Consider the following 72,089-nt stretch of genomic DNA (forward strand, 5'->3'; position numbering starts at 1 on the left):
CAAAATGCTGGGTCAGGGTAGCACAGTGGTGGCACAATGGGCAACGGTAGAGTTGCACTCACAACGCCAGTGACCTGGGTTCGATACTGACTAGGGGTGCTGTCTGTATGGAGTTTGTACGTTCTCCCTGTGACCACATATGTTTTCTACGGGTGTTTCAGTTTCCTCCCACATTCCAAAGACGTACAGGTTTGTAGGTTAATTAGCTTCGGTAAAAGTGTAAATTGTCCCTAGTATGTCGGATAGTGCTAATGTACGGAGTGATTGCTGGTCGGCGTGGAAAAGGGCCTGTTTCCATGCTGTATCTCTAAAGTCTAAAGGCAGTATCTCTGGAGGACATGCATGGGCGATGTTTTGGGTCGGAACCCTTCTTCAGACTGATTGTAGAAGGGGGAGGAGAGCTGGAAAAGAGGAAGGGGTAATTTTTCTCTCACTCCCCCTTCCCCCAATCAGAACAAGGATAGAGTTTCCTTGGTCCTTACCTTTCACCCAAACAAGCTCTGCATCCAACACATCATTCCCCAAAAATGCTGCCATCTTCAATGTGATCCACCACCAATCACACCTGCCCCTCCCCCCCCCCCACACCCCTTTACATCTTCCGTAATGACACTCCCTCTGCAGTTCCTTGGTTCACTCATCCCTTCCCATCCAAACCACCCCCTCCACAGTTACTTTCCCTTGCAACCAGCGATCACCCCGCACACTAACACTACCCTACACACTAGGGACAATTTATAATTTACAGAAGCCAATTAACCTGCAAACCTATACATCCTTGTAGTGTGGGAGGAAACCGGAGCATCTGGAGAAAACCCACACGGTCACAGAGAGAATGTACAAACTACGTACAGGCATCACCCTTAGTTAGTATTGAATCGAGTCTCTGGCAGTGTAAGGCAACATCTCTACCCCTGCACCACCCTGCCAACCTTCATCCAGGAATCTCAGTAGGCTTTCCAGGTTAGACATGCACTTCTTCTAACCTCATCTATTGCATTTAGTGTTCCCAATGTAGCCCCATGACCCCTTATCCAATGTCCTCAGCCTAATTCATACCCCTGGGTACACTCTTTCTGGTCGTGGAGATGGAATCCACCCTCTCCATAGCCTGTAGGTGGCAGCACTGGGTTATAATTGGTTTGGGGTGGAACAACAATTGGCTTTATTTCACAATAGATATAGACCCCATCAAATAAATGACAGGCAAATAACACACTCTTCAACTTGCTCATTTTCCATGACAAATCTATTCAAAAATATTGCTGTTTAGAGACGCAAGAGACTCCAAATGGTGGAATCTTGAACATAACACAAAGTGCTGGAGGGACTCAGTGGGTCGGGCAGAGTCCGTGGAGGGAAATGGACAGAGAGTGATTCGGCTCGGGCCCCTTCTTCAGAGCCTCAACCTGAAACACTGTCCAGACAATGGAGGGATATGGAACACATACAGGCTGAGAAAATTAGTTGAACAGTTAAACTTGGTATTATGTTCGGCATGGACATTTGGATATTGTGGGTCTGTGCTGCACTGTTTTATGTTCTATGGTCTAGTGGCAGGGGATAGAACCTAGAGCAGAGAAACGGATGGGAAGGGTTGAGAATTTGTTCCGAGCCCCCCTTTGGATCTTTTATATATTACATTGATGCAACGACAAAGCAATCTATCAATAGTCCTTGCCCGAGCAGTTCAAATGTATCACAGTGGCACAGTGGTAGAGACCAGGGTTTGATCCTGACTATGGGTGCTCTCTTTACGGAGTTTGCACATTCTCCCCATGACCGTGTGGGTTTTCTCTGGATGCTCCGGTTTCCTCACACTCCAAAGACGTGGAGGGATTGTAGGTTAATTGGCTTTGGTAAATTGTAAATTTTCCCTAGTGTGTAGGATAGTGCTGGTGTATGGAGTGTATGAATTACTGTAAAAAAATAAATAAATAAAGACACGGCAGAGATATTTCTATCATTTATTCTCCTTGAAGTTTGGCAAAGAGGTTTGGTACAATTGTGCTTTCTACAGTTGTGTGTTCAAATTCTGTTTTCTTTATAAAGAATAAAATAGTATGGAAAATTCCCGAAACTGTGTACGTCTTGTACACAATGAAGTGTACAATAAAAACCCAGTGCAAGTATAAATTGATGCAGCAGAATATACATTTTTGTTTTATATACAAAATTATTTTCTCTAAATCTAAGTATAATGCTAGCTATTTGTGTTATTTAAAGGTTATAGAGGCAGGAAGGAATGAGAGAACGGAGAGAGAGGAGAGGAACAGTGGGAATTGCAGAGAGAGAGAGAGAGAGAGGGGGGGGGGGAAGGAGAGGGTGAGGGAGAGATGACAGTGGCCAAAGAAGAAAGGCAGAGAAAGGTGGGAGACCAAAGAAGAAAGGGAGAGAAAGAGAGAGAGGGGGGAGAGGAAGAAAGAAGGAGAGTAACAGAGAATGGAGTAAATGTGGAGCGGTAGATATTAGATAATAGAAAATGAAGGGGGAAAAAGACAGAATGAGGAGGGTAGGATAAGAGAAAGAAAGAATGGGGATAGAGGGATGGCCGTGAAAGAGAGATAGAGAATGGAAAAGGAAAATGATGGGGTGGGGGGGGAGGAGAAGGAGAGAGACAGGAAGTGAAAATGGGGTGGGGAGAGAGAGAAGAGCAATAAGTAAGAAGAAAGGAGAGAGGAAATCGATGACAACACCTGAAACGTACTCAGAATTCTAGACTGAATGCTATTATTTGCGATCATATATTTTAAATAGTTTTTGAGATTATAATCTATAAAATGATTGGTGGTTGTTACATACAACAGGAGATAGGAAAATATCCTTTAATGCAGGGTCTGTGACAGGCTGCTGTTAATGTGTTAACCAGTAGTGATCATGGGTTGAGATGGTTTACTCAGCAATTTGTTACAATTGCTGATTATTGGATGATTTTTCATTTGCACAATTTATGAATCATAATTTCATGATCATAAAAGGGGAAGTGTAGCTGTTTTGACTCCCTCAACCCCACCATCTGTATTTCACTTCCTTCCAGAATGGGCGTGCCTTCAGATATTGGGCAAGTTTCTGAGGCCTTGTGATGTAGGCCCGTGTGGGGAACATCCTGTCTTTTCCAGAACGTTCCAGGCTTTGCTGTGAGGGTCCAGTGTTTGCTCGTGGGGAGTGGGGTTGATCAATGGGCTGGCATGGACTCGATGGGCCAAACTATCCTTCTTCCGTGGAAAAACAGGAATTAAGGTCTTTAGACTAAAAGTGTGGAATTATCGAATACGGTAACTAACATCTTCTCGGAGGAGGGATCTCAGTGAAATCGACCAAATAATGAAAGGCCTGTATAGAGTGGATTTGGAGAGGATGTTTCCAGTAATGGCAGAGTCTTGGACCAGAGAGCACAACTTTTGAATAACAGGACGTACCTTTAGAATGGAGATGAGGAGCTATTTCTTTAGCCAGAGGGTAGCGAATGTGTGGAATTCATTGCCACAGACAGCAGTGGAGGCCAAGTCATTGTTTATTTTTTTTAGTATAATTTAGTTTGTTTATTGACACGTATGCTGAGGTACAGTGAAAAGCTTTTTTGTGTCCATGCTATCCAGTCGGTGGAGATTGATTGGTAAAAGTGTCAAAGGTTACGGCTGAGAAGGCAGGAGAATGGGATTGAGAGGGAAAGACAGATCGGCCATGATCGAATGGCGGAGCAGAGTCGACGGGCCGAATGGCCTAATTCTGCTCCTATGTCTTATGATCTTATGAACTCAGCATCATAGGGCCGACGAGAATGAATGGAGGGCCTGGCAGGGGTCGTCTGCTGCCACCTGTGGTGGGAGGCCAGGTTCGCCACTGTGAGCAGAAGATAAAACTGTTCAATTACTTTTTTGTAACTATGTCGGCGGCAGAAACGTGGCGACTCTTGTGTACTGCCTAGGTGAGGTCTACTGTATGATTTAACCTGGTTGTATACAAAGCACAGCATTTCACTGTGCCCAGGTACATGTGACAATAATGTATCATTGAACCATGGAGCCAGCAGCAAGGAAACTGGTCTCGGGACCATTGAGTCGATGCCAACCTTCAGGTGCCCATGACTTGACCCAAGGGAGAAGGCAGAACAACAAACAGCCACACACAGATCACACCATTGGAAGTCTGGTTAACATTTCATCAGCAAAAGCACTTTGCAAACCCCTGCAAGATCCCTGATTTCCATTGCTAATTAATACTGAAGTCAATACCTGGATTCTCTTTTTTAACGATACCATAAACTACAAAGAAGAAAGGAAGCCATGCATCATGGAATTATTGCTGGAATACAGCGTAGTGCCTTATTTACAATATCAACATTCACTCATATCCCCAAAATTGCCTTTTCTCAAGTGACCTATGCATTTCAACAACAAGAAAAATAAACTGCACTTAATTATTTTAAAAAAGGATTTGTTCACAGCTGTCAGGAACGACACAAACTCCTGGTCTTTTTGGTGACATGTGCACCTCATAAATAAGCGACATAAATAAATAGTTAAATACATAAATAAATACATAAATAGTTGCATAAAATTAAATGAAAAGAAAAACTTTTTTTCCTTCAAAAGTGGCAAGCGCTTTGGCAACAACATAAGTGTTCCTGATCCATGGCTTAAAAAACGATTAGTTCAATAAATATAAAGGGGCAATGTACCACAGGAGAAGTAGTTTGTTGGCACTTTCAGCGTGCAGTGTAGATGGCAATAGTATGCATCAGTTAATCACTTTTCTTTGTGATATCAACTTAAGGGGAAAATTTAGATAAGGGATTTTCTTCTGCACTGTTCGGTGGAAGCAGTTTCCCCTTTACTGGCAATAAAAAATACCATAACAATACTTTACAATGCTCATGTACAGTAGAATCCAGTTGATTTGACTTGCTTGATTTGGCCTGTGAAAAAAGAATTTACAGAATGACTTTCACATCCACTGGATATTTTGAAAGGCTTCATGGTCAACCAGTTGGGTGTTGGCAGGTACCCAAAGGTTAACTCCATCTTGACGTGCAGAGAGCACTATAATTGGCCAAGCAAACTGTAAAAACAAAGAACTGAAGGCAAAGAAATAAAGGGCGGCGCAGCGGTCGAGTTGCTGCCTTAGTGTCAGATTCCCGGGTTCGATCCTGACTACGGGTGCTGCCTGTACGGAGTTTGTGCATTCTCCCCGTGACCTGCATGGGTTTTCTCCAGGTGCTCTGGTTTCCTCCCACACTCCAAAGACATACTGTAGCAGGATAAAGTAAATGTGTGGGGATCGCTGGTCGGGACGGACTTGGTGGGCTGAAGGGCCTGTTTCCACTCTGTATCTCTAAACAGCAGATGCTGGTTTAGACACAAAATGGACACAAAGTGCTGGGATCAAGATCCATCTTCAAGGTACTTCTGAAGAAGGGTCTCGATCTGAAACATTGCCAATCCATGTGCTCCAGAGATGTTGCCTGACTGGCTGAGTTACTCCAGCACTTTGTGTCCTTTTGGCCAAACAACTTGATGCCATAGTAGGCAATGGAGGCCAAGTCAATAGATAATTTTAAGGCGGAGATTAACAGGTTCTTGATTAATAAGGGTGTTGGGGAGAAGGCAGGAAAATGGGTTGAGAGGGAAGGATAGATCAGTCGTGATTGAATGGCGGAGGAGATTTGATGGGCTGAATGGTCTAACTGTGCTCCTATGACCTATGAACATGAACTTCCCGATGGATATCGCAAGTTCAGCTCTGATGCAAAATATATATCGTAAGGGTTTTAAACAGAGCATACCTGCATAAGATACTTTCATCCTGACGTTAACAACTGCTTCAATGAACTGTATTCAAGGTGGCTACTGCCTAATCAGTAAAACTGTCAACATTTAAGGAGGTCATTAAGCTGGAAAGTGCAGAGAATATTTACGAGGATGTTGCCTGGATTCAACAGCCTGAGCTATAGGGAGTGTTGAGCAGACTAGGACTTTATTCCTTGGCTGAGGAGAGTTATTATAGTGGTGTATAAAATCATGAGGGGAACAGATACGTTGAATGCACAGTCTTTTACCCAGGATACTTGAATTAATGTTCAGGTTGAGGGGGATATGGGCCAAATGCAGGCAGGTGTAGATGGGACATGTTGAGCCGAAGGACCTGGTTACAGACTGTATGAATCTATGACACTAGCATAAGGGAATCAGCAGAGGACACAGGTTCAAGGTGAGAGAGACAAGATTTAATTGGAACCTGAGGGGCAACCTTTTCATTCAGAGGGTGGTGGGTACATGGAACGAGCTGCCAGAGGAGGTAGTTAAGGCAGGTACTATAACAATATTTAAAAGACACTGGACAGGTACATGGATAGGAAAAGTTTCGAGGGCTATGGGGCATCTTGACCAATATGGACGAGTTGGGCTGAAAGGCTTGTATGACTCTATTAAAGTATCTCATCATGGACTTAGGTTGGAGATTGTGGATTCCAAGGACAAGAGTCAGAATCGGTAACTAGTGAGCTGTAAATCAGAAAGCAAGGAGGAACTGGCTGTTCAGATGAGCAAAATGTAGAGGCTGTTGTTTATTGCGATAAAGGTGAGGTAATGCAGTGCGGGAAAGGTTTGCATGGATCATAAATACCTGGAGGTAGAGGTAGAGATTGGACAGACTTGGATTGTTTTCTCTGGTTCATAGGAGGTTGAGGGGAGACCTGATAGAAGTGTATAAAACTATGAGAGACATAGATAGGGTAGACAGTCAGAACCTTTTTTCCCAGGATGTAAACATCAATAACGAGAGGACATAGCTGTAAGGTGAGATGGGCAATGTTTAAAGGAGATGTGCTGTGCAACTTTTTCACACATAGGGTGGTGAGTGCCTGGAACGCACTGTCAGGGGTGGTGGAGGAGGCAGATACAATAGTCACATTTAAAGGGCTTTTGGAAAGGCACATGAATATGTAGGGACTGTGGGGATATGGATTATGTGCAGGCAGATAAGAGTTGGTCTTGGGATCATGTTCAACACAGGCATAGTGGGCTGAAGGGCCTGTACATGTGCTGTACTATTCTATGTGTGATATAGATATGGTAAAGACTATGGGCCTGTCTATGCTGTTTAAATTCTGTACCTCTTATAGTCAGGTGAATGTATCATGCAGAAATTATATTCCTCACCCATCTATGTTCTATATTACTGATTGATCAAATACCTACTGTAGGTTGGCAAAAGTACTGGAGAAACTCTTCTTCCGTTTCGGCCCGAAACGTTGCCTATTTCCTTCGCTCCATAGATGCTGCCGCACCCACTGAGTTTCTCCAGCACTTTTGTCTAACTTTGATTTTCCAGCATCTGCAGTTCCTTCTTGAACAACCTACTGTAGGTTGTTAGCTGCCAGAAGGTTACAACAGTATCTGGTCACATCACAAGGCCACACTGGGGGCGGTCCAGTGGCTACTAACTCACTGCCAGAGACTCGGGTTTGATCATGACTATGTCTGTACGGAGTTTGTACATTCTCCATGTGACCACATCGGTATTCTCCGGTGCTCCGGTTTCCTACCACACTCCAAAAGACGTGTGGGTTTGAAGGTTCACAAAAATGCTGGAGAAACTCAGCGGGTGCAGCAGCATCTATGGAGCGAATGAAATAGGCAACGTTTCGGGCCGAAACTCTCCGCTCCATAGATGCTGCTGCACCCGCTGAGTTTCTCCAGCATTTTTGTGTTCCTTCGATTTTCCAGCATCTGCAGTTCCTTCTTAAACACATGGGTTTGAAGGTTAATTGGCTTCTGCAAATTGTCTCTGGTGTGCAGGATAGTGCTAGTGTAGCGGACTGGGTGGGCCGAAGGGCCCGTTTCCGCTCTGTATCTTTAAAGCCTAAAGCTGAAATAAGAGTTTCCTGTCAGCAGCCAAATCTCTGGATTCTACTGTAGAGGAATTCAGTGCAATGGCACAAACAGTTCTCGTTGTGTAAAAATAAAAACGGATTTGCCTTCAGTCACGCTCCACATTGACCAAGCAACACACTCAAAAACATTATCTCGTCTGCAGATCAACAGAAACAATAAACACCCCGTAAGTGAACAGTTTTTAAAAAGTCGAGTACAATTCAATCACCTTGGAAGATGCAATAAATATTTTTTCTCCTCCTTTAGCAAAAAAGCAGCATCGAAAATACAGAGGTCATCTTTGCATGTGCGTGCGTGCGTGCATGCAAGCGATGTATGTCGTTGGCATGTCCTGGGAGAGCAAATGTAACCGGTGTGTGTGTGTGTGTGTGCATGCGTGTGTGTGTGTGGATGCATGTGTGTGCCTGTGCACCTGCACATGCCTGTTTGAACGTGTGAATGTGTCCACGTGTGCTCTGTGCACACGTATGTGCTTTGACAGTCACAAATATATCCCAGTGCTTTCCATCCCATTTCTTCCGTCCATTGTCCAAAGGAAAGGCAGAAGAGAAGAGTAGAGTAGTCCTTGCTTGCATTTTGTATCGTCCCTCAGCTTTGCAAGCTGAACTTATTGGAGGTTTTATTTTCAACTTTTCAACAAAGATCCAGCATAGTTTTTTTTTAGAAAGATTAATCTCAGGAAGTATTGCTTTGAAATGGAGGAAGGTGCTTTTTTAAATCATTTTTTCCCATTCTGCTGTGTGTGTGGGTTTGTGTGGGTTTTTTTTTTGTATTTTGTTCCCCCTCCCTCTCCCCTGCCCCCTTTGAAGCGCAGGCGTTCAGGAATCTCCCTCCTGCGACCCCTTGAAGCAGGCGGACTCGTAGTGCTTGTTTAGGTAGGATTTGAGGGCGAAAGTCTTGTTGCAGCGCTTGCATCGGAAGTGTTTGAAGGCGGAGTGGGTTTGCATGTGGGCGCGGAGGTTGGAGCGGTCGGCGAACGCCTTGCCACAGTGGGCACAGCCGAAGGGTTTCTCGCCGGTGTGGGATCGGACGTGTCCCTGGAGCAGCCAGGGCCGGCTGAAGGCTTTGCCGCACGTCTCACACTTGTGCTTGAGGTCGTGGGTCAGGACATGCATGGCCAGGGCGGGCATGGACACGTACACCTTGGAGCAGGTGGGACACTTGCGGGCCAGCTTGCTGTCCAGGCTGCGGTGGGTCTGCTTGTGCCGACTCAGGTTGGACGAGGTGGCGTAAGTCTTGCCGCATTCGCTGCAGCTGTGCCGCTGGGCGGTGCGAGCAGCGCTCTCCGGTCGCTTCCTCGCCCGCCCGTCCGTGATAAAGAACGCGTCCATGCTGTAGCCCTCGCTGACGGCTGCCTCGCCGTTAAAGTAGCCGGCGGTGAACTCTGACTGCGGGCTGTCGGGCTCCAGGGCCTCGGGTTCTCCATAAACCTCATTGACTTTGGTATAGATGGGGCTCGGGGATCCGGCTCCCGCCTGCCTCTCCGCTCCGCTCTCATACACGGACGGGCTGATGTAGCTGTGAATGTACCCTGGACACAGAGGGATACAGAGTGATAGAGTCATACAGCATGGGAACATGGCCCAATTTGCCCATGCCGACCAAGATGCCCCATCTACGCTTGTCCCAACCTGACCATACCAACCAAAGTGCCCCATCAAAGCTAGTTCCAATTTGCCTAATCCAGCCATCGATGCCAGTCCCAATTTTCCAATGTCAACCAAGATGCCCCATCTACACTAGTTCCAACTATGCTAGTCCCAATTTGCCCAACCTGACCAAAATGCCCCCTCTTTACTAATCCCAATTTGCCAATGCAACCAAGATGCCCCATCTACATTAATCCCTACTTGCCCATGCTGACCTAGATGCACCATCTACACAGGTCCCAACTTGTCGCTGCCGACCAAGATGCCCCATCTACGCTAGTCCCGTTTACCCAAGTTTGGCCCATGTCCTTATAAACCTTTGCTAGCCATGTACCTGTCCAAATGTCTTTTAAATACTCTAATAGAACCTGCCTCAACTACCTCTTCTGGCATGCACCCACCATCACCCAAATAGTTGCCCTCGGGTTCTTATTAAATGTTTCCCCTCTCACCTTACACCTTTTCCCCTCTAGATCCTGATTACCCTTCTCTGGGTAAAAGACTGTGCATTCACCTTATCTATTCTCCTCATGATTTTATACACAAATCAGTAATCAACAAACGGCAAATCAGGCAGAACCTGAACAAAGAGGAAAGGTTAACGTTTCAGGTCAGAGTCCTTTCACCAGAAGAAGGAAAACAAAGAGAGACACAAGGAACTGTAGCTGGTGGGATCGTGGGCAAAACACAGTGATGGAGGAACTCAGCGGGTCAGGCAGCATCTGTGGAGGGACTGGACAGGTGATTTTCAGGTCGGGGCCTGTAGTCCGACTCCAGGCTGAGGCAGAGCAATGTCTGAGAAGGGTCTCGACCCGAAACGTCACCCACTCCTTCTCTCCAGAGATGCTGCTGTCCCGCTGGGTAACTCCAGCTTTTTGAGTCTATCTTCGAATCACAACGGTGCCAAACTGGCGACTCTGAATACAGCCTCAGTGTACTACAGCTATACAGTGTAGGAAGGAACAGCAAATGCTGGTTTACACTGAAGATAAGACACAAAATGCTGGAGTAACTCAGCAGGACAGGTAGCCACTCGACAAATGTCCATCTACTACAGCATTTTGTGTCCATCTACTACTGCTTTATACTTGTACTGTATCTGAGAAGCTTATCTAAGATGTACCTAAGTGCTTACGTATAATGATACTTGTACTGAACTGTATACAAAAATGAATTTCACTGCACTGTGTGGCAAATAAAGTACCATTGAATCATGGGTTGACTTTTTAAGTAGGTAACCCTTCACCAGAAGAGAACAATCGAAAGAGAGACGCAAGGAGCTGCTGATGCTGAGATCCTCCAACACTTTGTTTAAGAAGGAACTGCAGACGCTGGAAAATCGAAGGTAGACAAAAATGCTGGAGAAACTCAGCGGGTGAGGCAGCATCTATGGAGCGAAGGAAATTGGCAACGTTTTGGGCCGAAACCAAAGGGTTTCGGCCCGAAACGTTGCCTATTTCCTTCGCTCCATAGATGCTGCCTCACCCGCTGAGTTTCTCCTCCAACACTTTGTTCTTTTTACAGATATATGGGTAGGAAAGGTTCAGAGTGCATAGGGACACAGGCAAGCAAATAGGACTAGCCCACTGGTCCGCATGTACAAGGTGGGCTGAAGGGCCTTTGTGTTTGTGCTCTCTAATGCCCCTGTCCCACTTAGGAAACCTGAACGGAAGCCTCTGGAGACTTTGCGCCCCACCCAAGGTTACCGTGCGGTTGCCGGAGGTTGCAGGTGGTTGCCGGAGGTTGCAGGTAGGGAGACTGACAAAAACCTCCAGGAACCGCACGGAAACCTTGGGTGGGGCGCAAAGTCTCCAGAGGTTTCCGTTCAGGTTTCCTAAGTGGGACAGGGGCAAGACTCTATGAACTTCATAAGTTTGTAGGTTAAAGGAGCAGAATTTGGCCATTTGGTCCATCGAGTCTACTCCACCATTCAATCATGGCTGATCTATCTTTCCCACCCAACCCCTATTCTCCTGCCTTCTCCCCATAACCTTGAACACCCTTTTTAATCAAGAACCTGTCAATCTCCGCTTTAAAAATACCCAAAGAACGTGGCCTCCACAGCCGTCCGTGGCAATGAATTCCACAGGTTCGCCACTTTCAATAGAATGCGCTGCTCTGTAGCTGATGCTTTTGCCTACAGCTACCAAGATCTTAGCTCTGCAATCCCCTCTCGGCCTTTTAAGATGCTGTCTTCTTTGACCAAACTCATCAGTCACACTAATTTCTAGTGTGGTTCACCATTACTTTTTGTCTGATTACTTTGTTGTGCATTGTGACATTCTTTAACGATGCTATATAAATGAATAATGTGCCATTGTTGTAGCTGTTAGAGCCAGGTAGTTTACTGCACTGAACTGTAAGAGTATTAACCCATTTTGTGTGTATGACTGCCACAGAGAGATACAACACAACAAGGCCCTTCAGCCCACTGAGTCCACGCTGACCATCAATTTCCCATTTACACATCCCACATTAATGCCATTTTTTTTTAATTCTCTACACATTCTCATCAACTTCCCCCAAGTATCCACCACTCACCTACACTTTGGGGGCTATTTACTATAGCCAATTGGCCAAAACAGCTTTGGGGATGGTGGAGGAAACTGAGGCATCTGGAGGGAGAACATGCAAACTCCACACAGACAGCCCCTGACAGAACGGTGGTGCAGCAGTAGAGCCGTTGCCTTACAGTGCCAGACACCAGGGTTCGATTCTGGCCACAAGTGCTGCCTGTACAGAGTTTGTCCTTTCTCCCAATGATCGCATGGGTTTTCTCCGGGTGCTCTGGTTTCATCCCACACTCCAAAGACGTGCAGGTTTGTAGGTTCATTGGCTTCGATAAAGTTGTAAATTGTGTGTAGGATAATGCTAGTGAATGGTGATTGCTGGTCGGCACGAACTCGGTGGGCCGAAGGGCCTGTTTTCGTTGTATCTCTAAACTAAACTAAACAAAACAACACCCAAGGAAAGGAATGAATCTGAGTCTCTCATACTGTGGGTCAGCAGCTCTACCAGTTGTACCACTGTCTTTTGAGAGAGTCTGCCATTTGCCACACCTTTTCTGAAAGAACACTACATACAGTACAGTACAGTATAGACTGAGAGACTGCATGGAAACAGGCCCTTCAGCCCACCAAATCCATGCTGACCATCGATCACCCATTCAGACTAGTTCTACGTTATCCTACATTCTCATCTACTCCCTACACACTAGTGTCAATTTACAGGTCAATTAACCTACAAACCCTTTCATCTTGTGGGAAAAAAAGGAATATCCCTAGCGCGCCGAAGAAAGCATTTAATCAGGATAGATCACAGCACGGATTGGGAACAGCTCCATCCAAGGCCGCAAGAAATTGCAGAGAATTGTGGACGCAGCCCAGACCATCACGCAAACCGACCTCCCTTCCGTTGATTCCATTTATACCTCACGCTGCCTTGGTAAAGGCCACCAGCATAATCAAAGACGAGTCGCACCCCAGCCACTTCCCCTTCTCCCCCTCCCATCGGGCAAAAGTTATAGAAGTGTGAAAACACACACCTCCAGATTCAGGGACAGTTTCTTCCCAGCTGTAATCAGGCAACTGAACCATCCTACCAACAACTAGAGAACAGTCCTGAGCTACTATCTACCTCATTGGAGACCCTCTTTGTTTAAACTTTACTGGACTTTATCTTGTACTAAACGTTATTCCCTTTATCCTGTATCTGTACACTGTAGATGGCTCGTTAATTATAGTTATGTATTGTCTTTCCGCTGACTGGTTAGCACGCAATAAAAGCTTTTCACTGTACCTCGATACACGTGACAATAAACTAAACTAAACTAGACTTTGATCTTTCCTGGTTTGGAAGTTTATCTGGTGTCATACCTCAGCCATGTATAATGTTTCTTCTCTGAATGACATCCATGGCCCAGATCCAAAAGTAAAAGACAATCCATTCATTTTATGGTAATTTCCTTAATTTAAAGTAGGTGCCTTTTTCAGGCTGCATTTCTATGTGTCTGAGATGCTGACACAAGCCATGTCTTCATTGTACCAGTACCTCAGTGTCCTTATGCATATGACTATAAATTCAATTTAATTAATTCCTCAAATTTATAACTCCCAATGGCCACCGTGGGATTTGAACTTCAGTTTGTTAGTACAGGTAGGGTCACTTGTATGCATGATTTGTACATGAATAAAGGGGACTAATGGGCTGTTTAAATTTAGTTTAAGAGATACAGCACGGAATCAAGGCCTTCGGCCCACCGAGTCCACACTGACCAGCGATCACCATACACCAGCATTATCCTACACACTAGGGATAATTTATAATCTTTACCAAAGCCACTTAACCTACAAGCCTGCACATCTTTGGGTGTGGGAGGAAACAGGAACACCCAGGGAAAACCCAGGTGGTCTCGGGAGAATGTGCATACCCATAGTCAGGATGGAATCAGGGTCTCTGGCGCTGTAAGGCTGCAACTGCACTGCTGTGCCACCATGCACCCCTTGTGGATTGTGGACAATGGATTGTTTTTCTTGCCTTTTATTTGTACTTGCCCAAGAATCACTATGAGGGCCTGTTTCAGAATCTGCAAGACTGTGTTCTCCAGAGATACTGCCTGACCCGCTGAGTTATTCCAGCACTTCGTGCTCTCTGCAAAACCAAACTCAATTTAAGTGAATTGATTTACCCAAGAGTACTGTATTGGGCTGATGATAAATGACAGCCCTATTTACTTTACCCTACAAGTCAATGTGGCAGACTCTGTTATTTTACCACTCGCCGGTGTCATATTACTTGTGTGGATCGGTTGAATCTGAGAGATGGTTACAGGTGCAGTCATAGAATCATAGTCCTACAGCGTGAAAACAGGCCCTTCGGCCCAACTTGCCCCATGCTGACCAACATGCTCCATCTACACTAGTCCCACCTGTCAGCATTTGGCCCATGGTGAATCTCTGGAATTCTCTGCCACAGAAGGTAGTTGAGGCCAGTTCATTGGCTATATTTAAGAGGGAGTTAGATGTGGCCCTTGTGGCAAAAGGGATCAGGGGGTATGGAGAGAAGGCAGGTACAGGATACTGAGTTGGATGATCAGCCATGATCATATTGAATGGCGGTGCAGGCTCGAAGGGCCGAATGGCCTACTCCTGCACCTATTTTCTATGTTTCTATATCCCTCTAAATCTATCCTATCCATGTATCTATCTAAATGTTTCTTAAACGTTATGATAGTACCTGCCTCAACTACCTCTTCCGACCGCTCGTTCCATACACGTACCAACCTTTGTGTAATAAAGTTGCCCCTCAAGTTCCTATCAAACCTTTCCCCCCTCACCTTTAACCTATGTCCTCTGCTTCTCGATTCTTCCACTTTGAGTAAAAACTCTTTGCGTTTATCCCATCCATTCCTCTCATGATCTTGTACACCTCTATGATCACCCCCTCATCCTCTAGTGCTCCAAGGAATAAAGTCCTAGCATGCACAACTTCTCCCTACAGCTCAGGCCCTCGAGTCCTGGCAACATCCTCGTAAAATGTTTCTGCACTCTTTCCAGCTTAACAACATATTTCCCATAATAGGGTGACCAAAACTGAACACATCACTCTAAATGTGGCCTCATTAATGCCTTGTATAACTGTACAGGAACTATGTACCTGCACTCCTAGATCCCTCTGCTCTACAACACTCCCCCGAGGCATGCCATTCACTGTGTCAGTCACAGAGCAACCTACCAAGCGGAACCTTGTCAAATGTCTTGCTGAAGTCTATATATACAACATCAACAGCTCTGACCTCATCAACATTTTTGGTCACTACTTTGATTACTACTCTGGGTAAAGACACAGTGCGTTCACCCTATTATTCATGCCCACAATGATTCATGCCCACAAGGACAGGCTGGATCGGCTTTCTTCCTGAGGTGTAGACATGGACAAGGTGGGCCGAATGGCCTGTTTCATGCTATGCAGCTCACCCTGGAGTGTGGGAGGCTAAGGGGTGACCTTGTACAGGTATGTATTTTGGTACAAAATTAAATCCAATCTTATCCTGAGCAGACCATAGCCAATCCCAACACAAACCACTGGGCATATCATTTTTACCCATTTTACTGCTGTCAAACCCACCCTTTTCTGTGCCAATGACAATTTCAAACATACCTTTGGTCTGTTTGAGAATTAAACAACACATCCTGATAAAGCACAGAGAAAGTGCATTAATAAATAAACAAATCATTCTGTGCTGGTTAAAATACTGAACCACGCTGACCATAAGTCACAGAGTCATACAGCGTGGAAACTGACCCTTCGATCCAACTTGTCCACACCGGCCAACATGTCATATCTACTCTAGTCCCACCTGCCTGCGTTTCACCCATATCCCTCTAAACCTGTCCATGTACCTGTCCAAAGGTTTTTTAAATGTTGCAATAGTACCAGCCACAACTAACTAAACTTGAACAACTAATCTAGAAAAAGCCCAACCAGAGTCCACAGTAGTTGCATAGAGGTATATAAAATCATGACAGGCGTAGATAAGGTGAATAGCCACAGTCTTTTCCCCAGGGTAGGAGAGCTGACAAGATGCATAGGTTTAAGGTGAGGGGGGGATTGAGTTAAAAGGGAGCTGAGGGGGAACCTTTTCACACAGATGGCGGTGTATACATTGAAGGTGGCAGTGGTGGAGACAGGTACAATAACACCATTTAAAAGACATTTGAATAGGTAGGTGGTTAGAGAAGGTTTGAAGGGATATGGCCAGACATAGGCAAGTTGAACTAGCTCAGTTATGTAACTTGCTCAGCATGGACATGTTGGGTCTAAAGGCCAGTTTCCGTGTTGTATGACTCTACAATCCCACAATATAGAAATTGTACTTTTATTCACCTTTCTTTCAAAACACAACAGATATGCGAAAAGTGCTGGTCAGTGGCATGATGGTGCTTTTTGTTTTTGGTAGTTGATGGTAAGGTTTGATGAAGGGGCGGCATGGTGCCACAGCAGTAGAGTTGCTGCCTTACAGCGCACGAGTTCCGGGTTCGATCTTGACTAAGGATGCTGTCTGGACTAAGTTTGTACGTTCTCCCTGTGACCGCATGGCTATTCTCCGAGTGCACCAGTTTCCTCCCACACTCCAAAGCCGTACAGGTTAGTAGGTTAATAGGCTGTGGTAAACAAATTGTAAATTGTCCCTAGTTTGGAGGATAGTGCAAATGTATGGGGTGATCGCTGGTCGGCACAGACTCGCTGGGTCAAAGGGCCTGTTTCTGCACTGTATCTCTAAAAGTCTAAGGTCTAATATATCCTTGAATATTCACGTGTTATCATTAAATATCTGGCTACACTTTAAAATATTAATGCACCTGTTTTATAATAACCCAATAAAAGGTGAGTAAACTTCCCCCAACTGATTTAAAAATATAAAGTAGAAAAATGTTCTAATTATTAATTTTGCGTATGAAGGTTTTGTTAGGTTAGGAGAGGTTTATTATTAGCACGTGTACAGTGAAAAGCTTTGTTTTGCATGCTATCCAAACAGATCAGATAATACAATCTATAAATACGATCGTCAAAACTCACGTACAATAGATAGAGCAAAGGGGAAGATATGAGGCGCAGAATATAGTTCTCTGCATTGTCGCACTGCAGTTCCACAGATAAATTTGTAACACACTGTCCAATATTTAAACAAGGGTAAACCTTGTGCTGTAATCAGGACAATTTGTTTTATACAGAAACAAGGAACTGCAGAAAAGAACACAAAGTGCTGGAGCAACTCAGCGGGTGAGGCTGCGTCCCTGGAGAACACGGATAGGTGAGGTTTCAGGTTAGACATAGACAATAGGTGCAGGATTAGGCCAATCGGCCCTTCGAGCCAGCACCACCATTCAATGTGATCATGGCTGATCATCCCCAATCAGTACCCCGTTCCTGCCTTCTCCCCATATCCCCTGACTCTGCTATTTTTAAGAGCTATATCTAGCTCTCTCTTGAAAGCATCCAGAGAACCGGCCTCCACCAGGCATAGAATTCCACAGACTCACCACTCTCTGCGGGTTGGGGCCTGAAGAAGGGTCTGAGAATGGTCTCAACCCGAAACGTCACCTATCCATGTTCACCAGAGTTGCTCTCTTACTCCAGCACTGTGTGTCCAAGACTTGCTTTAGGTTCTATATTATCATATCCCTCAATGTACCAAATTGAGAAGACACCCGGAATGCGCCGTGGAGCTGAACAGCGGACAGGCTGCCGAGAATAGATGGGGACCGTGCACTGCGGGGACCTGGCAAGTGGCCGCCGAGAACAAAGAGGGGTGGGGGTGGGGGGGCGCCGATAACGACGGGAGACCCGGTGGGGGGGGGGGGGGGGGGGGGGGGGGGGGCATCTGTGGCCTGGTTCGCCGCTGCGAGAAGTTACAACTGTACTAGGAACTTTTTGAAACTTTGTCTGCGCCGGAAACGCGGTGGCTTTTGTCTGCTGCCTGGGTGAAGTCTGCTGTATGGTTTAACCGGATTGTGTGCAAAAACAACGCTTTTCACTGTACCTAGATACATATGACAATAAAGTATTCATTCATTCATTCATTCATTCATTCAAATCTCTTGGTCTGGAGGGAATTGCCTTCAGGTGCAATGATTGCTGTTGGGTGGAGTAATCGGTGAAAGCACCAGACAAACACATCACAACCTTGTTATTAATATCTCACAGTGTGATTTCAGGTCCTTAGTCTCTATTTAGCAAACTATTAATGCAGAACCTGCAATACTTTTGGCATCAGGATCATTATTTTTATTTTTAGCTTGCACGCTCTGTCAAGCTGTGCATCCCCTCCTGCTGCACTGCTGCTGCACTGCTGCTCCGATATGTGAAGAAGATTGTTGTGATCTAGTGCTTGTGCTACCAGTAAATCCAAAGAATGTGAATTCTAATCCCGCCACAGCAGTTAAAGAATTTAAATCATTTTAAAATATGTCGGCATCAGTAAAACGGGCTAAAGTTATTGTATTGTAAAAATATGTGTGAAGCTTTCTCTCCCTCTCTCGTTAGTTCCGTTTTATTTACATAGTATCCTCTCTCTCTGCTATGTTGCTCTTTTTCTCGTTATCTCCTCCACTCTACATCTCCATCCCATCCTTCTTTCTACCATTTATTTCCCTCTTTCCCTCTCCCATTCAATCACTCTCTCCCCTCCCGGCCTTTGTTGCACTCCCTTTCCATTTACTACTGTCCTTCCTTATCCCTAAAAGGCATGAAGTGCTGGAGTAACTCAGCGGGTCAGGCAGCATCTCTGCAGAACATGGACAGGTGATATTTCAAGTCGGGACCCTCCGTCGAAATTTCAGGAGGACAGCTGGAAGAGAGGAGAGGCAGGACAAAGCATGGCAGGTAACAGGCTGATAAGGGGTTTTGTTAGGCAGATGGGTAGATAGCATGCAAAACAAAGCGTTTTGCTGTACCTCAGTGACAATAATAAACCTAAACCTTCAGTTCTGCATTAATTATCCGGCCTAGATTATATGTGCAGGTCTGAAGAAGGGTTCCAATCCAACATTGACTGTCCAGTTCCCTCCAGAGATGCTGCCTGACCCACTGAGTTCCAGCATCTGCAATCTTTTGAGTCTTGAGATATTCAGATTCCCAGTTGGGTATATAAGATAAAGTGTAATGGATCCCATGGGAGAGGCGGCATAGTGGCACAGGAATTGAAGGAATTACTGCTTTACAGCGCTAGAGACCTGGGTTCGATTCTGACAACGAGTGCTGTCTGTACGGAGTTTGTGCGTTCTCCCCGTGACCGCGTGGGTTTTCGCCGGGTGCTCCTGTTTCCTCGAACATTCCACAGACATACATCTTTGTAGGTTAATTGGGTTTGGTAAAACATTGTAAATTGGCCCTAGCGTGTGGGATAGTGTTAGTGTACGGGGTGATCGCTGGTCAGATCGGACTCAGTGGCCCGTTTCCGCGCTGCATCTCTAAAACTAAAACAAAAAACTAAAAGTCTTGCAAAAATGTTGTCAACTCTCTCACCTCTACTTCTCAGTAAATCTCCACACAGAACTATAACATTTACATGTGTGGGAAAGAACTGCAGATGCTGGTTTAAATCGAAGGTAGACACAAAATGCTGGAGTAACTCAGCAGGACCGGCAGCATCTCTAACAAGCAACATTAACCAAGCAGCAGTGACTTAGTTTAGGTTAGAGATAGTTTCGCGATACAGTGTGGAAACAGGCCCTTTGGCCCACCAAGTCCAATGCTGACCAGCAATCCCCATATGCATCTGACTTCTGCATTTTAAAAATGTTATGGGAGCTTGGCAGTATATACAGATGTCCATAAGTCTTGTATTCATAACCCAGGGAAGACCTGTATAAACTGTGGGAAGAAATATGCAGCATCACTGGGACTTTAGGGTGACCACCTGTTACATCCCAGTTTAGTTCCTGGTTTTAGTTTAGTTTAGTTTAGGGATACAGCATGGGAACAGGCCCTTCGGCCCACTGAGTGTGTGGCGACCAACGATCAACCTATACACGAGTTCCATCCAACACACAAGGGACAATTTACTGAAGCCAAGTAACCTACAAACCTGCACATCTTTGGAACATGGGAGAAAACCGGAGTACCCGGAAAAAACCCACGTGGTCACAGGGAGAACATACAAACTCTGTACTGACATCACCCATAGTCAGGATCAAAATCGGGTCTCTGGCGCAGTGAGGCAGCGTTGCATCACCGTGCCGCCCCATTTTGTTTGGCTTTACAGGGCAATGTATCCTTGTTAAATGCCAACTACTAACCACAGATATATCCCAGCTTGTTTTGCAGTCCGGGATATGCAATGTATATTTAGGACACTAATGTGTGGTGTAAGGAGGGAGAAAATTTACTTTTTTAAAGCACAGGGTTAAGTCAACGTTGCTATCGCTGCATTACATAATCTAAACAAAAATATTCATTTTTGTAGCATCTTTCATGGTCTCTGGTGTTCAAATCCCACAATGGCAGCAAAGTAATTTAATTCAATTAATAGTGAAGCTGAAATATAGAGCTAGTGAGATTAATAATGATCAGGAAACTACTAGGCTGTTATTAAAACCCTCTTAGTTCACCGATGGTCTTTAAGGAGTTGAAGGTACCTAAGGTAGACACAAAGTGCTGGAGTAACTCAGCAGGTTAGGGAGCATCGATGGAGAAAAAGGATACGTGATGTTTCGGGTCGGGACTCTTCTTCATATCCTTACCTAGCCTGGTTTTTGTTACTTCAAACCCACATCGATGTACAGCACAGCAACCACAACATCTGTGCCGAACATGATACCAAGGCCAACTCTTATCTACCTGCACATAATATATATCCTTCCATTCCCAGCATATCCATGTACCTATCTAAAAGCTTAAATGTCACCATCATATCTGCCTCCACCTGACAGCACATTTTAGCAAACACTCTGAGCAAAACCCTAAGTGCTGGAGTAACTCTGGGCCAGACATTAGCCAGAGGACATAGATGAGGCAGGTACTATGACACCATTTAAAATACATTCGGACAGGTACATGGATAGGAGAGACTATGAGGGATATGGGCTGAATGTGGGCAGGTTGAACTAGCTTAGATGGGGCATTTTGGTCGGCATGAGCAAGTTGGGCCAAAGTGCCTGTTTGACTGTATGAGTCTGAGGTAGGAATAGACAGGCAATATTTAGGGTTGGGATCAGTCCAAAGAAGGGTTCCAACCCGAAATATCAACCTGTACTTTACCTCCACAGATGCTGCCTGACGCTGTAAGTTCCGCCAGCAGTTTGTGTTTAGCACACATGTTAGAAGAATGATCCCAGGAATGATTGGGTTAACATATGATGAGCTTTGGAAGGCACTGGGCCTCTAATCACTGAAGCTTAGATAGATGAAGGGGAATCTCATTGAATAGTGAAAGGCCTGCATAGGGTGAATGTGGAGAGGATGTTTCCACTAGCGGGAGTATCTAGGATCAGAGGCAGTAGCCTCAGAATAAAAGGATATGCCTTTAGAAAGCAGATAAGGAGGAATTTCTTTAGTTAGAAGGTGGTGAATCTGTGGTATTTATTCATTGACACACACAGCTGTGGAGACCAAGTCAATTAATATTTTTAAGGCAGAGATTGGCAGATTCTTGATGAGTAAGGATGTCAGGGGTTATGGGGAGAAGGCAGGAGAATGGGGTTGAGAGGGAAAGATAGATCAGACATGATATAATGGCGGCAAGGACCTGATGGGCCGAATGGCTTAATTCTGCTCCTAGAACTTATGAAATATTTAATATTCCAACTTCAGGTAACTCACTTCTCCTCTGTCTCTTCTATTTATTTCTGATCTACTCAAGTTCCTCCATTTACCATCCTGGACATCCATTCCATTCACTGTCAGTACACCATAGATACAGTATGTACACTTTATAATTTGCTCCACTGTTACTTGCCAAGGCCTCTTTGACTGCACCTTCCAAATCCATGACCTCCAACAGTTGGATAAGGACAGCAGGCATATGGGAAAATCAGCATGTACACATTTTCTTCTAAGTATGTCCTGACTTAGAAATATATCATCTTTCCTTCATACGTTTATTTTACATAGACACAAAATGCAGGAGTAACTCAGTAGGTCAGGCAACATCTCTGGAAAATAAGAAATACGTGGCGTTTTGGGTCGGAAACCTTCTTCAAACTTTTAAATTTATTTTAGTTTAGGTTAGAGATTTTAGTTTAGAAAGACTTGTCCTTGATTATGCTGGTGACCTTGCCGAGGCAGCGTGAAGTATAGATGGAGTCTGAAGAAGGGTCTCGACCCGAAACATCACCCCTTCCTTCTCTCCAAAGGTGCTGCCTGCCCCGCTGAGTTACTCCAGCATTTTGTGTCTATAGGGAGAGGTTGGGCAGACTGAGACTTTATTCCTTGCAGGAGGATGAGGGGTGATCTTATAACCATAACTTTCCCAACTTTAAATCTGGGTTATGCTCACAGAGCCCTTCGATGAAAGGAAACTTCTCACATCAATAATACAATATTAGTATTACATGGTTTTCAAATTAAGCTCTATTTATTTTGGGACCGGTGTAGATGAGGCGTTGGTCGGCGTGGACAAGTTGGGCCGAAGGGCCTATTTCCACGCTGTGTGACTCACTGACTCCATGGTGCTCGCTGTGAAGCTTCAGGAAGTGAGGCTTATCAATGTCAAGTCAAGTCAAGTCACATTTATTTATATAGCACATTTAAAAAAACAACTCTCGTTGGCCAAAGTGCTTTACATTTGTTATAAGAATAGTATAAACAAACAAGCTACATACATATATACATATAGCCCTCGCTCAGTGGACGTCAGGAAAGGCTTGGGAGTATAGATAAGATTTTAGTCTTGACTTAAAGGAGTCGATGGAGGGGGCAGTTCTGATGGGAAGGGGGATGCTGTTCCACAGTCTGGGAGCTGCAACCGCAAAGGCGCGGTCGCCCCTAAGCTTATGCCTAGACCGCGGGATATTCAGCAGCCCCAGGTCGGCCGATCTGAGGGACCTGGAGGTGGAGTGGTGGGTGAGAAGACTTTTAATGTAGGAGGGGGCAAGCCCATTGAGGGCTTTGTAGACAGAGAGGAGGGTCTTGAAATGTATACGGAACCGCACAGGGAGCCAGTGGAGAGAGGCCAGGATCGGGGTGATGTGGTCCCTTTTTCAGGTGCCCGTCAGGAGTTTCGCTGCGGCGTTTTGGACCAGTTGCAGGCGGGACAGGGAAGATTGGCTGATGCCAGTGTAAAGCGAGTTGCAGTAATCTAGGCGGGAGGAGATAAATGTGTGGATGATCTTTTCGAGGTCGTCAAAGTGGAGGAATTGTTTTATTTTAGCTATCGTACGAAGCTGAAAGAAGCTAGCTTTTACCACGGCATTGACTTGTTTGTCAAATTTCAGTGCTGAGTCAAATATCACGCCGAGGTTTTTGACGTGAGGTTTGAGTAGTGGGGTAAGGCTTCCAAGACTGCCTGCTATCATTTTGAAGGATGACCTCAGACTTACTCTCATTTAGTTGGATAAAGATAAAGTGTTCTGAGTGTGTGAAAGGTGTCATCTAAAGGAAATCTTTCTTCATTGAAAAAAAAATGCACAACTTCCTGCTACAATCTACAATCTGAGTGTTACTTGTTTTGTATATTAAATAATATTTACTTTGGAAAGCTGTACCCTTCTTATAAGAAAGGTGGGGTCTTTAAATACTCAGCCAGGGTGAATGCAGTTTTTTACCAAGAGTAAGGAAATCAAAAAACAGAGGACATAAGTTTAAGTTGAGAAGGGAAAGAATTAATAGGAACCTGAAGGGCAACTTTTTAACACGGAGAATGGTGGCTGTATGGAACGAGCTGCCAGAGGAAGTAGTTGGGGCAGGTACAAATTACAGCATGTAAAATACACTTGGACAGGTACTTAGATAGGAAGAATGTTGAGGGATATGGGCCAAACGTGGGCAAATGGGACTAGCTTAGATGGGGCATCTTGGTCGTCATGGGCTTATGGGCCTGTTTCCATGCTGTATGACTCACTGACTCCATGGTGCTAGCTGTGAAGCCTCGTGAAGCAGCTGTCTCTGTAACAGTGATTCCAGACAGTGAACCAATGCCCAGATTCAAATGACCTCTGGTTAAGTGCTGGACTAGCTGGTGTATAGACAGGAAAGGGAACACCAGATCAAGGTAGGACGAGGTGGGCCGAAGGGCCTATTTCTGTGTTATATGACTGTATGATTCTAATACACGAACCTTTAATGAATTTCTAGCATTGAAATAGTTTCTAATTGTATTATTTTTAATAATTGTAGTTTAGTTTAGTTTATTATTGTCATGTGTACCAAGGTACAGTGAAAAACTTTTTGGTGTCTGCTATCCAATCAGCGGAAAGGCCATACATGATTACAATCAAGCCATCCACAGTGTACAGGATAAACGGAATAATGTTTACTGCACTATAAAGTCCAGTAAAGTCTGATTAAAGATAGTTCAAAGGTCTCCAATGAAGTAGATGGGAGGTCAGGACTGCTCTCTAGTCGGTGAGAGGATGGTTCAGTTGCCTGATAACAGCTGGGAAGAAACTGTCCCTGAATCTGGAGGTGTCATTTCAAGTTGGGACCAGTCTTCACATTTCTGTCCCAACCCTAACTATTGGTCTCTCAAACCTGCCCTGCCATTCAATATGCCCCAGATGGTGATAGGGCAGTTCAGTTGCCTAATAACAGCTGAGAAGAAGCTTCCCTGGATCTGGAGGACTGTCCCTGTATGTTGTTATTTTGTAAAATCATCTCAAGCTGTCTAAAGATCATCGGGCAAGAGCAGATCAGGTACTTGGAATCTGCCGCTGCGAATTGGTAACTGTTTGTGGACAATCAGCATGGCTTGATCAGTCAGACCTCCAGGTTGATAGGTCTGCAGGCTGCAAGAAGTGTGGTGTAGAATGTGTAGGAAGTAGTTTACTTCAGTTTTATATTTTTTATTTATTTTTGTTAGAAGTAAGTACAATACTGTGGTACCTCACTACCTAATACTTGTTGACACATTACATTTCATATACAACTTCTTATTTTTTAATTTAATAGCAAAACAGGAATAAGGAAGAAAAGAGTAGAAAAGATGAGATTGACATAAGTGGTGCGTGAGATAGAAAAATAGTCCAAAAGAAGGTAGAAGAAAGAAGAAGAAGTAGAAGGAGAAAGAGACAAAAAAAAAATAAAATAAAAATAAAAGAAGAAAAGGACAAAGTAGATTGAAAGCTATATACCTGTTTTATGTTCCAGGCCACTCGTCACCTGATTCTAAAATATTTTATTTCTATGGTTGTGTTGCACCATATGCTTGTAAGAAATCGATAAAAGGAGACCATATAGTTTACTTTAGTTTAGTTTAGTTTAGTTGTGTTTAGTTTAGTTTATTGTCACGTGTACCGAGTTACAGAGCAAAGCTTTTGTTTCATGCTAACCATCTGTGGAAAGACGATATATGATTACACATTCACATTTTCTTAGTTTAGTTTAGAGATACAGTGAGGAAACAGGCTTGTAGCCCCACCGAGTCTGCACCGACCATCAATCACCCGTTCTCACCAGTTCTATGTTATTCTACTTTCCCATCCACTCCCTTCACACTAGGGTGAATTCACAGAAGCCAGGTAACCTATAAACCTGTACGTCTTTGCGACATGGGAGGTAACTGGAACACCCGGAGGAATCCCACGCGATCACAAAGAGAATGTACTAACTCCGTGCAGACAGCACCCGAGGTCAGGATCGAACCCAGGTCTCTGGCGCTGTAAGACAGCAGCTCTACTGCTGTGCCATTGTGCTGCCCGTAGTCAATACAGGGTTGGGGTCTGACTGGGTGATAAACCAATAATCAGAAAGAACGCAACCAAGGAGTGGACAGAGGGGGAAAGAGACACCACTCAGGATTGAGATTGGGGATTCATGAAGTTGTAGATGGTGGAGGCCTTGAACATGCTGCTCAGGGTGGTGGTGGAGGCAGATATGATAGTGGCATTTTTTTGGATAGACACATGGAAGTGCAGGGAATAGAGGGATATGGAACATGTCCAGGCAGATGAGATCAGTTTAACTTGGCATCATGGTCGGCACAGTCATTGTGGGCAGAAGGGCCTGGTCCAGTGCTCTACTGTTCTATGTTCTATAATGGATTATAATTTTTAATGGGGAAGAAGCCGATGGCATCGCACTGGGCCAGGCCGACCCCTACTTCATCGCTCCAGTGCCGCCAGGACATTGAGCCTGAAAGCAAGAATATAATAACATCTCCTTGGGCCAATATTGGACTTTTCAGAAACTTGGATGCCTCAAGATGGCAGTGGAACGTGGCCAGCCTCTGCGTGATATTCCAGAAATCTATTGTACTGTATATATTATGATTTAATTGGATAGCATGCATTACAAGCTTTTCACTGTATCTCGGCCCATGACTAACTAACAAGAGACCAACACAAGGACCAGCAGGTAGAGCTGCTGCATCACCGTGCCGAAGATCCATGTTCAATCCTAACCTCAGGTGCTACCTGTGTGGGTTTTGCATGTTCACCCTGTAGGTTTCCTGCGGGTACTCTGGTTTGCTCCCACATCCCAAAGACGTGCAGGTTACTAGGCTAACTGGCTCTCTGTAAATTGCCCCTAGTGTGTAGGGAGCAGTTACGAGAGTGGCATAACATAGAACTGGTGTGGATGGGTGATCGATTATTGGCGTGAACTTTTTGGGCTGTGGGACTTCTTTCAATGCTGTATCTCTATCTCTATGAAGCTGCAAAAGATGCAGAGAGGATTTACGAGGATGTTGCCAGGACTCGAGGACCTGAGCTATGGGGAGAGGTTGAGCAAGCTAGGACTGCATTTACAGGAGGATGCGGGAGGATCTTATAGAGGTGTATACGATCATGAGATGGATAGATAGGGTAAATGCTGTCTTTTACCCATTGTAGGGGGATCAAGAACCAGAGGAAATGGGTTTAAGGTGAGGGTTTAAGATTTAATAGGACCTCATAGAAAACTTATTTACACAATGTGTGTTTGGAACAAGCTGCCAGAGGAGGTAGTTAAGGCAGGCACTATCACAATGTTTAAAAAGCATTTGGACCGGTACATGGATAGGAGAGGTTTAGAGGGATATGGGCAAAACGCTGGCAAGTGGGGCCAAAGTAGATGGGACATGTTGATCGGTGTGAGCAAGTTGGGCCGAAGGGCCTGTTTCCATGCTGTATGACTCTATGACTTTAAACTAAATTAAAACTGGGATGCATGCGATGGGGATGTCTGGGTACCATTTCACACCGCACAACATTTATCACACATTCTGTTCAAATTACTCACCAAATGCATCTCAAGATTTTACAGAAACCTCCCTAATTTGCAATTGAATGAATCAACACTATCAGCTTCTACCAGCTCCCTGGAGAGCCTGTTCCTAAGACTTTAGATATACAGCGCGGCAACAGACCCTTCAGTCCACCGAGTCCATGCCGACCAGCGATCACCTCGTACACTCGTACTATCCTACACACTAAGGACAAGTTACTATTTTACCAAAGGCAATTAGCCTACAAACCTGCACGTCTTTGGAATGTGGGAGGAAACTGGAGCACCCGGAAAAAACCCGTGCAGTCACAGGCAGAACATACAAACTCCGTACAGCCAGCACCCGTAGTCAGGATCAGTCCCGGGTCTCTGGCACTGTGAGGCAGGAACTCTACCGCTGCGCCACTGTGCCGCCCCTGTTGCTTTTAAAAGCTTGTTGATTGCAAAGTGGTGAAAGGATTGACTGAAGGATCAGGAGCACAATTTCCAGGGTGGTCCCAAGGACCTTTATAGATAGGAAAGGTTCAGAGGGATGTGACCAAATGCAGGCTAATGAGACTATCTGAGATGTGGCAACATGGTTGGCATGGACAAGTTGGGCCGAATGGTCTGCTTCCACACTGTATGATTCAATGACCATGACCTATACTGACCACGAGGCTGGAAAAGTAGGAATGTCTTCCTCAGTGCAACAAAGGTCACTAGTTGACCCAGTCAAGGATACATAGATGATTGAATGAAGGAGCGGACTTGATGGGCTGAATGGCCTAATTCTGCTCCTACATCTTCTAGTCATGCAGTCTGAAGGAACACATTGCCACTTTGTTTTGGGGCAGTGAGTGTTTGGGTCCAATGAGGAAGGACTGCAGCTTTGAAGACAGCAAGAGGTGAGCTTAATGTCATAAGGCCAAAGAAAACTAATTTTACTATGTCAGGCAGCGACAGAGAAAAAAATAACTAAACATTGATTATTTGATAATGGTAATTCATAGCAGAGAGATCAATAAGCCACTGAAATACATTTCCAAGTAACCTGGGAACTTTGCCAATGGTATTTAGACAATGTCATTGAATCCAGTTTTATGTTCACGATTGCTGTGTTGACATGGATGTAAGTGTGGTAATGCTGCATCTTGTATGGTCACAAAGTTCAAAGGAACTCAGGGTGGCCTAGTGGTGTATCGGTAGAGCCGCTGCCTCACCGTGCCACAGACCCAAGTTTGATCCTGACCTCTGGTGCTGTCCGCACGGAGTTTGTGCCTTCTCCCGGTGACCACGTGGGTTTTCTCCAGGTACTCCAGTTTCCTCCCACATCCCAAAGGTGTGCGGGCTTGTAGGTTAATTGACCCTCTGCGAATTGCCGCTAGTGTGTAGGATGCACAAGTGGGATAAACATAGAACTAAAGTACGGGTGATCGATGGCTGACATGGACTTAGTGGGCCGAAGGGCCTGTTTCAATGCTGTATCCTTCAATCAATCAATTAATATTATGAGGGATATAACGTGATTTTTAAACGGAAACTATTTCTTTCAATTAACTATCTCTAAACTCTCAATAAATCTGCTACTTATCCTCCATCATCACAAAGATACAGCTTATTGTATCAGATTTGATAGTAACGCAGTTCAGTCCAATGTTCAATCAACAGTGAGAATGTAGGCGGATGGGGATTAATATTGAGCAAAATTAACAAGAAATAAATTTGGGTAGTGGCGCTAATTATGGATCATTGGCACAGAAGTGCTCTTTTTATCTGGTATCGGTCATCATGTTATGTATCTACAAGTTTATTATGAAATAAACCTAATATTGATTGGTTGATTGATTGACTGAAAGATACAGCGTGGAAACAGGCCATTCGCCCCACCAAGACCGTGCTGACCATCGTTCATTCTAGTTCTATGTTATCCTACTTTCTCATCTTCTCCCTACACACAAGGGGCAATTTACAGAAGCCAAGAAACCTACAAACCCACACGCCTTTGGGATGTGGGAGGAAACCGGAGCACCCGGAGTAAACACGGACACAGGGGGAACGTACAAATTCTGTACAGACAGCACCCGTAGTCAGGATCAAACCTGGGTTTTTGGCACTGTAAGGCAGCAACTCTTCCGCTGCGCCACTGTGCCGACCAAATAACGCTCAAAATCATTCACGTATAGTCTTTTCTTTGGATAGCATGCAAACAAAAGCTTCTCACTGTACCTCGGTACATGTGAGAATACTAAATTAAACTAAACTAAACTAAACAGTTCCGTGTTTAATGATTATTCGAGGGGCTCGCGCCTGTTTAAACCTCTGCGCATGTCCATGCCTACAACTAATATGGGGATGATCAGCCATAATCATATTGGATGGCAGTGCGGGCTCGAAGGGCCAAATGGCCTACTCCTGCACCTATTGTCTATTGTCTATCACTAAACAAAAGAGTAATTATTGTCACAGATCCTTGCAGTGCACAAATTGGCTGCCACATTTCATATATTTCAACAGGACTCCACTTCCTAAAAACCTCATTGCCTGCTGATCTCTGTGGAATGGCCTGAACTCAGAAATGTTGCAAAACAAAATATGTTCAAACAAAATTCAAATTTTACGAGGATGTTGCCACGACTTGGGGGCATGAGCTATCGGGAGAGGTTGAGGAGGCTAGGACTTTATTCCCTTGGAGAGCAGGAGGATGAGGGGTGATCTTGCAGTGGTGTACAAAATCATGAGAGGAATAGATCGGGTACTGTCAGGATTAAACCCGGGTCTCTGACACTGTAAGCAGCAGTTTTAAGCATATTACAGCATGGAATATGAGCTCATTTTCTGTGCGTGTTGGCATCAAGTCACTGTCATTACATCCACAATTTGTGCTGACTTTGATAATGTTTCCCACCTGCTGATAAACCCACAGACGCACATACACACGCTCCTTCTCTGTGTATCCTATATAACATTTATGCTGCATGATAAAGTGCACAGCTCCCTCCCCTTCTAACAATGGTGACGTTGCATGTTTTACATGCACCTCAGAGGTCAGGCACAGCCTGATTAGATGACAAACCACGAATGTGTAATTTATACAGAACCCACAGGAGAAAGGAGAAACAAGGGACAGCAGATGCTGGCTTATACGAATACAGACACAAAGTGCTGGGGTATCTAAGCGGGTCAGACAGCATCTCCAGAGAACATGGATAGATGACATTATGAGTTGTGATCCTTCTACAGGGGGAAGGGGGGGGGAGGGGGGGCGGGTTTGTAGGTACGTTTCCTATAATTATATAATTCAACGTTCATATCATTGGATTGTAGCTACCCAAGGCCTGGGTTTTGTTCCTCCGGTTTGCGTATGGCCTCACTCTGGCAACAGAGGAGGCCCAGAACAGAATGGTCAGTGTGGGACTAAGAAGGGGAGTTATCAACTAGGAGATCCAACAGGCTTCAGCGGACTGGGAGCGAGTGTTTTTGGTCACCCAGACTACATTTGGTCTTACCGATGAAAAGGAAAGGAGTCTGAAGAAGGGTTTTGGCCCGAAACGTCGCCTATTTCCTTCGCTCCATAGATGCTGCTGCACCCGCTGAGTTTCCCCAGCAATTTTGTGTACCTTCGATATTCCAGCATCTGCAGTTCCCTTTTGAACAAATTACTTGAATTGTTGGTTCCCAAACACAAGCCATGGCCCAAAATTGAGATTAAAACTGGGCTGTGAGGGTTACCAAAAATGTTTTCTTTGAAGTTCATTTCATCCTTTAATACTGTTTTTGATGATGGGACATCTTGGTCGGCTCGGACAAGTTGGGCCGAAGGGCCTGATTCCGTGATCTATGACTATGATTTAATATTTTAATTTTGTGAATAATAATCAGTAAAAGCCAAAATGAAATGTTTTGAAAGCTCGAATCATTTTGATAGAATTATCAATTCATCTATCATATTGAGTCTGAAGAAGGGTCTCGACCCGAAACGTTGCCTATTTCCTTCGTTCTATAGATGCTGCCTCACCCGCTGAGTTTCTCCAGCATTTTTGTCTACCTTCGATTTTCCAGCATCTGCAGTTCCTTCTTAAACAATTCATTATTCCTTGGAGCGCAGGAGGATGAGGGGTGATTTTTTTAGATGTGCACAAAATCTTGAGAGGAATAGATTGGGTAGGCGCACAGAGCCTTTTGTCCAGAGTAGGGGAATCGAGAACCAGAGGAAGTGGGTTTAAGATGAAGGGGGAAATATTTAATAGGACACATGGGGTAACATTTTTATACAAAGGATGGTGGGTGTATACAATGAGCTGTGGAGGAGGTAGTTGAGGCAGGTGCTATCACAACGTTTAAAAAGCATTTAGGCAGGTACATGAATCAGATAGGTTTAGAGGGATATGGGCCAAACACAGGCAGGCAGGGTTAAGGTAAATGGGCATGTTAGTCAGCGTGGGCATGTTGGGCCGAAGGGTCTTTTTCCGTGCTGTGACTATTTTCAAATATGGACACAGGTCCAAATGTTTGATAAATTTTCTGCCGTGGATGAAAAAGGTTAGAAGGCACTGCGTTAAAACTCCCTCTTCTCCCATCTCCCATTGGGTAGAAGGCATAGAAGTGTGAAAACGCACACCTCGAGATTCAGGGACAGTTTCTTCCCAGTTGTTATCAAGCAACTGAACTATCCTACCAACAACTAGCTACTATCTACCTCATTGGAGACCCTCGGACTATCTTTGATCGGACTTTACTGGACTTCATCTTGCACCAAGCATTAGTCATGCTATTCCCTTTATCATGTATCTGCACGCTGTTTACGGCTCGATTGTAATCATGTATTGTCTTTCCGCTGGCTGGTCAGCACGCAACAAAATCTTTACACTGTACCTTGGTACACGTGACAATAAACTAAACTCAAACGAATATATTGTGTGCAGGACTTTAAATGTCCTCAAACACCGTGTCAATTTTGATGGTCATTGGAAAGCCCATTTCACTGCTCTCCCTGTCGCTTGCTCGTGCCCTCCAACCCACCTGTACGGCAAATATTTTTTCAGAAATACGGACCAGATTATGAATATGCTGCATGCATCATTATATTAACACGAAGGTTCTGGTAGAAAGTATGTTGGGTAGCTCGACTCTGACCGTTTATTGAATAACGAGCTGCTAAATGATCACAGAAAATGTACAATAGCCATTCTGTCACTGCTGCTTAAAAAGTGTTGATAATGGAAGGGGCTATTATGGGGTATGTGCCGAGGAGTGGGGGATTAATACTGTTGGTCTAGCTTGCACTGCGATCACTCTGTAATAGACTTGATATTCAAAATGAAAAAGAGACGGGGGGAGAATGAAGACTTTTTATTTTAATCCTTACAGTTCAAATGGGGCCTTGGTGAATGGATAGAGAACCATGAACAATAAGAGCAGAAATAATAGCTGAAGGCTGAGAGCAGAATAAAACAGCACAAAAGGTATGCCAAACATCCTCTGTAACTGGAAAATACTTCACCCCATCCCTGCTGCGTCAGAAACGTTACATTCCATAGGGTAAAGCAGCATCCTCACTGCCTTGTATAGCATAATTATACATCAACAACTAAAGCAACTATCTATAGCATCCTGCTTTGTGTCACAGTTCTCAGCTTCCACAGGTTACCTCGAGCAGTCTGCAGAGAACCGTCCTGTTTTTTTTGTTGTTGTCCAAATCAATAGGAGCAAATCAAAGTTGAAAGCTCGATTATATTGTTCCAGTTCTCCTCTTCTTTTGTTCTCCGATCTTCTCCTCCCCCCACCCCCATCCCCCTCCCCCCACCCCCACCCCCAAGTGAATGGGTTGCATAGGTACAGCCGGGATTCTAATTTGCCGAGCTTATGTGTGGATGTGGAGACTGGTGGGTGGTGCAAAGAGTGGAATTCACCAAGGGGTCTATGACACAATCACTCAGAATCATTAATCCCCATAGTACAGTTAGCAAATCATAAAAAATTTACAACACCCACCATGTCCGTGTTGTTTAACAGATGGGGGTAAAGAAAGGGCCATTATAGGTGTGTGCACTGAGGAGCAAGGGATTAATACTGAACTGCTCATGTAGGTTTTGTGTACGTTAAAGTTCAGCTATATAATGGACAGAACAAGGAATAAGGGCTGGGTATCAGTCTGAAGAAGGGTCTCGACCCGAAACATCACCTATTCCTTTTCCCCAGAGATGCTGTCTGACCCGCTGAGTTACTCCAGCTTTGTGTGTCTATCTTGGGTGTCAAGTAGGTCTGAAGGCCACTGTCGGAAGGAACTGCAGATGCTGATTTATACAGAAAAATAGGCAGAAAATTCTGGAGTAACTCTGCAGGTCAGGCAGCATCTCTGGAGAACAGGAATAGGTGGCACGTCAGGTCGGAACACTTATTTGGACACAAGAATCCATCTGAGGAAGGATTCCAACCCGAAACATCACCTATTACTTTTCTCCAGAGATGCTGCCTGATCCGTTGAGTTACTCCAGCATTTTGTGTCCATCTTCAGTGTAAACTATCATTCAGATGGCTAGTTATGAGCCATTTGTACGATGGCCACATTTTACTGCATAAGTTCATAATTTCTAGGAGCAGTATTAGGCCATTCGGCCCATCAGTATTAGGCCATTCGGCCCATCAGTATTAGGCCATTCGGCCCATCCGCCACTCAATCAAGGCTGCTCTATCTTTCACTCTAACCCCATTCTCCTGCATTCGCCCCTGACACCTGTACTAATCAAGAATCCCTTTGTAACTCCCTTTGTGTCAATGGCCAGAGGTCATGGGCAAAATTCATTCAAGTTTTCCACACTTCTCATCACGAGGCAACAAGTCAACAGGAACCAATAATTATTTTATCGATCTCCATTAAGTGAATGGCAACCAACAGTTGTGGCTGATTCCCCACTGACTGGGAATTCACACTGAGATCCACAGGCTCAGTGACAACGACAACAATGAACCTTTACGTGGCACCTTCTACACAGAAAAATATAGAACCATGATACTCATAGAATCATACTGTGTGGCCCACCTTGCCCATGCCGACCAAGATGCCCCATCTACTCTAGTCCCACCTGCCCACGTTTGGCCCTCATCCCTCTAAACCTTTCCTATACATAAAATAGATGCTTCACTAAAGGAATTGCTGTGTAAAATTTAGGTTCAGGTTTAGGCCTGCTAGTGTCATGTACTGAAGCACAGTGAAAAGTTTTGTTTTGCATGCTATCCAGACAGATCCGATACACCATACATAGATACAATCAAGTCAAACTCAAGTACCATAGATAGAGCAAAGGGTAGTTGAGGCCACAGAAGGTAGTTGAGGCCAGTTCATTGGCTATATTTAAGAGGGAGTTAGATGTGGCCCTTGTGGCTAAAGGTATCAGTGGGTATGGAGAGAAGGCAGGTACAGGATACTGAGTTGGATGATCAGCCATGATCATATTGAATGGCGGTGCAGGCTCGAAGGGCCGAATGGCCTACTCCTACACCTATTTTCTATGTTTCTATGATACAGAGTGCAGAATATAGTTCTCAGCATTGCAGCGCATCAGTCCCATAGACAAAGTCCAATGTCCAAAATGGGATAGAGGTGAATCGGTCAGTGCCCTAGCTTATGGAAGTACCATTCAGAATGTGTTCACAGAGGGCAAGAAGCTGTTTCTGAGTCTGGTGGTGTGTGCTTTCAAGCTTCTGTACCTTTTGCCATGCATGAGCAAGGAGAAGAAAGAATGTTTCCGAGGCAGCATGAAATGTAGATAGAGCAAATGGTGGGAAGTCTGGACTGTGTGATGGACTGGGCTACATCTACAACTCTCTGCAATTTCTTGTGCTCTTGGGGAAAAGAGCTGTTCGCAAACCAAGCCGTGATGCAAACCGACAGTTCACTGATTCACATTGGAGAGTACCAGGAAACATGGCTAAAAGCAAGACATGTGACTGGAAGCTCGGGGTCAAGAGGGTAAATATTAAGTCATTTTACAGGAGTGAGTACAGAAGCCTGTAGAGCTCTGGACAATGTGTGCTAACGATACCATCCCAAGCATCACAACTGTTCCAGTTTCTCCCTTCCTGAGCTAACAGGATGCACAAGGCTTTGTCAAGGAGTGATGAGTAATGCAGCATGGTGCAACAGATGCAGTGGATGCTCCAAACATGCATCTGCAGCATCCCAAGTTCAATCCCGATGTAGAATTGTAGAGTCATAGAGCTATGCAGCGTGCAAACAGACCCTTCGGCCCAACTTGTCCATGACCTGTCCTACCTGCCTAAGTTTGGTCCATATCTCTCTAAACGTCCTATCCATGAATATGTCCAAATGTTTGTTAAACATCTTGATGATACCTGCCTCAACTATCACCTCTGGCAGCTCATTCTATATATCTACCACCCTTTGTGTAAAAAATTGAATCTTTCCATCCTCACCATCCTCTGTCCTCTGGTTCTCGATTCCCCTACTCTGGGTAAAAGGCTCTGTGTATTTACACTATCCATTCCTCTCATTGTCTATCCCACCTCTATAAGATCACCTCTCATCCTCCTGTGCTACAAGAAATAAAAGTCCTAGTCTGCTCAAATTCTACCAATAACGTCGGCCGTTGAGTCCTGGCAACATCTTTGTTAAGCTTCTCTGCACCCTTTCCAGTTTAACATCTTTCCTATAACAGGGTAGACAAAAACAGTACACAATTCTCTATCTGTGGCTTCTCTAATGTCTTATACAACTGTAAGGTGGCCACCCAACTTCTATACTCATTGTGGTGAGCGAGGTACGGAAATTGGATTGTTTAGGGTAGAAACAGGGAATTGCAGAGTTGATTAATATGCAAAAGGACACAAAGTGCTTGAATAATTCAGCAGGTTAGGCAGCACCTCTGGAGAACATGGATAGGTGATGTTTCAGGTCGAGACCAGTTATTCCAGCACTTTGTGTCTGAATGGGGTTGTTTGTGTTCTGGAATAGGCATAGACTCAATAGACTGATTTGACCAAGTCAATAAAAAAGTATAACCCGATCGCACCTAAAATGTCCAGGAAATTAATGATTAGAGAAAAGACTGGTGTTGCTTCCTTAGGGAAGTGGGAATAAAAGTATGGAAGGTTTGGGGGGGGGGGGGGAAGAGAGAGAGAGAGAGGGCAGAGTGAACGTCAAACACATCAATAAATCCTGTGATTATACCTCAGACATACCAGTTCAATGACAACGGTAGGAATAATCACAATTTAGTTCAATCGATTGGCAGAGTAAACCATTAATAACCATAGAAGAAATTGGGGAGGAAAAATATAAGGGGGAAGTAGATATTGAAGATTCTTTAAGATGTTTAAACAATAACTTGATCTTCATACATGGATATAGTCATTGTCATAGTCATACAGTGTGGAAACAGGACGTTCGGCCAATGCCCACACTGGGCAACATGCTCCACCTGCCAGCGTTTGGCCCATTTCCCTCTAATCCTGTCCTATCCACGTACCTGTCTAAATGTTTCTTAAATGTTGCAATAGTACCTGCCTCAACTACCTCCGCCGGCAACTGGTTCCATGCACCCACCACCCTTTGTGTGAAAAAGTTACCACTCCGGTACCTAGTAACCTATGTCCTCTAGTTCTTGATTCCCCCTACTCTGGGCAAAAATCTCTGTGCCTCTACCCGATCTATTCCTCTCATGATTTTGTACACCTCTATTTTGTACACCTCCACCCCTCATCCTCCTGCGCCCCAAGGAATAGGCCTAGCCTGCTCAACCTCTTCCTATAGGAAATGTTTAGAGGGATATGGGGCAAACGCGGGCAGGTGAGATTAGCGTAGATGAGGCACCTTGGACGACACGGGCAAGTTGGACCGTAGGGCCTATTTCCGAGCTGTATGACTCTATGACTAACATCTGATTCAGGGACCCAATCTACAGCTGAATTAAACCCGTGTCACCGGTTAAAATTCCTTTGAAAGTATTTCGCTTCCTGGAGAACCACAAATGCGTTGGGAGTTTGCACCAATGAAGACGAGAGAGGTGGGAACTGTGCGGTTCAAATGTAATATTAATATTGTTCACATTGCAGAGAAACCAGCGCTGAAAAAAATCCTCATTGTTGAATTCTAATTTGTTTTAAATATTATGATTTTTTTTTGATTTTTTTTTAAAGGTTGCAAACACAATTGTTATATCTGGGCTGTGAAATGCCTGGGCATTGCCTTCATCAAGCAAAATGTTCAATTCTAAGAGCATGCATAAAATGCTAAGAGTCAGCAAACACGGCCGTGCCTCACCTAAATTTAAAGGGAACCGCTGTCCCTTTGTCTAGCGGAGAGAGAACGCACTCGTGGCGGGTCATATTGTTGACAATGGCACACTGAAGGAGCAACAACTTTCTGACTGATCTACACGATTGATCAGAGGCGAGGACTCCGGCCGCTAACCTGCCCTGGTCCCGTGTCTGTAAAACGCACACATACACACACAAAACAGCCCGTGATCCCCACACCCCTACCCACACCCCTTCTCTCCACCGTTACAACTCTTTGCTGCACAAGTTGCGACGCCAAAACAAGAGTTATTATTGTGCAAAAGGAAGAATTCTTCTCTGTCCTGTAAGCGTGCATATTGCATTATGTAAGGTGCTGAGAACGGCGGGAGAGGATAAAGAGATTTTTTTTTAATTTTTTGCCTGCACACACAAGGTTAACACAGAGGAGAATTCAGGAGACGCACTCCATCCATGCATTTAATGCATGTTGTTTCAATGCATAAAAATAGCAAATTGATCAGTGAAACTCACCGTTCTCTGTGACCCGGAGCCCTAAGCTCTCTACAGAGTCTGTGATAGACTTGGTTAGTGCATACGCGTTATCAATGTGATGTTCCGAGGCTGAGACTGCAGAGGATGAGTGGAAATTACCTAATTTCACCTTCTTAACGAGGAAAGATCGAGGCATCTTTTTTTTAAATTGGAAATTATAAAAAAACAAAACAAAAAATAAAATCCAAAATGATGTTCGAAAAACCCTCGTCAGTGTTATTCCTTGTTCTGGATTCAGCACTAGGACAGCTCCTCTGTGATGTTACTGAGGCAGTATGCAGGGGAGGAGGGAGGGAGGGAGGGAGGAGGAGGGGTTGTCAAGAGAAGCTGAGATCAGCAACCAAACAGCATTTATATGGAGTGCAGCCTTCGAAATCAGGTGGTCCACGGAAATGGAATTACTTAACTTTAATCCATCAAATGTCTCCAGAGACGCACATCAAATTACAACCGAGCGGTCTGCGCGTTACACACACACACACACACACACACACACACACACACACACACACACACACACACACACACACACACACACACACACACACACACACACACACACACACACACACACACAATCAGACAAGTGCACCTTAAGGGAAAAAAATAGCCCGTGTGCAACACCGCTTGGAGGTTAAAAGGAGAATCCTAAAATTGCAACAAAAACAAATGTACACTTAAATATATATTTCCGGCTGAGTTGTGAATTAAATGCTTTCCCAGTCGCTTCCTCGTGCCACACGGTGTGTGTGCCTTGTTCCCAACACATCTTCAACGCGAGTATCTTTTCTTTGCACTTTTTTGCTTTCAAAAAAAAAGTCTTCGGTGAATAAATTTGCACTTTGGGTAGTCAACACAAAACAACGTCGTTTCGAAGATTTGCCGATTAAAATAGCCTCGCATTAATTTTTGAGAGCTGTAAACATAATTAATAATCACAATTAATTATTAACGTGTTGTCTGATATGGTAACAACGTTTCCCCCTAGGATTTTAAACTGTCCTATAGGATTATATAGCGAAAGATAGAGGGTGCATGAAATAAAGCAAAAATCGTTACACCAGGGTGCATAATATTTAGTAAAACCCTGCAAGATTTAAAGCTTCCTGCTCAGATGGCTGTGAGGTGAGAACAAATTTGTCGGCATCTTTAGGGATAGAAGTCCAGACCTGGCCCTTGGTCTGTGCTAAATTAGCAGATCTCAGCTCCAAACAGCTGGGGCTCTTGCAACTGGTCTCGCCGCCCTCAGTTTAAAGGACGAAAATTAGCTTTGAGATTCTACCCCCCACCCCTTCTACATATTGACCCCTGTTGGAAGTCTGGGTCAATGGATGTTTGATGGGGAGAGGTTTGTGGGTCAGCTATGACGTCCTTTGCTATCACACAGCCTGCTAGCGTTGTTCTCACCGAAGCCTCCAACATCAATGAATAATGGGCCTCGCGGGTCAGGCATCGGAAGGTGCCACTTTATCGCCGGCCCTGCGCTTCACTGAAGAGAATGAACAGTTGCACAAGAGGACAAAAAAAAAAGTAAGAAAAGAAAAAGAAATCTAACCCTCCCAGATCTAATGAGGTCATGCGGGATTCGCTGGTTGAAAAGATCAGTGGTCTTGCTGTCAATTTAATGACACACCAAACAATTAGTCTCAAATCTGAATCAATAGACCACCTGTTTACAAAGGCCACCCCGGCCAGTCCCAGAGGATGTTGCTCTGAAAACCTTACTCCAGCCAGCCAGGGTTATTGGAGACATTTTAGCCTGTTGTTCACCCCTCATACTCAACACTACACAGGGTAAAAAGAGTAACATAGTTTGTATGAAAACTCATTTTGAGTAAAAATTCTTTTTGGGTATCTTGCATTAAATGTTATTCCCTTTATCCTGTATCTGCACCTTGATACGCCTTGATCGTAATCATGTATAGTCTTTCCGCACACAAGAAAGGTTTTAACTGTACCTTGATACACGTGGCAATAAATGACACAAATACAGCATTGTGTCACATCTATTTTTTCAAGTGTAAAAGGTTTTATGCACTAATACTTGGCATGTGGATGGCAGTGGTAAAACCAGCAGTTATAATCCATTTCTCGTAGCCCTCAGAACTTGCAAGGTCAAACCAGAGGGCAATTTATTTGGTTGGGAGTCATTTACAGATGAAGTAAGGATGTCAGATTTAGGTTTAGGTGTGGATGTAGGTTTATTATTGTCATGTCCAGTGGAAAACTTTGTTTTGCATTCCACCCAATTCAAATCAGATAACACTATACATAAATACAATCGTCAAACTCGCGATCAATAGGAAGAGCAAAGGGGAAGATACAGAGTGCAGAATATAGTTCAGAGCATGGTAGCACATCAGTTCCAGAGACAAGAGTCCGCAATGGGGTAGAGGTAGAATTGGATAGTGTCCTAGTTTATGGAAACGCCATTCACAAATCTGATAACACAGTGGGTGGCACAGTTTCGCAGTGCTAGAGTTGCTGCCTTACAGCACCAGAGACCCGGGTTCCATCCAGACTACGGGTGCTGTGTGTACGGAGTTTGTACGTTCTCCCCGTGACTGCGTGGCTTTTCTCCGGGTGCTTCGGTTTCCTCCCACATTCCAAAGACCTGCAGGTTTGTAGGCTAATTGGCTTCTGTAAATTGTCCCGAGAGTGTAGGATAGAACTAGTGTGAATGGGTGATGGCTGACCGGCACAGACCTGGTGGGTCGAAGGGGCTGTATCTCTAAAGTCTAAAGTCAACAGAGGGGAAGAAGCTGCTCCTGAGACTGGTGATGCGTGCTTTCAAGCATCTTGTCCTGAAGAAACTTAATGAACCAGATGGGTTTGAGTAAAGTCTAGTGGTATCATAGCCACCAATACTGATGCAGGCTCTTTATTCCAGATTTATTTAATTACTTGAATTTAAATTCCCCAGCTGTTATGTTAGAGATTGTATTCATGTCTCAGGATCAAAGGTCTGGGCCACTGATTACTCATCCAGTAACTTAACCACCATAGTACTGTAACCCAATTTAGTGTAAGGCCAAACAGTGTCCAATCTGTGCAACCAGGAGACCCTTTGTTTCTACATCTAAACCAGACACTTAATACGCTCAATAAATTGGTAAATTAAGAACATAACACCTGTTAAAGGAACCTTTTCTGAAATCAGAGCATATTAAGCAGCTCAGCATTCTTTTAACAGCTGCTAACCAAAGGTGCTAACATAGATGACATCTCCTCAAGAACACCATTAAAACATTAAAAGACATTCCCCTGATTGTTCCACTATCTGCTATTGTATGACCTGTCACATAGCTATTACAGGGATGTAAGTACAAATATTCAGCTATGGTATTATTTCCAGAATGCAATCCTGCCTCTTTCTTCATGCGCTCAATTTCAAGCCCCAAGACCTACCTGTCTCCCCCCCCCACCTCCCCCCCACTCCTCTACCCCTGACCCACCCGTTGTGTGAAAATGTTACCCCTCAGGTTCCTATTAAATCTTTACCCCCTCACCTTAAACCTATGTCCTCTGGTTCTTGATTCCCCTATTCTGGGTAAGAGACTCTGTGCATCTATCTGATCTATTCCAACCCCACCATCCTTATTCATCTTAATTTACCGATAAAATCACATTGTGTTAATCCTTCCCCGCATTTTAGATTCATCCATTACATCACCTTTCAGCCTAAGCCTCTCCAGAGGGGTGACATAGTGACACAGCTGGTAGAGTTACTGCCTCATAGTGCCAGAGATCCAGGTTCGATCCTGACCACGGGTGCTGTCCGTGCAGAGTTTGCATGTTCTCCCTGTGATTGTGTGTGGTTCCTCCAGGCACTTTGGTTTCGTCCCCCCACATGCCAAAGACTTGCGAGTTTGTAGGTTAATTGGCTTCTGTAAATTTCCCCTTGTGTGTAGGGAGCAGATGAGAAACTGGGATAAAGTAGAACTATTGGGAACGGATGACCAATGGACGTTGTGGAATCGATGGGCTGAAGGGCCTGTTTCCACTCTGTATCTCTAAACTAAACTAAAGTATATCTGATCCATTTGGATAACATGCGAAACGCTTTTCACCATACCTTGGTTCGTGACAATAATAAACCTAAGCGTAAACCTAAATCTGCAAGCCCCCCCCCCCCCGTTTCACCAAGAGTTTATGATCGATTGATTGAAAGATACAGCGTGGATGTAGAACGTTCAGCCCACCGAGTCTATGCCAATCATTGATCACCCTTTCACACTAATTCTATGTTATGCCAATATTGTATCCACACTCGGGGCAATTTACAGTCGGCAATTAACCTCCAAACCCCGCACGCCTTTGGGACGTGGGAGGAAACTGGAGCACCCAGAGGAAACCCACGTGCTCACAGTGAGAGTGTGAAAACTCCACACAGGCAGCATCCAAGGTTAGGATCGAGCCTGGCGATGTAAAGCAGCAGAGCAGCACTACCTGCTGCGCCACTGTGCATCCTCAAACCTTGTTTCTGCTATGGTAACCTGATAGTGATCATTTAATGTGGCCAGCAGGAATCGGAAAGGAGAGGTGGGAGGGACAATGTGGTAGTGTGGGTGAGTACAAAGGTGGATAAAGAGAAGTCAATGTATAGCCTATGAGGGACTTTAGAGGTGGAATGGACTTGGCTAATGGCTGGGCAATCTCTTTCGAGTGGTATTGAAGGAAGAATAGTGGGCCAGCAGAGATTATACATCTCTGGATCAGACAAACTCCACACAGACAGCACCCGAGGTCAGGATCGAACCTGGGTGTCTGCCGCTGTGAGGCAGTGGCTCTACCAGCTGCACCAATGAGCTGCCTGGACATCTCATGGAAATCTCAACATCACAGGAAGAACGTACAAACTTCATACAGACAGCACCAGTAGTCAACGTCGAACCCGAGTCTCTGGAACAGGCTGTGAGACAACAAGTCTACCCGCCACCGTGCTGCCCCCAGCTAGATTTTGTTAACTTGTTATTCAAACTTGATAATCTTAGCCAAAAGTGTATAATATTGTTTAGTTTAGTTTATTATAGTCTAATGTACTGAGGTACAGTGAAAAGCTTTTTTATCTCTATGCCTTGTTTGTACATTTAAGAAAACGTGTTACTAATCCTTAGACTTGTCCCTGACGAACAGACACCTCTATAGATGTTAGACACCTTCTGGTCCCATATGTACATTGGCTAGTTTAATTGCATCTTCTGGCCATGGTCCCATTCACCCAATGTTTCTGAATCAGCCTGTAACCTATTGATTTTGTCTCTATTACAATTTCTTGCAAACATCAGCAAATTATCCACTTCATTGACAAATATAAAGCAACCACTGTGAAACTGAGCGCACTGGTGTACACAACTGGAGTGAGCTGAAAATCTATTTATTTTTAAGAAGAAATTAAACAAACCATTGGTGATGGCATATTGTCCGTCCTTTAAATATTGTACTGTTGTACTTTAGACTTTCTAGATACAGTGCGGAAACAAGCTCTCCGGCCCACCGATTCTGCACCGACCAGCGATCACCTTGTCCACTAGCACTATCCTACACACTAGGGACAATTTACAATTTTTTTTACAGAAGCCAATTAACCTACAATCTTGCTCGTCTTTGGAGCATGGGAGGAAACCGGAACACCCGGAAAAAAACATGCAGTCACAGGGAGAACGTACAATTTCTGTACAGACAGCACCCATTGTCAGGATCGTACCTGGTTCTCTGTAGGGCTACTGTAAGGCAACAACTCTACCGCTGCGCCACTGTGCCACCCCTGCAGGCAGTGAGGCTCCTGCCATCTTCTGAGACAATGTTGGTTTCAGCCATGATCATATTGAATGGCGGTGCAGGCTCGAAGGGCCGAATGCACCTAATTTCTATGTTTCTATGTTTTAAAAATAGGTCCATTGAACACATTTAGGCAGAAAGCACAATGTTTTTAGTCAGTTCTTTTGTTCAAGATTTCAAGGTATTTTATTGTCATGTGTACCAATTAAGGTACAGTGATATTCAAATTACCATAAAGCCATACTAAAAAAAGCAACAAGACACACAATTACATAAAAGTTAATATAAACATCCACCACAGTGGTTCCCCACATTCCTCACTGTGATGGAAGGCAATCATGTCCAATCTTCTTCCATCTTTATTAGCAAGCTGTTTCAGTTTGAACAATGTTTGGGGTGTCGACCCTATCACTTTCAGAGGATCCTACATTTCTCAAGTCACTTTCAGAGGATCCTACATTTCTCAAGTTATGGCTTTTAGTTTAGTTTAAAAATACAGCACAGAAACAGGTCCTTCAGCCCACTGAGTCCATGCCAACTGGCGACCCCCATTACACTAGCACATACTACGGACAATTTACAATTTTTACCGCAGCCAAATAACTTATAAACCTGAACGTCTTTGGAGTGTGGGAGGAAATCGGAGCACCCAGAGAAAACCCATGTGGTAACAGGGATAATGTACAAACTCCGTACCAACAACACCCATAGTCAGGATCGAACCCCCGTCTCTGGTGCCGTAATACAGCAACTCTACAGCTGTGCCTCCGTGTGCTGGCTTCTTGATCGTCTTGGCTTTCCATACAATATCAAATCTGCCTTGAATTGCCGAGGTTTCAAGTCCCTATAGCAGGCATCTCCAGTCACTGAAGAAGTAGCACCTATACTCCCTTCACAACATCTTCCAGATCCTTTGGCAACAGAAGACCAAAGTCATAGCATCCTCTACCAGGCCAACATTCCCAGCGTTGGTTCCAATTACACGCAGCCAGTTCCACACCCTCAAGCTGGAAAGGGTGCAGAGAAGATTTACAAGGAAGTCAACTTCAATCCTTCCTCAGAAGTGGAAGATTTTGTGTCTGGTGTGCGCTCCCCAAATCTCTGCATCTAGCTCACTCTCTATCATTTAAGATGTATTATAACACACTGCCTGGAAGGTGATGGAGGCAGGTACTTCCTCGGCATTTCAGTAGCACCTGAATAAGGGGTGGAATTATCAAGGCATACCAGGTAATGGACAAAGTATGGGTAAATTTGAGTATGGAAGTTAGGAGGTCATGTTGCAGTTATATAAGATGTTGGTGAGGCCACATTTAGATTATTGCGTTCAGTTTTTGGCAGCATGTTAAATGGAAGATGTTGTCAAACTGCAAAGGGTGCAGAGATTTACGAGAATGTTGCCAGGACTCGAGGGCCAGAGCTATACGGAGAGGTCGAGCAGGCGAAGAGTTTATTCCTAGGAGCACAGGAGGATGAGGGGTGATCTTATAGAGGTGGATAAAAGCATGAAAGGAATAGTTCGGATAGACACAGGCCAAAGTTGGGGAATCAAGAACCAGAGGAATTAGGTTTAAGGTGAGGGGGGGGGGGGGGAAAGATTTAACGGGAACCTGTGGTGTAACTTTTTCACACAAAGGGTGGTGGATGTATGGAACAAGCTGCTGGAGGAGGTAGTTGAAGCAGGCACTATTGCAACGTTTAAGAAACATTTAGACAGGTACCTGGATAGGACAGGTTTAGAAGGATACTAGACTAAGTGGGACCCGTTGGGTCCCTGCATCACAACGGAGGGCTGGTCACCAACGCAATATTCCACCTCTCCACCAATTCCAATATTGCCCGCCAGTGGGGCGGGGTCCCCCACCCCTTTCTGTTGTGCTAGTATGGGTGTTGCGGGCCAAAGGTACTGGTTTACAGAGGGCTAGTATAGACATTGTGGGCCAAATGGATTTTTGCGCTGGCAGCCAACTGTTACAACGATTTTAAAAGCCAAGCCAAGGCAAACAGTTTGGCTGCAGCCACCCGACAACCAAAATTCATTTTGTGAACACAAACTTTTTTTAAAAAGGCGAGGCAAACAATTGGGCAGCAGCCACCCGACAACCAAAATTCATTTTGTGAACACAAACTTTAAATAAAAAGGCAAACAATTTGGCAGCAGCCACATCGAGGGGACTCACCGTGGAGTAGACGTGCGTTCAGTGTTATTCACAGCTCAGAGAGCCGTGAACCTCTCGCTTCCTGGGTCTGGCAGAGACTGAGTGAGGCACGACACTTCCGGGTTTTATAGTCCCACCCCCCTCCCCCCTGCCGCCAGCGGGGGCAGCAGAGAGAATGGGGAAATTAAAAAAAACATTAATATCTCTCTGATTTTTCATCGATGGGAAAAGTCCTCTGGTCCCGGAAGGCGGAGGGGGGCTCTGAGCGAGGTGGCCAAAAATGACGGCCGTAGGTGGCGGCATTCTCTCGGAAATCGCAGCACAGTGGCCCAAAAGCGGTCAAGATCAGACTTTTAGTAATATAGATGGGCCAAACGCTGGCAGGTGGGAACAGTGTAGATGGGACATGTTGTCCGGAGTGGGCACGTTGGGCCAAAGAACCTGTTTCCACGCTCTATGACTTTATGACTCTATGTAGGTCAGGTAAAGTTGCTGTGAATAGCCTTGGGTTGAATCCAAGGAAGTATTTCTTTTCACAGTGTAATCACTCCCTGGAACAAGCTGCCAAGATGTGACATGAGCTCAGAGATGTAAACATCCTCTAGAAAGGAACTTGACAAGTTCACAAGAGAACAGAATATGATCAGTAATGGAGGATGGATGCTTTAGACTGTGATGTACCAAGGGCCTCTTTGATAGTTTTAGGAAGTCGAAGAGCACTCTACTACAGTTGCATTCAATTTGCTGGTATATTTTTTCGTTTCTTTCCTTCCCCAGAATTGCTTTCATCCAAGATAAAGCAGCGCATTTGATTGAGACATTTATTCCCTCAACTACTGAAGTATAGTGAATCTAGACTTTAGAGCACAGAAAGAGGCCCTTCGGCCCTCCGCGTCCCCGCCACCCTGTGATTACCCCGTACACTAGCACCATCCTACACATCCTACAGGTACTATTTACAAGTTTTTACCGAAGCCAATTAACCTACACACCCGTACTTCTTTGGAGCGTGGGAGAAACCCAGAGCATCCGGAGCAAACCCAAACGGTCAAGGGGTAGCAGGTAAAAACTCGGTACAGATAGCACCTGTAGTCAGGATCGAACCCGGTTCACCACTCTACCACTGTGCCATTGTGTCACCCTAGTGGCTTCAGAATATACTGTCTACAAAATGCACTGCATTATTTGCCTATGCTACTACAACAACCCCAACGGAGTTTGTATGTTCTCCACTAGCACCACATCTGGCAGCTTACAACCCAGTGGTATTCCCTCCCTCTCCATCTCTCCCCCACCCAAGTTGCACCAGCTTCTCATTCTCACCTAGCAAACAGCTAACAATGACCTTTCCTTTATCATTCATTCATTTGTTCTCTATCTCTACTTCACCATCCATATCTCTTGTTTCCCTCTCCCCTGACTCTAGTCTGAAGAAGGGTCTTCACCCGAAACGTCACCCCTCCCTTCGCTCCAGAGATGCTGTCTGTCCTGCTGAGTTACTCCAGCATTTTGTGTCTATCTCAGGTGTGTGGGTAAATTGTCCCTAGTGTGTAGGATAGTGTTAGTGTAGTGACTGGTGGTCGGCGAGGTCTTGATGGGCCGAAGGGCCTGTTTCCACGCTGTATCTCAAAAGTCCAAAGTAAAGTCTAAAGAAACTCTTTGATTGGTGTGGAAAATGAATCATGACAGTGAAGATAACTGTTGACAGATACCAGATACAACGTGAACTTAACTTTCCAAACAAGGCAGTGGCTCAGTGGTAGAGTGTATCTCTAATCCACAAGAAACTACCACCTGTAAGTACAAGAATGCGAGAGTACCAGCTATATCACCCTCCTGACACAATGAGAGCTTAAAAATATTTCACTGTTCCTTTATCATTGCTGCGTTATAGTTGAGTTTAGTTTAGGTTGTTGTCGCGTGTACTGATGTACAGTGAAAAGTTTGGTGTTGCGTGCTAACCAGTCAACGGAAAGACTATACATGAGTACAACTGAGTCATCCACAGTGTACAGATACATGATAAAGTGAATAACGTTTAGCCCAAGTAAAAGCCCAGTAAAGTCCGATTAAAGATAGTCCGAGAGTCTCCAATATAAATCTAATATAAATCCTGAAAATCATTACTTGACAACAATGACCTATAGGAAGAGATTGGACAGGCTAGGACTTTATTTCTTGGAGCACAAGAGGCTGAGGGGATCACATAGAGGTGTATAAAATCACGAGGGGACTAGATATTGTGAATGCACAGTCTTTTGCCCAGAAAAGGGGAACAGAGAACCAGAAGACATAGGTTTAAGGTGAAGAGATTTAATAGGAACCTGAGGTTCCGATTTGATTGGACAGCATGCAAAACAAAGTCTAAAGTTAAACTCCTTTCTATTGCTATTTGTTCCTGTTTTTAAATTCTGATTTTCAGCATCTGCAGGTTTTTGGCTGTCAGGTAATTACTGCATTTCTTCACACGTGGATTTGAAGATGCAATGATGTGCGGGCGGCGTGAATTTCCGAGGTGTCACTGGGCTTACCCAGTCTGCAACACTTTGATTTGTGAATCTTGCATAATGCATGGTTCATGTAAACGACCGAGTTTGTGGTGACAGATGACGCGGGGATGTGTGATCAAGGGTGTGTGTGTCCCACCTCCCCCACCCCCCCCCCCCCCCCCACCCACCCTCCCCGAGCCAAATTCGAACCAACGCCAAGACACAGCTCCCAATCCTTCCCATCACCTCCCTCCCCCTCACCTCCCACCCCATCCCCCCTCCCCCACATCCATCCCCTCCACCTTGCTCCTCCCAGTCCCTCAGGAGCCCCTGGCACATCTGAAAACAGAGCAGAGAAGCCGTCCACCATGAAAGCCTTATTTGATGCAGCATCCTCGCAGTTCTTGTTTGCCTCCATCCATGTTCACATCCAAATGCAAATTAAAAGCAGTTCTGTGTGGTGTAGGGTTGGACACTGTGGTGGTATTGAGAAGCATCCAATCTAATGCACAAAGAGTATGATTTGAAGGGACATATTTTGCTATTCAGAAGTAAAGCAGTAACATGGTGTCAGACACATGCATCACTTGAAAAATAATTCCTAGCCTTGACAGTGGAACGTCATTTATCCTCTTATTAATATACTAGACTAAGTGGGACCCGTTAGGTCCCAGCTTCACATGGGAGAGCTGGTCCCCCAACGCAATATTCCACCTCTCCACCAATTCCAATATTGCTGGCCAGTGGAGGGGGGGGGGGGGGCTTTCTGGAGCGCTAGCATGGTATTATGGGCCAAAGGGACTGGTTTCCAGAGGGCTAGTATGATCATTGTGGGCCGAATGGATTCTTGGGCTGGCAGCTTAGTCACTGAGACCACTCACAGACACACTCACTCAAACACACACACACACACAAACACACAAACACACACACACATGCACTCACAAACACACATACACTCACAAACACACAAACACATACATGCACACACACATTCACACACACACACACACACACACACACACACACACACACACACACACACACACAAACACACACACACTCACTGACTCACACACCATATATATGGCAGTAAACTTTCTTGAATACTCACACGGCTGAGCGTGGCCTCTCCACTTTGGGGCTTCCGCAGTCAGCGGCACTTCCGCAATCAGCGTGACCTCTGCACTTACCGGAAACTACGCAATCAGCACAACCTCTGCATTCACTGGAAATTACGCAATCAGCGCGACCTGTCCATTAAGCGGAAGTCACGAAATGAGTGGGACTTTTGAACCAAACACAGTCGGACCTAATAAAGCACTTATTCCTTCCAAACACATTCAGAGGATCTCAAGGTTTTTTAAACACTCATAACTTTTTTATTTTTCATCGATGGGAAAAATCCTCGGGGCCTGCTCAGCGGAGAAGTACTGTGAGTAAGATGGCCAAAAATCATAGCGCTATATGGTAGCGTTTTTTCTAAAATCAATATACAGCGCAGACAGGAAGTGGTCAAGATGAGACTTTTAATTATATAGATTGGTCCGCAAGAACCAAACATAAACGGAAACTTGTCAGTACGTTGCCAACAGATACAATAAATGCAGTGGTCGGTTTTATAATAGAGAGTCGCGAGCAAAATAAGAAATATTTATTTCACGTATGGGACATGGTGAATCTACCAGAAGGTCAGGTGGCACAGTTGAGATTGGCATCGTGGCACTCCCAACCTAATCTTTCAGTTCAAAGCTCGATAGACAATGATAAAGGACAGGAATCTTATTTAATCACGATGGTTTTACAGACAATTCAAGCAGAGTCATCACACTAACACAGGCCCTTGATATAACTTGAGACCTTCTGGTCTCTGTAAGTAAAATGGCAGTATTTAAGAATAAGCGGAAGCCATTTAGAACGGAGATGAGGAAACACTTTTTTCACACAGAGAGTTGTGAGTCTGTGGAATTCTCTGAGGACGGTGGAGGCAGGTTCTCTGGATACTTTCAAGAGAGAGCTAGATAGGGTTCTTAAAGATAGCTAGATAGGGTTCTTAAAGAAGGGCCTGTTTCTGCGCTATATCTCTAAAGTTTAAAATCTAAAGTTCCATACACAAAGTCCAATGTCTGCAACGGGGTAGAGGTGAAATGGACAGTAACCTAGCTTATGGAAGTATCGCTAGAGCTAGATAGGGCTCTTAAAGATAGTGAAGTCAGGGGATATGGGAAGAGGGCAGGAACGGGGTACTGATTGTGGATGATCAGCCATGATCACATTGAATGGCAATGCTGGCTTGAAGGGCCAAATGGCCTACTCCTGCACCTATTGTCTATGGTCTATGGTATAACTAGTGCATTCACTTACTGAATTATTGAACGAGCAATGGAAAATAATTCAAAACAAATGGCGGCACAGCGGCGTAGCGGTAGAGTTGCTGCCTCACAGCGCCAGAGACCCGGGTTCGATCCTGATGATGGGTACTGTCTATAGAGTTTGTATGTTCTGCCTGTGACCAGGTGGGTTTTCTGTGGGTGCACTGGTTTCCTACCACATCCCAAAGACGCACAGGTTTGTAGGTTAATTGGCTTACATGGCATGGAGTATTGCATGCAGTTCTGGCCCATTACCAGAAGGGGTGCGGAGGTGGTTTACCAGAGTGCCCTGGATTCAGGGGTATTAGCTAGAAGATGAGATTGGACAAACTTGGATTGGGTTTTTTTCTGGAACGCTGCAAGTGGAGGGAAGACCTGATCGAAGCTTATAAAATTACGCGAGGCGTAGACAGGGTAGACAGTCAGAACCTTATTCCCCAGAGAGGAAATTCCAAAGAGTAGAGGGCAAAGCTTTAAGTTGAGCTGTGGACAAGAGCAAGGGAGGGGGGCTGACATCACCAGAAAAGCAAGACCTGCTTTTCATTTCAATGTATCTCCTCAGCACATGTGGCAATAATAACCCACGTCCAATACCAATATGCAATCTTCATCCCTGATTCCATTCTATTACACTCCTTCACAATCTTACAATTTTCTTTTTCAGGCCACTTTTATGAAAATTTTCAAGGGAAGATTCCTAGTTTGTCCGATCGTCCCAGGTGATTATATCATCTCTTTATTGATGTTTCACTTTACCAGGACCTCTAGTCCAGGTTGCCCCTCTCTACAGAGCTGCCCAGTGACCAGCGTGGATATGCAGTAAAGGGGAGAATCTTTCAGAAGGGAGAATCTGTGATTCCAATTATCGATAGATCCACATCCAAATGCACTGTTGCTCTCTTCATTGCAGTTAACAGATTATGCATTACTTATGCCCTATTTGGCTCAGGACTGCTTGTCGACCGTCCCTGTTCTATCCTCTGGCAACAGCTGAGTAACTACGGTAATTAAGTGTGAAGTAAGGGGAACCTAATGTGTTCTTTTCAGGACCAGGGGGGCGAGATAATTTATGCTAATAACTCACAATCACACTTGCACTGCAAGGCTAATAATGATTGTGGGTTCAGCCTTTTCTAAAAAAAAAATGAAGAAGAGATTGCTCTTTTTGAAATCCCAATGCCCTTTTATCTTGTTCCCTAAGCATGCTCTTTCATCTGACCAGCTGTATGGAAATGAATAAACCTTGCTTTTTTTTCCCCTTTCTCATTCTCCACACCCTTCCTCACAACCCCCCCCCCACCTCTCTCTCTCTCTCTCTCTGCCTTGCTCTCACTCATTCCATCTTTCTCTCTCTCCCCACACTCTCACACACACATGCAGACATGCTCCCTCTCTTTCTCCCTCTCCCCCTTTTACACACACACTCTCTCTCTCCCCACTTTCCCTTCCTCTCCCTCACTCACACGCTCTCTCTCTCTCTCTCTCTCTCACTCTCTCTTGCTCTCTCTCTCTCTCTCTTCTTCCCCCTGCCCCATAACCCTAATCCTACCCCTCCCCCGCCCTCCATCAGTCTCACACCTCCTTCTTCTGTGCTGGAATAACTCAGTGGGTCAGGCAGCTTGTTCTCCAGAGGACATGAAGAGGCGACGTTTCAGGTCAGGTCCCGTCTTGAATCTGATTGTAGTAGAGGAGAGAAATCCACCTTCCTCTGGCTTCTTACTGAGGGGAGGGTAACACATGAGGGCTCTTGATTAACCTGGTGAAGAACAAGGATGCTTTTTCTAAAGATAAGTGTCGTGCCTATTAAAATGCCGGTCGCAATCTGTAGCATGGGCTTTCCACGTCTGCCTGACTTGGTTATCCTGAGTAAAGGCCAGAATTATTATTGATTTACAGTTGGAGTTGTTGTTCCCTGTTATGGGACCCAGAACTGCAGGGTGGCACAGAGACGCAGCTGGTAGAGCCACTGCCTCACAGCGCCAGAGACCCGGGTTCATTCCTGACTATGAGTGCTCTCTGTACGGAGTTTGCACGTTCTCCTTCTGCCCACGTGAGTTTTTGCCGGGTGCTCCGGTTTCCTCCCACAGCCCAAAGGAACAGCACCTCATATTTTGTTTAGATTCAAGATTCAAGAGAGTTTATTGTCCTGTGTCCATGATAGGACAATAAAATTCTTGCTTTGCTTCAGCACAACAGAACATAGTAGGCATTGACTACAAAACAGATCAGTGTGTCCATATACCATTATATAAATATATACACACATGAATAAATAAACTGATCAAGTGCAAATAACAGATAATGGGCTATTAATGCTCAGAGTTTTGTCCGAGCCAAGTTTAATAGCCTGATGGCTGTGGGGAAGTAGCTATTCCTGAACCTGGTCGTTGCAGTCTTCAGGCTATTCCTGTACCTTCTACCTGAAGGTAGCAGGGAGATGAGTGTGTGGCCAGGATGGCGTGGGTCTTTGATGTTACTGCCAGCCTTTTTGAGGCAGCGACTGCGATAGATCCCTTCGATGGAAGGGAGGTCAGAGCCGATGATGGACTGGGCAGTGTTTACTACATTTTGTAGTCTTTTCCTCTCCAGGGGGCTCAAGTTGCCGAACCAAGCCACGATGCAACCGGTCAGCATGCTCTTTACTGTGCACCTGTAGAAGTTAGAGAGAGTCCTCCTTGACAAACCGACTCGCCATAATCTTCTCAGGTAGTTTACAACCCAGCAGTATTTACGCTAAATTCCCTCGTGTGTAGATAACCTCTACCTACACTCCCCTTGACCCGTTCTTCCCCCCTAGTCGTTTAACCATTATCTCGGCTCTCCACATTGTATCCCTCTTGAGTTCACTCCTTCCCTGGCCAACAATGGGCACCACCCTGCCTGAGGTCATTTGTGGCCGGCCCTGTTCTTTACTCGCCTCCACCGCGTTCCCCGCTCCTACTTTCAGCCTGAAGAAGGCGCCCGACCCTAAAACGCCACCTTTCCTTTTTCTCCACAGATGCTGCCTGACACACAGAGTTACTTGGTGTCCTTCCGGGTTTAATTGATGGGCATCATGATGCGTTGGATCACAACACAAGAAACGGGATTGAACGCCTAGTTTGCCTCTTGTTTTCAGTGGGGTGGAAGGGGACGCGAGAGAGCTGGGGAAGAATTATTGAGCCTGACTGTCTGATAGTGTGATGAAGCTGAATTAACATCAGCACAGATACAGTCATTATCTCAGCACCAATTCAGCTTCAAACTGCGTTTGCTAATTTGGTTCCTTTAGCGGCGGGCCGCTGCCTAGAGGGAGGGGGTGGGAGCTCGGATGCCCGGAGAGTCGAGGAGGGAGCCGCTGGCGACGGCGGACATGAGGAGTGGGCCGGTAGCAGAGGGACCGGCGTCTTGCCTCCAGCGCCTGCAAGGTCGGCTGCAGGAGGCAACCCCGGGACACAGACAGAGCGGTCGGGCGAGGAGAGGGACGTGGGGTCGTGGGCGGGCGGACCTGCAGTAGGCTGGGGCTTACCTGGATCAGGGGCACTCCAGTGCTTCCATCATGTGGACCGGACTTTGGACATTTCCTTTGTAAACGGCGCCAAAATATGGCGACTGCACATTTGTGAGTTGTGCAAAAGCATTTCACTGTGTTGTGCATATGTGTCAATAAAGAACCATTGCACCTTTGAACCATTGGTGGCACAGCGGTAGAGTTGCTGTCTTACAGCACCAGAGACCCTGGTTCGATCCTGACTACGGGAGCCGTTTGTACGTTCTCTCCGTGACCTGTGTAGGTTTTCCCCGATGCACCTCCCACACTCAGACGTACAGGTTTGTAGGCTAATCTTTGGTAAATTTGTAAATTGTCTCTAGTTTGTGTAGGATGTGCGGGGATCGCTTAGTCGACGCAGACGCGGTGATCATTGAATCATTCACATTGTTCACTACAGCTCACTCTGAAGAGCCAGAAATAAAAGCTTCTATATTAATTCATAGTGTTCAACATTTATTACCAAGCTTAACAGCCCTTGAGCTAAGCCAGCCCAGAGGTCGGTTAGAAAGTCAATCTCATGAGAAAAGCTGTGTAGCCAAATACAATAGATCAATAATCGCTACAAAATGCTGGAGTAATTCAACGGGTCAGGCAGTGTCACCGGAGAAAATGAATAGGTGACGTTTCGGGTCAAGATCCTTCTTCAGACCTGGTCTGAACAAGAGCCTCAACCCAAAACAGCACCTATTCCTTTTCTTCAGAGATGCTGCCTGAGTTACTCCAACACTTTGTGTCTATCTTTGGTGTAAGCCACCATCTGCAATTCCTTCCTACACAATAGATCAATAGTTACTTTATTGACACATCTATCAAGATACAGTGAACTGCTTTGTTTTGCATTCAATCCAGTGAAACCATACATAAGTACAATCATACATTGCATTATAGCAACGCTTAAGAAACATTTAGACTCATACATGCACCTTGAGTATTAGAAAGGCGCTATATAAATCCCATCCATTGTTATTATTATTATTATACATGGATAGGGCAGGTTTGGAGTGATGTGGCCCAAATCCAGGCAGGTGGGACCAGTGTAGTTGGGGCATGTTGTTCATTGTGGGAATGTTGGTCTGAAAGACCTGTTTCCATGCTGTATGACTCTATGATTTCAAGTAAAATAGTGCATCGATTGTAGTGTTAAAAAATGAGTAGATTTTTTTCTGAGGCAATACATACAAAGAGTTGCCGCATTTCTGGTGCCATTTTGTACCTTTCAAGTTCTTAGAAATATCGGGCCTTCTCTTGGTCTTGGCGGCAGCAGTGGGTTATAGGTTCATAAATTCTAGGAGCAGAATTAAGCCATTCGGCCCATCACGTTTACTCTGCTGTTCAATCATGGATGATCTATTTTCCCATCTCAACCACATTCTCCTTCCCAAAACCCCTGACACACATACTACTCAAGAATCTGTCAATCTTTACCTTAAAAATGTCCCTTAACTTGGCCTCCACAGCTATATGTGGCAATGAATTCCACAGATTCACCACCTTCTGGCTAAAGAAATTCCTTCTCACCACCTTTCTAAAGGCACATCCTTTTATTCTGAGGCTGTGACCTCTCGTCCAAGACTTTCCCACTTGTGGTAACATCTTCCACGTCCACTCTGTCCAGGCCTTTCACTATTCGGTAAGTTTCAATGAGGTCTGCCCTCATCTTTCTAAAGTTGGTGATGTAGGGATTGGCTATGTCTGGCGATGTGGAGAGTGGTTTCCACCGCCTCTCTGTCACGTACGATCTGCACACTCGTCCGACTTCTGTGGGGCCATCAGTGCCATTTAATCCACTTTTCTTTTAGTTTTACAGCCTGGGAACAGGCTCTTTGTTCCATCGAGTTTACTCTAACCATCGATCACCCGTTCCCTCTTGTTCTACATTATCCCACTTCCTGATCCACTCCCTACAGGCTAGGGGCAATTTTACAGAGAGGCAATTAATTTACAAACCTGCACATCTTTACTTTCTACAATACCAACCACTTTAGTGTCACTTTCTTTACAAACCTGCACGTCTTTGGAATTTGGGAGGAAACCGGAGCATCCGGAGAAAACCCTCGCGGTCACAGGGAGAACGTGCAAACTCCACACACAGAGCACCTGAGGTCAGGATCGAACCCGGGTCTCTGGTGCCCTGAGGCAGCTGTGCCATTGTGCGCCCTGCCAACCCCTCCTCGGTGTCGCCCAGGTGCTGTAGGGCATCCAGCGGCCCAGTCCATCGACCCCTCGACCCGCCACCATGACAGTCTTTGGCCAAACAGAAAGAGATTAAATTCCATAAAACGCAATGAGAAACAGATAAGCTTACAACAAACTCCTGTTAGTTTGTAGGCAGCGGGTAGAGCTGCCGTCTCACAGCTCCAGACACCTGGATTCGTACCTGAGGTCGGGTATTGTCTGTGTGGAATTTACACATTCTCCCTGTGACCATGTGAGTTTCAGTGCTCCAATTTCCTCCCACATCCCAAAGACCTACAGGTTTGTAGGGTGATTGCCCCTAGCGTACAGGGAGTGGATGCAAAAGTGGGATGACATACTGTAGAACTAGTGTGATTGATGTCGGCGTGAACTCAGTGGCCCAAAGCTGTATCTCTAAATTAAGATAAAATAAACTAAACCAAAAAAAAACTAAGCTAAGCTAAACTGAACTAATCTAAACTAAACTAAACTGAATTAAACTAAAGCAAACAAACTAGACTAAATGGAACTAAATTAAACTTAACTAAACTAAACCAAACAAGCTAAACTAAACAAAACTAAACAAAACTAAACTAAACAAATCTTTGATGTTAGCTCTTTATTCGAGATTTTTATTTAATTAAGTGTAACTGAGTTAAAAATCACAAACTGCGCTCGTGGGATTTGAACCCATGTTTAGAAGACATGCCACTGTTCTGCCACACTCGATCATCAGCTGTCCTCTCAAGCTCATTTGTGATTTGAGACCTCATCCCGGCACTGCTCCACAGGTTTTCAGGATCAGAGATCTCCTGCTTCAGTCCCAGCGTCCCCGGTGTGGGATCACTTTTGGGAATTGGAGAGGAGTTTATCGTCTGATGTAATTGGCTTGCAACGAGTAAAGCAGATACCATGAAGATCAAGGAGGATTAAGGAATGGTCAGTGGATTTACACTTTAAAAGAACACAGTGGCAATTGACTTGAAAATTGACCTTTTCTTGTTGGTTCATGAGTGGGCCTTTGCTTATGATTACTTTCCCTTGTCCCCATTTACACCTCTGTGTCATAGGGTCATACAGTATAAAAACAGGACCTTCTGCCCAACTCCTGGGCATGCATATCTCTAAGGATGTCTCCTGGACCCGACTCATTGATGCAATCATAAAGAAAGCCCATCAACGCCTCTACTTCCTTTGAGCAGATTCAGTTTGTCAAAGGATGCTCTCTTGAACTTCTACAAATGTACAGTGGAGAGCATATTGACTGGTAGCATCACAGCCTGGTTTAGCAACTCAAATGCCAAGGAACAAAGAAAATTGCCCAAAAGTAGTGACACACTGCCTGGTCTATCACCGGTACTGACCTCCCCAATATCAAAGGGATCTACTGGAGTCGCTGCCTCAAGAAGGCAGCCAGCTTCGTCAGAGACCCACACCCAGCTGGCCACGCTTAAGCCTGCCACTGAGAAACGAGTATAGGAGCCTGAAAACTGTATGACCAGGTTCAGGAGTAGCTTCCAGACATATTTATATAAACACCCACACAGTGTGTATATATACTGTGCATCTGGTGTGGGACAGACAACATGAGGAGGGACTGCCGCTCGGGATAAACGTAGAACAACATCTCATTATCTCCCCTCCTGCAAATTCATATCATATATATATATGATATGTAAACATAGTACTCTATAAACACCCTATGTATACAACAAAACCGTCTTATAAATGTATATATATACACGCACACATTAAATACATGTATAAGGTATGTAAACAGCACTGTAAACGCTATATATATATATATATTTTTTTAAATAAAAAAATAAAAAAATATATATATACAAATACACACACACATATATATATTATATATTTATATATATACACACACACACACACACACACATGCTCACACACCATATATATATATATATATATATATATATATATTCTGAACTTTTTAGTTGTTTATTATGGTGTTTACAGTGCTATGTTTACATATATGTTGTGGGGTCTCATACATGGGTGTATACTGGTGAGGAAGTCTAATACATTGTGTCACAGTTCATGGTATGTTAACCGCTATAATGAGGACTGTTTGGACAAAGGGAACTTCCAAGAGGGTGTGTGCAATGTGTGTGAGAGATTGAGCTGGATCAGAGAGAGCTGCAGCTAGGGACTACTTGGTTCGACATCACAGCTGTGAGCTCCAGACACTATTCTGCAAATCTGCAAGTCATTAAGACTGCCATGCACTGGGCTGCACCGTGGCAACGTGCAAGATTTGCATTTTTATTGAGAGCATAAGTTTTGCTTTATTACCAAGGGCGGTGCAGTCGCAGGCTGGCCCAGTGAGCGTCACCTGTTCAATGACTGGCCTGACCAAATGGTGCATCTGGTGTGGGACAGACAACACGAGGAAGGACTGCCGCTCGGGATAAACGTAGAACAACATCTCATTATCTCCCCTCCTGCAAATTCAATCTCAATGACCCTCTTCCCAGTGTGGTGGTGATGGAGCGCTGTGGTTTAGTTTAGTTTAGTCTAGTTTAGTCTAGTTTAGTGATGCAGTGCAGCAACAGGCCCTTTAGCCCACTGTGTCCGCGCTGACCAACAATTACAAGGTACACTGATTCTATCGTACACACTAGGGACAATTTATAGACACAGGCCCTTCGGCCAACTGAGTCTGCGCCGCCCAGCGATCCCCGTACACTAGGACTATCCTACACATTAGGGATAATTTACAATTTTTACCGAAGCCAATTAACCGACAGACATGTACATCTTCGGAGTGTGGGAGGAGACCAAAGCACCCGGGGAAAACACACGCGGGCATGGGGAGAACGTACAAACTCCATACAGACAGCACCCGTAGTCAGGATTGAACCTGGGTCTCTCACGCTGCAAGGCAGCAACTCTACCGCTGCACCACTGTGTCACCCCTATGATGTTGGTGGTGCTGAATTTCAGATTAAATTAGTTTAGTTTAGTTTATTATTGTCACGTGTACCGGGGAACTGTGATAAGCTTTCTGTTCCGTGCTATCCAGTCAGTAGAAAGACAATATATGATTACAATCGAGCATCCACTGTGTACAGATACAGGATAAAGGGAATTTTAGTTTAGTTTCAAGATACAGTGTAGCAACAGACCCATTGGCCCACTGAGTCCATGCCGAACAGCGAGCCCCATACACTAGCACTATCCTACGCACTAAGAATAATTTACAGAAGGCAATTAATCTACAAACCTGTACGTCTTTGGACTGTGGGAGGAAACAAAGCACCTGGAGAAAACCACACAGGTCACGGGGAGAACCTACAAGGCAGCACCCATAGTCGGGATTGAACCTGGGTCTCTGGCACTGTGAGGCAGCAAATCCTCACACACTCCAAAGATGAACAGGTTTGTAACTTAATTGGCTTCAGTAAAATTGTAAATTGCCCCAAGTGTGTAGGATAGTGCTAGTGTACGGGGTGGACTCGTACGCTGGTCAGTGTAGAATCAGTGGGCCGAAGGGCCTGTTTCTGCGCTATATCTCTAAAGTTTAAAGTCTAAAGTTCCATACACAAAGTCCAATATCCGCAATGGGGTAGAGGTGAAATGGACAGTAACCTAGCTTATGGAAGTATCGTTAGAGCTAGATAGGGCTCTTAAAGATAGTGGAGTCAGGGGATATGGGGAGAATGTAGGAACGGGGTACTGATTGGGGATGATCAGCCATGATCACATTGAATGGTGGTGCTGGCTATAAGGGCCGAATAGCCTACTCCTGCACTCATTGTCTATTGTCTACTGACAGGGGGAAAGAAGCTGTTCCTTAGTCTGGTGGTGTGTGCTTTCTTCTGGATTGGAGCAGGGAGAAGGAGGAGGTAGTTGAGGCAGGTACTATAACAACATTTAAAGAACATTTGGACAGGTTACATGGATAGGAAAGGGTTAGAGGGATAAGGGACAAATGTGGGCAGGTGGGACTAGTGTAGATGGGACATGTTGGTTGGCGTGGACAAGTTGGACCCAAGAGCCTATTTGCACACTGTATGACTCTATTGGCTATGACTGTATGAATGCCAAGAACCCAGTACAATGTGGCTTGAGGCTTAAGGAGAGGCAGTATCAAGAGCGCACAGTGGCACAGCGGTAGAGCTGCTGCCTTACAGCGCCAGAGACCCGGGTTTGAGCCTGACCAGAGGTGCTGTCTGTATAGAGTTTGCACGTTCTTCCTATAACCACAAGGGTTTCCTATGGGTGCTCCGGTTTCCTCCCACACTGCAAAGATGGGCTGGTTTGCAGGTTAATTGGCTTCAGTAAAAATTGTAGGTGTGTAGGATAGTGCTAGTGTACGGGGTGATCACTGGTCGGAGCGGACTCGGTGGGCCAAAGGGCCTGTTTCTGCGCTGTATCTCTAAAACTAAAAACTATAACTAAACACTCCCCGATTTACATAATAGGCGACTGATGTACCCTTACCTTAACTGGCCCTGGGATATATGTGACCACACCCATTCCAATGCACTTAATTCTAAATGCCCTTCAAAATGGCGCATCAAGCCAGTCTAAAGTCTAAAGCAGAGCAAGCCTGTGTACAAGCGATTACTGCTTTAATTCCTGCAAATATAAAGCCATGTTACTGAAGCCTTTGAAGGGGTTAATGCAAAGGTTTAAGAGCTAGCGATGAACATATAAAACCAAGGACAGAGCACACAATTACAAATGACTTTATTGAAGCCTGTTCTTTATCTTTTAATGTCCGTGAAATTAATGTGTCTCAGACACAGCCCACGTGGTCTTGTCATCAGCACAGCACCTGCGACTCATCTGTTCCGACTAACTGTATGTTTAAAAAGAATGTTTAGGGGAAGGACGCTCGGCTTGGTAATGCAAGATTAATTCCAGAAAGTTGAAATAAACGGCTATCGATCAATGCTCCTGCTGTGCGGCGTGACAGATCAGCTTAGGCCCAGGCCTGTGGTCACATGTGGAACTCAGACTCTGTGCAGTTATGTTTAATGGTCAGTCCTTTGGCCCAGATGCGCAAGATGCCACCGGTGTGGGTGATAAATTGTGGTCGTCTCTCTTTACTGTCAAGGGAGGAGAGACTCGGTGATGATCTGCCTTCCCCGCTAATTGAGCACCCTCCTTGCGGTGTTTGCGCATCTGCAGTAATATTGAGTCTGGATTAATACAGCACCTGTATTCCAGGACCTCTGGGCAAGATCAGCAAACAAGCCCATTATAGGAAGAACCAGCATACGCAGTGCAAATGGCCAGGGAAACAGCACAGGACAATTATTTAAAGTACCCCTGATACCTCTTTTTTTTTTAAACTTGGAGCTTTTCTGCACGGGGTCAGAATTTTTGTCTCCCGAAATGGTGCAGCAAATGTCTGAAAGGATTCTTGTTCTACATAAAGGTATTTTGGGCTGCACAGTGGCACAGAGGTAGAGTTGCTGCCCAACAGGCCAAAGACCCGGGTTCGGGAATTGAGGTGGTGCATTATAATGCTACGAACTATATCCTGCACACTTTCTGTTTGCTCTATCTTTCCATTCCAGTTGAATTTCCCCAAGTAATAGCAGGATGGCACAGTGGCACAGTCGTAAAGTTGCTGCCTTACAGCGTCAGAGACCTGGGTTCGATCCTGACTATGGGTGCTGTCTGTCCTGAGTTTTACATTCTCCCTGTGACCGCGTGGGTTTTCTCCAGGTGCTACAGTTTCCTCCCACATTACAAAGACGTGCGGGTTTATAGGTTAATTGGCCTCTGTAAATAGTTTCTAGTGTGGGATAGAACTAGTATACGGGTGATCGTTGATCGACTCTTCATTTCCTTTCTAAAGGTACTTCCTTTTATTCTGAGGCTATGGGTTCTGGTCCCAGACTCTCCCAATACTGGAAATATCCTCTCCTTATCCACTCTACCCAGGCCATTCATTATTCGGTAAGTTTCAATAAGGTTCCCTCTCATCTTTCTAAATTCCAGCGAGTACAGGCCTTGTGCCGTCAAACGCCCATCATATGTTAGCTAAATCATTCCTGGGATCAGTCTTGTAAAACTCCTCTGGACCCTCTCCAATGCCAGCACGTCCATCCTCAGATATGAGACCCAAAACTGCTCACAATACTCCAAATGCGGCATTTTTAAATGCCCTCCGAAATTGAGTTGAGTTGAGGTTTTTTTTGTTGAGTTTAGTTTATTGTCACGTGTACCGAGGTGCAGTGCAAAGCTTTTGTTGCGTGCTAACCAGTCAGTGGAAAGACAATACATAAACAAGCTGGTCTGTATAGGAGCAGTTAAAAATAGGCAATACATTCTAGCTCTAATCATGAAAAATGAATTTTTAAAATTCCAATAAATGTAACATGTGGAGGTCTATATGTTCATAGGCAATGTCGTTCTCCCAGCGAGATTGCTTTGGATTCAATCCCTTCTGAGCTACGCAGACAAAACCTGATGATTTCTAACGACAAAGGAAGCAGCATGTGTTCCTCGATGATAAGGTTAAATCTATTACCAACAAGAGACAGGGTGGACAAAGCTACATGGACTGACAGTGCAATTTTATTGTCAAACATAAATTGCAGCCCGATATCTCTCTGCAGAACTGTCATTATCACCTTGGTGGCCATTGCTTTACCATTGTTAGATATTTGCATTCTTAATTTGTCTTCAATTTACTTTCCTGAAAATGTATTTCTATCTGCATTTGTTCCGTGATAGAAACTGCCTTCAATACCTGCGGCACAGTGGTGCCACTGGTAGAGCCGCTGCCTAACAGTGCCGGTAAAACAAAGTTCCATCCTGACCTCGGGTGCTGTCTGTGTGGAGGTTGCACGCTCTCTCTGCGTGGTTATCTCCGGGTGCTTCGGTTTCCTCCCACATCCCAAAGGCGTGCAGCTTTGTCGGTTAGTTAGCCTTCTGTAAATTGCCGCTAATGTGTAGGGAGTGGGTGAGAAAATGGGACAACATTGAACTAGTGAGAATGGGTGAAGGATGCCCAGCATGAACATGGTGGGCTGATGGGCCTGTTTCCACGCTGTATCTTACAATCAATCAAACCAGAGACCCGAGTTCGATCCTGACTACGAGTGCGGTCTGTGCAGTGTTTGCACGTTCTCCCTGTGACCGCGTGGGTTTTCTCTGGGTGCTCCGGTTATCTCCCACACTCCAAGGAGTCTCTGGTTTTGGCTGCGATAAAATTGTAAATCGTCTCTTTGTAAGTGTGTAGGATAGTGTTAGTGTATGCGCAGGTTTGTAGGTTAATTGGCCCTCTGCAAATTGTCCGACCTCTGAGTCGGACGGGGCGAGGATTCAAATACCACAGCAGAGCCAGGGACACTCATGCGCCACCCTCTCTCACTGGGCAATAGTGAGGCGCTGATATGTGGTTACTGTTCAGATGAACCTTCGTCTCTGGTAGGCTCAGGAAGTCTTCTGTTGGATTTTCAAGAGTCAAGAGTCAAGAGAGTCAAGAGTGTGTTATTGTCATTTGTACCAAAACAGACAGCACCCATAATCAGGAGAGGCATAGAGTGGGTTAGATGCATAGTGTCTTGCCCAGAGTAGAGGAATCAAGAATCAGAGTTTAAGGTGCAGAGAAGGTTTACGAGGATGTTGCCAGAACTCAAGGGCCTGAGCTATAGGGAGAGGTTGAGCAGGCTAGGACTTTATAACTTGGAGCGCAGGATGATGAGGATTGATCTTATAGAGGTGTATCAGATCATGAGAGGAATCGATTGGGTGAATGCACAGTCCTTTACCCAGAGTAAGCAAATCAAGAACCAGAGGTCATAGGGTTTAAGATGAAGGAGGGGGGGAGGGGGGAGTTTAATAGGAACCTGATAGGTTACTTTTTCACACAAAGGGTGGTGGGTGTATGGAACGAGCTGCTGGCGGAGGTAGTTGAGGCAGGTACTATCACAACTTTTAAGAAGCATTTAGACAGGTACATGGATAGGACAAGTTTGGAGGGATATGGGCCAAACACAGGTAAGTGGGACTAGTGTAGATGGGACATGTTGGTCGGCATGGGTACGTTGAGCCAAAGGGCATGCTTCCACGCTGTTTAACTCTATGACTTTCAATTATTCATAGCTGGTGTATCATGGGATTTGATAAACTAGTGCAGGAAAGGCAGAAAGTTCCTTTTTAGTTCAGGAAGCAATTAGGAAGACAAATAGTTTATTGGTCTTTATTGCAAGCAATGAGAGTACAAGAGTGAAAAAATCTTCCTGCAGCTGGATAGGACTCTAGTAAACATGAATTGGCGAAGATATCATTTGATATGCATCCAACATCAAAATTACAGCAGATGTTTGCGGGTGATTTGCAACATGTATTTCCTGGTTAAATCTCTGGAGTGGTGCAATTCAGTCAGAAGTGGTGCAATAGTGTTCTACGCCAGAGACAAATATATATTCAAATATACAGCGTGGATGAACACAGCCAAAATATTTCTAGCTATAAAAGAGTATCTGCAGAATAGGGGCAGCACAATAGTGTAGCTGGTAGGGCTGCTGCCTCAGAGACCCGAGGTTGATACTAATTTTTGTGCTGTCAATGTGGAGTTTGCATGTTCTCCTTATGACCGTGTTGGTTTCCTCTGGGTGCTCTGGTTTCCTCACACACTCCAAAGACATGCAGGTTTGTAGGTTAATTGGCTTTGGTAAAATAATAAAAAGCAAATTGCGGTCACAGGGAAAACGTGCAAACTCCACACAGACAGCAGTCGAGGTCAGGGTCGAACCCGGGTCCCCGGCACTGTGAGGCAGCAGCTCTACCTGCTGTGCCACTGTGCCGCCCAATTAAACACCCTTGACTCATGTTCAAGGTTTGTGGGGTTACTGCAAGAAAGTGGCAACCTATTGAATGGGATAGTAGTCACAAAGGACTGAATGGCCTACATCTTGCTTCTATTTCATGTGTTTTAATGCTGTGCATTCAAATTCCTACGTTCCAATCTTTCGGAAGCCACTGGACTTCAAGCTGGTGATTTGAAGGTAAGCTTTCATTTCACCAACAGGGGATAATCATGCTCGCACATATTGCACGAGGTGATGCTTTTATCCTGGTGAAGAAATGAACAAAAGGAAAATGTAATTACCTTTTGCTTCTTGTTGGGAATAATGGACAATACACATGCCATTCATGTTAGTGTCATTGTCTTGGAATGGAATACGATACTAGCTGTGCATTGAACAGAGAACAGTACAGTACAGGACAGGAACAGGCCATTCGGCCCACAATGTCCGTGCCGAGCAGATTTCATAAGTTCATAAATTCATAAGTTGTAGGAGCAGAATCAGGCCACTCGGCCCATCAAGTCTACTCCCCCATTCAATCATGGCTGATCTATCTTTCCCTCTCAATCCCATTCTCCTGCCTTCTCCCCGTAACCCCTGACACCCGTACTAATTAAGAATCTATCAGTCGCCATTGACTTGGCCTCCACAGCCTTCTGTGGCAATGAATTCCACAGATTCACCACCCTCTGACTCAAGAAATTCCTCCTCATCTCCTTTCTAAAGGTACATCCTTTTATTCTGAGCCTACGGCCCCTGGTCCTAGACACTCCCACTAGTGGAAACGTTGTCAGGTTAAACTAATCTTATCTGCCTGTACATAATCCATATCCCACCATTCCCAGCATTTCCATTCTTTGACTAAAAGAACATGATGTTTTCCCATCACCTTGTGGGTGCTTCAAAGAGGTTGTCAAGCTTTAGGTTTAGATTGTGGTTTCTTATTGTCACGTGTACCAAGGTGCAGTGAAAAGCTTTGTTTTGCCTGCTATCAGATCTGATCATACTATACATCATCAAATTCAAGTACAGTAATACAGCACAGAATCAGGCCCTTCAGCCCAACTTGTCCATGCTGAGCAAACCCCATCTACACTAGTCCCACCTGCAATGTTTGGCCTATATCCCTCGAAACGTTTCCTATTCATGTACCTGTCGAAGTGTGCTTTAAATGCTGTTATAGTATCTGCCTCGACTACATCCTCTGGCAGTTTATTCCATATACCCACCACCCTCTGGGTGAAGACGGTGTCCCTCAGGTTCCTATTAGTTATATTTCCATTTTCACCTTAGACCTATGTCCTCCAGTTCTTGATTCACCTACCCTGGGTGTAATTCCATCTGTACATTCCCTTTATGATCTTATACACCTCTACCAAATGTCTTTTAAATGTTGTTATAGTAACTGCCTCAACTACCTCCTCTGGCAGCTCGTTCCATTTACCCGCCATCCTCTGTATGTTACCCCTCAGGTTCCTATTAAATCTTGCCCCTCTCGCTAGGGTAAAGGGGAAGATACACAGTGCAGAACATAATTCTGCTATTATCATAAGTTATTATAAGCTATTACCTAAATACAATGGAGACATACAGCACAGCAACAGGCTCTTAGGCCCAACTTGCCCACACCGACCAAGATGCCCCATCTACACTAGTCCGTGTTTGGCTCTTATCCCTCAAATGTTTTCCTATCAAAATCAGTATCTAAATAAAGGAAAAACAGCAAACAAGTTACACTGGGAAGGCTCCCACAGAAAAAAACATCGAGTTCTGGAGTAACTGGTAGGAAAAACATAGAGTTCTGGAGTAACTGGTAGGCAGCACAGAGGCTCAGCGGTAGAGTTACTGCCTTACAGCACCAGAGACCCGAGTTCAATCTTGACTATGGGTGATGCCTGTAAGGAGTTTGAACATTCTCCCTGTGACCGCGTGGGGTTTCTCCAGGTGCTCCGGTTTCCTCCCACACTCCAAAGACGTGCAGGTTTGTAGGTTAATTGACTTGTGTATATTGTAAATTGTCCCTAGTGTGTAGGATAGGGCCAGTGTACATGGTCATCGATGGTCGGCACAGATTCTCTGGGTCGAAGGGCCTCTTTCCACGCTGTATTCTAAAGTCTAAAGTCTAACTAGTTTGAATTTAGTTTATTGTCACGTATACTAAGGTACAGTGAAAAGCGTTTTTTGTGTGCTAACCAGTCAGGGGACAGACAATACATGATTACTATCGAGTCGTCCACAGTGTGCACATACATGATAAAGGGAATAACGTTTAGGCAAAACAAAAGTCTAGTAAAGTCTGATTAAAGATAGTCCGGGGATCTCCAATGAGGTGGATAGTAGTTCAGGACTGCTCTCTATTTGTTGGTAGGATGGTTCAGTTCCCTGATAACAGCTTATTAGAGAATTGTTAGATATTAACAGCTTAATTTGAGAAGAATTAGCTGCATAAATGTGTATGTGTTGTGCTGTCGGGGTAATGCTGTAATGCTACAAGAACACTTGTGTAAAGCGTAAAGTAACGACGTGTAAATTGTCGGAGAGGGAATCTCATTAGAGCACAGGCTGGGGAACTGTGGATTATCCGGGGTTTCATGGTCACACTTGAAGGACTCGAACCCTCGACTACTTCTCTTCAACTTAAAGCATCATCAATCATAGACGTCGGTCCGCATTGCAGCAACACGGCTGGAGCCTCGTCTGCCCAGCTCCCTAGGGAGAGCCGGCCTCCAGATCTCAGCTGTTGACATCATCCCCCTGCAGAAACCCACGGAATAATAATTGGAGACTGAGACGGCAACTATCAATTGAAGCACTTTCAGGTTAGGCTCGCCGTTAAACCTCTTCTCGAGGCAACGAGAAGCAGCAGCTTCCGTGTGGGAATCGTTAGGGTTTAAAGATGCTTCACGTTTGCCCAAAGTGAAGACAATCCCAGCTAATCAACAGCAAGTGATGATGTCGTTAGAATAACAACAGGCGGCCAAGGGTTGGCTGAAATGTGGGACCTACCTATGCTGCGTGTGGACTAAGTCGGGAATTTCGGTTTAGTTTAGTTTAGAGATACAGCGCGGTAACAGTGTCATTTGGTCCAGTGATCACCCCATACACTAGCACTTTCCTACACGCACTAGGGACAATTCACATTTTTTACCAAAGCCAATTAACCTACAAACCTGTAAGTCTTTGGAGTGTGGTGGGAACCTGAGCACACGGAGAAAACCCACGCGGTCACAGGGAGAACGTGCAAACTCCTTACAGACAGCACCCATAGTCAGGATTTAACCCGGGTCTCTGGCATTATAAGGCAGCAACTCTACCGCTGTGCGACTGTCCCGCCCTGCAGTTCCTTCCCACACTGTACGGTTCTATGTTCTAATAGCCTGCAATTCAAATAGATTCAGTATGTCGATGGTGAGACTGCCTTTGGTTTATCTGTGAACATAATCCGAGCAGCTTTCAATCACACTTCCTGATAAAGCACTATTAAAGCCCCCTTTTCTCTCTTTTCTTTCCCCTCCTCCACTTCAGCCACAAAGCACCACTCCATCTTCTATTACGGACAATCAGCAGGAAGCAGCTTTGGTGTTAACATTCCCCTCTCGCCAGGAGGAACAGATAATAACCACCAGCTACTTTTATCCGCAGCCCCACTGAAGTAGAAAAGCAGGTAAACACCGTTTACCACCCACGTGACAAGGCTGACCTACAAGCCAGATGTTTAATCTTTTCCCCTCCATTAAAGACCATGTGTAAGCTTGGGTCGTTCAGCTCATCATTAAAGATTGAGCGGTTCCCTGAGTGTGAATGGAGAGATTCAAACAAATGGTAATAAAGGATTGTTTTTTTATGAATGTTCAGTTGCCTTGATGACAATGTTGATGGTTAACGTATAGAATAATGAAGGCATACGATATGTTCTCCAACACTGTAGACCATAGAAAACTGTCTAAAGAAGGGTCTCAACCCAAAACGTCACCCAAGATTCCTTCTCTCCAGAGATGCTGCCAGTCCCACTGAGTTACACCAGCTCTTTGTGTCTATCTTCAATTTAAACCAGATATCCTGGTGTGAGTTTGCCCTGTTTGTTACCATCTTTATTGTGCTCACACACCAGAGCAAAGAGCTGCTCTATATGTTCGGGTCCGCCATGCATGCTGGAGGGTTGACGAGAGAGGGGACGGGATGGAAGCTGGCACGGGACAGTCAGTGTCCAAACATAGCTTGAGGATTTGACAAGCAACTGAAGCCTAAACAAGGTTTGGGCTTTGGAATTTAGAAATCAGGGGCAGCGCAGTGGTAGAGTTTCTGCCTTACAGCGCCAGAGACCCAGGTTCGATCCTGACTACGGGTGCTGCCTGTATGGAGTTTGTATGTTATCCCTGTGAATAATTACATTATTCTGAGCACCTATGCTCCGGTTTCCTCCCACACTCCAAAAACGTAGAGGTTTGTAGCTGAATTGGCTTCGGTAAAGATGGTAAATTGTCCCTAGCATGTAGGATAGTGCTAGTGTACGGGGAGCCTGTTTCCGCGTGGTATATCTAAACTAAACTGAAATGCAGCGTGGAAGGAGGCCCTTTGGCCCACCGAGTCTGCGCGGACCAATGATCATCTGCACACGTGCACAATCCTACACATTGGGGGCGATTTACAATATTTTTTTTTACCGAAGCCAATTAACCTACAAACCTGTAGGTCTTTGAAGTGTGGGAGGGAAGCGGAGCCTCTGGAGAAATGCACATGGCCATAGGAAGAATGTACAAACTCTGTACAGACAGCACCCATAGTCAGGATCGAACCTGAGTCCCTGGTGCTGGAAGGCTGCAACACCATCGCCGTGCCACTGTGCCACCCCAATTGAAAAATGCAACCAAGTTGAAAAATCTAAAACAAAAATTACGCCAGTTGACCATAAAATTGATACTGTCCTTTAAAGCATTATTTGAAAGAAGAAATTAACATTTTTCATTCATATGCACCATTTCAAAATCGGAGTATGTTGCTAACTGTTTCATAGAACATTGAACATTGAACATTGAACATTGAACATAGAACAGTACAGCACGGAAACGGTCCTTTGGCCCATAATGCCAAGTTAAACTGAACACATCTGCCTGCACATGATCCATATCCCTCTCGGCCCTCTTAAACACCACTATTATATCTGCCTCCACCCCTGACAATACGTTCCAGGCCCCCGCCAACCTCTGTGTAAAAAACATGCCCTGACATCTCCATCAAACTTTCCCCCACTCACTTTATAGCGTCCAATGCTGTAAATGTCAACTCTGGGAGAGAGGTTCTGAGTGGTTAGAGCCTCTCATCATTTTATATACTTTCATCAACTCTCCCCTCAACCCTGGACATTCCAGGGAAAAAAGATCCAAGTCTGTCCAACCTCTCCCTCTTGCTGAAACCCTCAAATCCATGCAGTGGTCCGGTAAACCTCATCTGCACCCTCTCCAAAGCTTCTCACACTTTCAATTCCTTTAGGTTTATGGCATTGAGCACACTGACTGGTTGTATCAGGGCCTGCGTCGGCAACTAGGAACAAAGGAGATTACAGCGAGTGGTAGGCACTGCCCAGTACTCACCTCCCCACCATTGCAGAGATCTAGAGGAGTCACTGCCTCAAAAAGATAGCCAGCATCATCAAAGACCCACACCACACTCAGTGGCGGACTGGCCAGGGTGTCAGCTTGCCCGATGGCAAGTGGGCCCCTGATGAAGTGGGCCCCCTTTGTCTCCTGGCAACCAATATTTTTAGACCCAGTCCGCCACTGACCACACTCTTATTTCGCTCCTACCAGTGGGAAGAAGGTGCCGGAGCCCGATAACTATAAGCACCAGGTTCAAGAGTAGTTTATTCCCAGTAACCATTTTAGGCCATTCGACTCATCAAGTCTGCTCTGCCATTTGATCATAGCTTTTGAACACCACACTACACTAACCTCAACAACCATGGACTTCTATAGATTGTCTCTCTGTTTACACTATGGGCCTCAGATTCTGCACAGTTATTATGGTTATTAATTTATTGAAATCTCTTGCATTATTCTATTTCATCTATGTTCATTGCATATATGGGCCTGTTATGTTGCAGCAATTAAGAATGTAATTGTTCCATTGCCAGTACTTATGACAATTAAACACTCCTGACTCTTTCTTAATTTCTGACCCACTGAGTAATTCCAGCATTTTAAGTTTCATAGGTTTACGTCACAGGAGCAGAATTAGGCCATTCGGCCCATCCAGTCTATTCAGCCATTCAATCATGGCCGATCTATCTTTCCCTCTCAACCCCATTCTCCTGCATTCTCCCCATCACCTTTGACCCCACCTTTACAAATCAAGAACCAGTCAGCCTCCGCTTTAAAAATACCCAATGACTTGGCCTCCACAGCCATGTGTGGCAATGAATTCCACAGATTCACAATCCTCTGACTAAAGAAATTTCTCTTCATCTCCTTTCTAAAGGTACATCCTTTGATCTGAGGCTGTGCCCTCTTGTCCTAGACTCTCCCACGAGTGGAAACATCCTCTTCACATCCACACTATCCAGGTTTTTCATTATCCGGTAGGT

At 44.9% G+C, this 72,089-nt stretch overlaps 1 protein-coding gene and 1 long non-coding RNA gene across 2 annotated transcripts; both read right to left on the reverse strand.

Moving 5' to 3' along the window:
* Nucleotides 1–7,763: 7,763 nt before the first annotated feature.
* Nucleotides 7,764–38,558, reverse strand: LOC116986347 (transcriptional repressor scratch 1-like). Its single transcript, XM_033041793.1, has 2 exons — nucleotides 38,174–38,558; nucleotides 7,764–9,426 (listed from the first exon to the last, which is right to left on the reverse strand). Exons 1-2 carry the CDS (start codon nucleotides 38,328–38,330, stop codon nucleotides 8,714–8,716), a joined length of 870 nt encoding a protein of 289 aa, XP_032897684.1. The 5' UTR covers nucleotides 38,331–38,558; the 3' UTR covers nucleotides 7,764–8,713.
* LOC116986348 lies at nucleotides 12,019–17,285 on the reverse strand. The gene is made up of 3 exons (XR_004415455.1): nucleotides 17,276–17,285; nucleotides 15,200–15,204; nucleotides 12,019–12,159 (listed from the first exon to the last, which is right to left on the reverse strand). It is a non-coding gene; the product is annotated as an uncharacterized LOC116986348 (long non-coding RNA).
* Nucleotides 38,559–72,089: the final 33,531 nt, after the last annotated feature.

This window comes from Amblyraja radiata, chromosome 23 (genome assembly GCF_010909765.2).
Source record: "Amblyraja radiata isolate CabotCenter1 chromosome 23, sAmbRad1.1.pri, whole genome shotgun sequence".
In the NCBI taxonomy this organism is placed as follows: Eukaryota; Metazoa; Chordata; class Chondrichthyes; order Rajiformes; family Rajidae; genus Amblyraja; species Amblyraja radiata.

Excerpts from the sequence above, each read along its gene's own strand:
- LOC116986347 (XM_033041793.1), bottom strand. The coding sequence starts at position 38,330 with ATGCCTCGATCTTTCCTCGTTAAGAAGGTGAAATTAGGTAATTTCCAC. Across the intron at positions 9,427-38,173 it reads GCTCCGGGTCACAGAGAACG|GGTACATTCACAGCTACATC; the intron begins GTGAGTTTCACT and ends CTCTGTGTCCAG.